The 57,615-nt window shown below is 46.6% G+C and overlaps 4 protein-coding genes across 8 annotated transcripts; 2 read left to right on the top strand and 2 right to left on the bottom strand.

The window, feature by feature from the left end:
- Positions 1-462: 462 nt before the first annotated feature.
- Positions 463-13,740, top strand: GCDH (glutaryl-CoA dehydrogenase). Its single transcript, XM_069946966.1, has 12 exons — positions 463-568; positions 1,657-1,766; positions 6,786-6,821; positions 7,155-7,295; positions 7,373-7,435; positions 7,513-7,683; positions 8,625-8,754; positions 8,934-9,150; positions 9,249-9,352; positions 9,691-9,816; positions 11,066-11,226; positions 13,267-13,740. The coding sequence occupies exons 2-12, from the start codon at positions 1,667-1,669 to the stop codon at positions 13,338-13,340; spliced, it is 1,323 nt and encodes a 440-aa protein (XP_069803067.1). The 5' UTR covers positions 463-568; positions 1,657-1,666; the 3' UTR covers positions 13,341-13,740.
- A 1,856-nt stretch (positions 13,741-15,596) lies between these two features.
- SYCE2 (synaptonemal complex central element protein 2) lies at positions 15,597-24,773 on the bottom strand. Of its 3 annotated transcripts, none has more exons than XM_069947027.1 (4): positions 24,631-24,773; positions 21,362-21,479; positions 18,689-18,899; positions 15,597-15,993 (listed from the first exon to the last, which is right to left on the bottom strand). In XM_069947027.1, the coding sequence occupies exons 2-4, from the start codon at positions 21,466-21,468 to the stop codon at positions 15,799-15,801; spliced, it is 513 nt and encodes a 170-aa protein (XP_069803128.1). In that variant the 5' UTR covers positions 21,469-21,479; positions 24,631-24,773; the 3' UTR covers positions 15,597-15,798. The 3 variants fall into 3 exon arrangements, with proteins under 3 accessions (XP_069803128.1, XP_069803119.1, XP_069803111.1); XM_069947018.1 differs by having other exon boundaries at positions 24,613-24,772; XM_069947010.1 differs by having other exon boundaries at positions 24,573-24,772.
- Positions 23,851-41,646, top strand: SMIM44 (small integral membrane protein 44). Of its 3 annotated transcripts, none has more exons than XM_069946998.1 (3): positions 23,851-23,973; positions 32,409-32,652; positions 41,197-41,646. In XM_069946998.1, the coding sequence occupies exons 2-3, from the start codon at positions 32,412-32,414 to the stop codon at positions 41,436-41,438; spliced, it is 483 nt and encodes a 160-aa protein (XP_069803099.1). In that variant the 5' UTR covers positions 23,851-23,973; positions 32,409-32,411; the 3' UTR covers positions 41,439-41,646. The 3 variants fall into 3 exon arrangements, with proteins under 3 accessions (XP_069803099.1, XP_069803078.1, XP_069803089.1); XM_069946977.1 differs by lacking the exon at positions 23,851-23,973 and adding an exon at positions 24,625-24,827; XM_069946988.1 differs by lacking the exon at positions 23,851-23,973 and adding an exon at positions 26,161-27,205.
- Positions 41,647-43,567: 1,921 nt separating this feature from the next.
- Positions 43,568-56,943, bottom strand: FARSA (phenylalanyl-tRNA synthetase subunit alpha). The gene is made up of 13 exons (XM_069976017.1): positions 56,761-56,943; positions 55,438-55,575; positions 53,705-53,803; positions 52,917-53,035; positions 51,581-51,673; positions 51,369-51,497; positions 51,164-51,279; positions 50,983-51,067; positions 50,557-50,656; positions 49,035-49,203; positions 48,085-48,162; positions 45,023-45,137; positions 43,568-43,918 (listed from the first exon to the last, which is right to left on the bottom strand). The coding sequence occupies exons 1-13, from the start codon at positions 56,932-56,934 to the stop codon at positions 43,813-43,815; spliced, it is 1,521 nt and encodes a 506-aa protein (XP_069832118.1). The 5' UTR covers positions 56,935-56,943; the 3' UTR covers positions 43,568-43,812.
- Positions 56,944-57,615: the final 672 nt, after the last annotated feature.

Here is a 57,615-nt window from a genome sequence, read left to right on the forward strand (position 1 = left end):
TATGCAGACAACACCGAAGCAGGGCCCTATCCATTTACTGACATGCCAGGCAGCCATATTATGATTCTGCTTGTGAATAAGTAGGGGGTCACCTCAAATATGGAGCCTATCAATGGCCATTACCACGTGTCACCCACAACAGCCAATCAGATAACAGCTTTTGTGTTTCTAAGCCAATGTTAACAGAATTTTGATTGGTCCTTGCTGGAACCTCCTAAATATTCTCCTCGTATGCTGATTGGTTGTTAGGGACAAAGCTCCTTCAGGGATTGGTCGTTACAGAGAATACGCCTTCACTGATTGGTCTTTACAGACAACTCCCTTTGTATAGCTTTCTAGTCTATCAGACATATTAGTTACATACACGTCTCATTATGGAAGGCTACGCAACCGTATTCTTGTTACGTCGCTCACAATCCCGGCAGGAGGTTTGTACTTGCCACACTCAATATGGCGCCTGGTGTTTGTCAGTGACGTCACTAAAGCGCGACGAGGAGGCTCGGCCGCCAGGTGGCGCTGGCGCGCTGTCAGTTTCATAATCAGCGAGGAACCCCAGAAGCTCAGTAAGGTGAGGGGGGTCTGTGTGTTATCTGTAATATACTGGATCGCCGTGTATGTGTGTGAGGCTGACAGCTCTGCGTATGGAAGCGGACAATACCTGTATACTGCTGCTGTGGAACAACAAGTCCCAGCAAGTCTAACCACACCACTATATGGGCACCTTTTTCTTGCTACAGGCAATAATCCCTAGCTGTTGAAAAACTACAACTCCCAGCATTCCCTGACAGCATGTGCCTGTTGTGGCATGCTGGGAGTTGTAGTTCTGCAACAGCTGACAAGCCAATTGAAGACCCCAGCTGTAGATGGTGGTGTATAACTACTACTCCCAGCATGCACTCCCATTGGGTGTAACTGCAGGATGACTGTAAAGCCTCAGGTTATAACTTATACACTTCCCCTTTAAGGACAAGATACAGCCCCCCATATACTCATTAATTCTTCTCTGTATCCGATCCAACTCCTGCTGCAGGGACCAAAGGTCAGGAGAAGGTTCTGTAATGATTACGTAGGTCAGGTGATGGGACTCTGTGTGCCTGCTGGGAATTGTAGTCCCCCACCTGACATATTGTGTTACTAGGACTCATTATCTCTATAGGTTATAACACTACAACTCCCAGCATGCCCTGATGTATATGATTCAATGTGTCCTGGATGCAGAACATTCCAGCTGTCACCAGTCTGTATAAATACTCCTCTAAGCTGATTGGCCGAGCAGGGGGTGAGGCCCGAGAGGATGCATCCGATTGGTCGAGGCTCCTGTCACTTTTTTTTTCATTTAAAGGGACAGGATATATTATTGAGAACATAACGTGCTAAATCTCACAGTAACACGAGTGGATGATCGGATAATCATCTGCTGTAAAACTACAACTCCCATCATGTCCCTCCGATGGATAGAGCAAAGACTAGAGCATTGTCCCCCAACTGTTACATAACTACAACTCCCATCATGTCCTGACAGGCACAGCCAAAGGGCTTGTCCAGGATGACACTAGATGTGTGTGTTATTGCAGCCTGGTCCCATCACCTTCCATGGTGCTGAGCCGCAATGTCACATGATCTCATTGGCCGATGAATTCTGTGCATTATTTGCAGGGTCACCATAATGTCGCTGAGCGGTCGCCCCCTGTGTCTCCTCCGAGCTGTGACCCGAGGCTTCAGCATCACCGCAGCCCGGACCCAGGGCACCGCAGCCACACACCTAGGTAAGAACCTCTAATCCAGCATCATCTGGACTATCAGACATCAGGATACTGTCAGTGTATCAGGATTGCAGGTCTTCTCGTATCCCATCTACACTGCATCACACCCTGTCACCCGGCAGTGATTTGGCCTCCAGCCTTATAGCAGGGTTATACCTGGATTTGGGGCTGTTCGGCCATTCTTCTCTGCAGATCATCTCAGTTCTGTCAGGATGGAGTGGAGGGGGGGGGGGCTGTGTCCCTAAGCCGCTCCTGTGCTCTCCTGGCTGTGTGCTTAGGGTCATTGTCTTGTTGGGAGATGAACCTTCATCAAGTCTGAGGTCCAGAGCGCTCGGGATCAAGTGATCAGTAAGAATATATGTACTTTGCTCTATTCAGTTTACCCTACACCCTGAAAAGTATCTCTGTTCCCCCACATGATGCTGCCCCCATCAGGCCTCACTGTAGGGGTGGTATGGGGCAGGTGATGGGCAGTGCCCGGTCTTCTCCTCACTGTAGGGATGGTATGGGGCAGGTGATGGGCAGTGGTCTCCTCCTCACTGTAGGCATGGTATGGGGGCAGGTGATGGGCAGTGGTCTCCTCCTCACTGTAGGGATGGTATGGGGGCAGGTGATGGGCAGTGGTCTCCTCCTCACTGTAGGGATGGTATGGGGCAGGTGATGGGCAGTGGTCTCCTCCTCACTGTAGGGATGGTATGGGGCAGGTGATGGGCAGTGGTCTCCTCCTCACTGTAGGGATGGTATGGGGCAGGTGATGGGCCCGGTCTCCTCACTGTAGGGATGGTATGGGGCAGGTGATGGGCAGTGGTCTCCTCCTCACTGTAGGGATGGTATGGGGTAGGTGATGGGCCCGGTCTCCTCCTCACTGTAGGAATGATATGGGGGCAGGTGATGGGCAGTGGTCTCCTCCTCACTGTAGGGATGGTATGGGGCAGGTGATGGGCAGTGGTCTCCTCCTCACTGTAGGGATGGTATGGGGCAGGTGATGGGCAGTGGTCTCCTCCTCACTGTAGGGATGGTACGGGGGCAGGTGATGGGCCGGTCTCCTCCTCACTGTAGGGATGGTATGGGGAAGGTGATGGGCAGTGGTCTCCTCCTCACTGTAGGAATGGTATGGGGCAGGTGATGGGCCCGGTCTCCTCCTCACTGTAGGGATGGTATGGGGAAGGTGATGGGCAGTGGTCTCCTCCTCACTGTAGAGATGGTATGGGCAGTGGTCTCCTCCTCACTGTAGGGATGGTATGGGGGCAGGTGATGGGCCGGTCTCCTTCTCACTGTAGGGATGGTATGGGGCAGGTGATGGGCAGTGGTCTCCTCCTCACTGTAGGGATGGTATGGGGCAGGTGATGGCAGTGCCCGGTCTCCTCCTCACTGTAGGGATGGTATGGGGCAGGTGATGGGCAGTGCCCGGTCTCCTCCTCACTGTAGGGATGGTATGGGGCAGGTGATGGGCAGTGCCCGGTCTCCTCCTCACTGTAGGGATGCTATGGGGCAGGTGATGGGCAGTGGTCTCCTCCTCACTGTAGGGATGGTATGGGGCAGGTGATGGGCAGTGGTCTCCTCCTCACTGTAGGGATGGTATGGGGGCAGGTGATGGGCAGTGGTCTCCTCCTCACTGTAGGGATGGTATGGGGGAAGGTGATGGGCAGTGCCCGGTCTCCTCCTCACTGTAGGGATAATATGGGGCAGGTGATGGGCAGTGGTCTCCTCCTCACTGTAGGGATGGTATGGGGCAGGTGATGGGCAGTGGTCTCCTCCTCACTGTAGGGATGGTATGGGGGCAGGTGATGGGCCCAGTCTCCTCCTCACTGTAGGGATGGTATGGGGCAGGTGATGGGCCCGGTCTCCTCCTCACTGTAGGGATGGTATGGGGCAGGTGATGGGCAGTTCCGGGTCTCCTCCTCACTGTAGGGATGGTATGGGGCAGGTGATGGGCAGTGGTCTCCTCCTCACTGTAGGGATGGTATGGGGCAGGTGATGGGCCAGTCTCCTCCTCACTGTAGGGATGGTATGGGGAAGGTGATGGGCAGTGGTCTCCTCCTCACTGTAGGGATGGTATGGGCAGTGGTCTCCTCCTCACTGTAGGGATGGTATGGGGCAGGTGATGGCAGTGCCCGGTCTCCTCCTCACTGTAGGGATGGTATGGGGAAGGTGATGGGCAGTGGTCTCCTCCTCACTGTAGGGATGGTATGGGGCAGGTGATGGGCAGTGGTCTCCTCCTCACTGTAGGGATGGTATGGGGCAGGTGATGGCAGTGCCCGGTCTCCTCCTCACTGTAGGGATGGTATGGGGCAGGTGATGGGCCCGGTCTCCTCCTCACTGTAGGGATGCTATGGGGCAGGTGATGGGCAGTGGTCTCCTCCTCACTGTAGGGATGGTATGGGGCAGGTGATGGGCAGTGGTCTCCTCCTCACTGTAGGGATGGTATGGGGCAGGTGATGGGCAGTGGTCTCCTCCTCACTGTAGGGATGGTATGGGGCAGGTGATGGGCCCGGTCTCCTCCTCACTGTAGGGATGGTATGAGGCAGGTGATGGGCATGGTCTCCTCCTCACTGTAGGGATGGTATGGGGGCAGGTGATGGGCAGTGCCCGGTCTCTTCCTCACTGTAGGGATGGTATGGGGCAGGTGATGGGCAGTGGTCTCCTCCTCACTGTAGGGATGGTATGGGGGAAGGTGATGGGCAGTGCCCGGTCTCCTCCTCACTGTAGGGATAATATGGGGCAGGTGATGGGCAGTGGTCTCCTCCTCACTGTAGGGATGGTATGGGGCAGGTGATGGGCAGTGGTCTCCTCCTCACTGTAGGGATGGTATGGGGGCAGGTGATGGGCCCAGTCTCCTCCTCACTGTAGGGATGGTATGGGGCAGGTGATGGGCAGTGGTCTCCTCCTCACTGTAGGGATGGTATGGGGCAGGTGATGGGCAGTGGTCTCCTCCTCACTGTAGGGATGGTATGGGGCAGGTGATGGGCAGTGGTCTCCTCCTCACTGTAGGGATGGTATGGGGCAGGTGATGGGCAGCGGTCTCCTCCTCACTGTAGGGATGGTATGGGGGCAGGTGATGGGCAGTGGTCTCCTCATCACTGTAGGGATGGTATGGGGCAGCTGATGGCAGTGGTCTCCTCATCACTGTAGGGATGGTATGGGGCAGGTGATGGGCAGTGGTCTCCTTCTCACTGTAGGGATGGTATAGGGGCAGGTGATGGCAGTGCCCGGTCTCCTCCTCACTGTAGGGGTGGTATAGGGCAGGTGATGGCAGTGCCCAGTCTCCTCCTCACTGTAGGGATGTATGGGGCAGGTGATGGGCAGTGGTCTCCTCCTCACTGTAGGGATGGTATGGGGCAGGTGATGGGCAGTGGTCTCCTCCTCACTGTAGGGATTGTATGGGGCAGGTGATGGGCCCGGTCTCCTCCTCACTGTAGGGATGGTATGGGGCAGGTGATGGGCAGTGGTCTCCTCCTCACTGTAGGGATGGTATGGGGCAGGTGATGGGCCCAGTCTCCTCCTCACTGTAGGGATGGTATGGGGCAGGTGATGGGCAGTGGTCTCCTCCTCACTGTAGGGATGGTATAGGGGCAGGTGATGGGCAGTGGTCTCCTCACTGTAGGGATGGTATGGGGAAGGTGATGGGCAGTGGTCTCCTCCTCACTGTAGGGATGGTATGGGGGCAGGTGATGGGCCCAGTCTCCTCCTCACTGTAGGGATGGTATGGGGCAGGTGATGGGCAGTGGTCTCCTCCTCACTGTAGGGATGGTATGGGGCAGGTGATGGGCAGTGGTCTCCTCCTCACTGTAGGGATGGTATGGGGCAGGTGATGGGCAGTGGTCTCCTCCTCACTGTAGGGATGGTATGGGGCAGGTGATGGGCAGCTGTCTCCTCCTCACTGTAGGGATAGTATGGGGCAGGTGATGGGCCCGGTCTCCTCCTCACTGTAGGGATGGTATGGGGCAGGTGATGGTAGGCCCCGGTCTCCTCCTCACTGTAGGGATGGTATGGGGCAGGTGATGGGCTCGGTCTCCACCTCACTGTAGGGATGGTATGGGGCAGGTGATGGGCCAGTGTCCTCCTCACTGTAGGGATGGTATGGGGCAGGTGATGGGCAGTGGTCTCCTCCTCACTGTAGGGATGGTATGGGGGCAGGTAATGGGCAGTGGTCTCCTCCTCACTGTAGGGATGGTATGGGGGCAGGTGATAGGCAGTGGTCTCCTCCTCACTGTAGGGATGGTATGGGGGCAGGTGATAGGCAGTGGTCTCCTCCTCACTGTAGGGATGGTATGGGGGCAGGTGATGATCCTGGTCTCCTCCTCACTGTAGGGATGGTATGGGGCAGGTGATGGGCCCGGTCTCCTCCTCACTGTAGGGATGGTATGGGGGTAGGTGATGGGCTCGGTCTCCTCCTCACTGTAGGGATGGTATTGGGCAGGTGATGGGCAGTGGTCTCCTCCTCACTGTAGGGATGGTATGGGGCAGGTGATGGGCAGTGGTCTCCTCCTCACTGTAGGAATGGTATGGGGCAGGTGATGGGCAGTGGTCTCCTCCTCACTGTAGGGATGGTATGGGGGCAGGTGATGGGCAGTGGTCTCCTCCTCACTGTAGGGATGGTATGGGGCAGGTGATGGGTAGTGGTCTCCTTCTCACTGTAGGGATGGTATGGGGCAGGTGATGGGCAGTGGTCTCCTCCTCACTGTAGGGATGGTATGGGGCAGGTGATGGGCAGTGGTCTCCTCCTCACTGTAGGGATGGTATGGGGCAGGTGATGGGCAGTGGTCTCCTCCTCACTGTAGGGATGGTATGGGGGCAGGTGATGGGCCCGGTCTCCTTCTCACTGTAGGAATGGTATGGGGCAGGTGATGGGCAGTGGTCTCCTTCTCACTGTAGGAATGGTATGGGGCAGGTGATGGGCAGTGGTCTCCTTCTCACTGTAGGGATGGTATAGGGCAGGTGATGTCATGTCATGTCATTAACCCCTCATGTTACTGATGCTGAGACCTTTACTTCACCTGAGACATATGTTCCTTATTACAGACATCAAGACAAAGAAGGAACAGAGACCTGCAAAATGTAAGTCTTTTGTTTGTTTGTTTTTTGCATTTTGAGCATACACCATCTACTTATGCTACGTCACAGGCAGATACATGGCAGGCCTGGGGGCATTCAGAGGAGCCTGGCTGCCATGGAAGCACCTGGTGATGGTGTATCTGGGCTACCCCCAGGTCTGCATATTCTATGATCATCATCTGACCGTGACATGTAACTAGCTCCATGTCTTAAACATGTCTGCTTGCTGTCAGTGACTGGAAACCCTCTCATCCTGCTCACACAGGTGAGGGTTTGATATAGTATATCACTGTAAACAATCCATGTGTTCCATGTGTCTGTGTGTTTGTACCACAGCCCGGGTGCAGTTTGACTGGCGCGATGCCCTCTGCCTGGACTCACAGCTGACTGAGGATGAGCTGATGATACGGGACAGTTTCCGATCCTACTGCCAGGAGAGACTGATGCCGCGCATCCTCATGGCGAACCGGCAAGAAGGTAGAAGTTATAATCACTGATCCACTTACAGTGACGTCTTCCCCTTCATATAACTTCACCTTGTTTGTTGTTTCTAGTATTTGATCGGGAGATTTTATCGGAGATGGGAGAGCTGGGTGTTTTGGGATCCACCATTAAAGGTAATAGGTGACATTTATCTATGTAAGTAGAATATCCGTCACTCTCCGTGTACTGACTGACTTGTTGCCTTCTCTAGGTTATGGCTGTGCCGGGACGTCGTATGTGGCGTATGGGCTGCTGGCCAGAGAAGTGGAGAGGGTGGATAGTAGTTATCGCTCTGTGATGAGCGTTCAGTCCTCCCTGGTCATGCATCCCATCTACGCGTATGGGTCAGAGGAGCAGAAGCAAAAATACCTTCCTAGACTGGGTAATGGTGTACTGGGCATTCATGTAGGTGTAGAACCGTGTATTGGCTTCCTGGTGTAGTGGTAGAGTCTGTGCTAGGAGTGGCTGTCCTGGTGTAGTGGTAGTGTCTGTGTTAGGAGTGACTGTCCTAGTGTAGTGGTAGTGTCTGCGCTAGGAGTGGCTGTCCTGGTGTAGTGGTAAAGTCTGCTACGAATGGCTGTCATGGTGTAGTTGTAGTGTCTGTGCTAGGAGTGGTTGTCATGGTGTAGTGGTAGTGTCTGCGTTAGGAGTGACTGTCCTAGTGTAGTGGTAGTGTCTGTGCTAGGAGTGGTTGTCATGGTGTAGTGGTAGTGTCTGTGCTAGGAATGGCTGTCATGGTGTAGTGGTAGAGTCTGTGCTGGGAGTGGCTGTCATGGTGTAGTGTTAGTGTCTGTGTTAGGAGTGACTGTCCTAGTGTAGTGGTAGTGTCTGCGTTAGGAGTGACTGTCCTAGTGTAGTGGTAGTGTCTGTGCTAGGAATGGCTGTCATGGTGTAGTGGTAGTGTCTGCGTTAGGAGTGACTGTCCTAGTGTAGTTGTAGTGTCTGTGCTAGGAATGGCTGTCATGGTGTAGTGTTAGTGTCTGTGTTAGGAGTGACTGTCCTAGTGTAGTGGTAGTTTTTGTGCTAGGAGTGGTTGTCATGGTGTAGTGGTAGTGTCTGCGTTAGGAGTGACTGTCCTAGTGTAGTGGTAGTTTCTGTGCTAGGAGTGGCTGTCATGGTGTAGTGGTAGAGTCTGTGCTGGGAGTGGCTGTCCTGGTGTAGTGGAAGTGTCTGTGTTAGGAGCGACTGTCCTAGTGTAGTGGTAGTGTCTGTGCTAGGAGTGTCTGTCATGGTGTAGTGGTAGAATCTGTGCCGGGAGTGGCTGTCCTGGTGTAATGATAGCAGCTTTCCCTTTAAGTTAAATCCATATCTTTCTCATTGCAGCCAGTGGAGAGTTGCTGGGATGTTTCGGTCTCACAGAACCAAACCACGGCAGTGACCCTGCTGGAATGGAGACCAGAGCTCGATACAACCCAACCAGCAAAACCTACACACTTAACGGATCCAAGACCTGGTATGATCCTTCCCATCACTGTTCTCTGTCTGCTACTGGAGATATTATATAGAACACTATATACACTGCCTAACTTATCGGTATATGTCACCTAATACAAGTAAACCAATAGTGATCACTGGATTAGTAGAGTACTGTGTAACATCCAGAGATGACCACATATAATATTATATCCATAGGATCACCAACTCTCCCATGGCTGACCTGTGTGTGGTTTGGGCTGTGTGCGAAGATGGAAGAGTCCGAGGTTTCCTGATAGAGAGGGGAACCAAAGGGCTGTCTACCCCGAAAATAGAGGGAAAGTTCTCCCTGCGGGCATCCGCCACTGGAATGATCTTAATGGAAGATGTGGAAATCCCAGAGGAAAACCTGCTGCCCAATGTGTCAGGCATGGGGGTATATATATATCCTATATCTCCTCCTATTCCCTATATACCTGCTCCTATATCACATCCTATCAGTACATACAGGGTAATAATCTTCTATGTTTTCAGGGACCCTTTGGTTGTCTCAACAATGCCCGCTATGGGATCTCTTGGGGTGCACTGGGGGCGGCGGAGTTCTGCTTACATACAGCACGGCAGTATACATTGGACAGGTATGTCATTTACTCGTAAAGTATACGGTGTGATCCTGTGGAGAGAAAGTGAAAAAAGTTGGAGGACAGTCAAGTAAACTGCAAGCGAATACAGCGCCAGTGTCCATCTAATGTGTCCGAAACCTCCGCAGGTTTGATACCTGTGTGCTGTCCTGTCCATCTATCGCACCTAATGGAATCTATACCACAATGAATTGCCATGGGGGTCTGACGCCATGGGGGGTCTGTCATATAGAGGCCATCCCATGCATCAGTGTAGAGAGTTGTGACTGTAATACAGTAAATGGTCTGTATGGCACATAGGTTTCTGGTTTCCATCACTGCTGCCTCTCTTACAGGATACAGTTTGGTGTGCCACTGGCCAGGAACCAGCTCATACAGAAGAAGATGGCGGATATGCTGACGGAAATCACCATTGGCCTGCAGGCATGTCTGCAACTTGGGCGCCTAAAGGATGAAGACAAGTACGTTCCCGATTCCTATTGTTGTGTTCCTTCTATTCTACATTGTAGACATTTGTGTGGTGTATTTTTTTTTAAACTAAGCCATGAGATGTCCCTTTAAGTTGGGGCAATTCATCCCCTAAATGTCCCTTGGCCCCAATCTGAATAAATAAGGAGTTAGATAATAACATTTTTGCAATTCGGCACTTTCAGTTTCTTAAAGGGGTTGTTCACCCAAAAATTCTTTCAAATTAACTGGTGCCTGAAAGTTCCAGAGATTTGCTATTTATATCCTGCAGGAAGTGGTGTATTTTTTTCCAGTCTGGAGGGCAGGAGATGTTTTCTATGGGGATTTGCTACTGCTCTGGACAGTTCCTGACATGGACAGAGGTGGCAGCAGAGAGCAATGTGTCAGACTGGAAAAAATACACCACTTCCCGCAGGACATACAGCAACTGATAAGTGCTGGAACGATTGAGATTTTATTTATAGAAGTCAATTACAAATCTGTGGCACTTTCTGGCACCAGTAGATTTGAAAGATTTTTGTTTTTTTTAACTACCCCTTTAAGTCTCATAACGTTGGCAACCCCACACATAGTCTGAAAATCCGAACTACTGTAGTTCAACTCAGTGACCATTAAAGGAGTTATCCAGTGCTATAAAACATGGCCACTTTCTTCCAGAAACAGCACCACTCTTGTCCACAGTTTGGGTGCAGGTTTTCTAAGGATCCATTTACACAGAAAGATTATCTGACAGTTTATCTGCCAAAGATTTGAAGCCAAAGCCAGAAACAGACTATAAACAGAGATCAGGTCATAAAGGAAAGCCTGAGATTTCTCTTCTTTTCCAATCCATTCCTGGCTTTGGCTTTAAATCTTTGGCTGATAATCTTTCTGTGTAAATGGACCCTAACAAACCACACCTGACCTGGAGACAAGAGTCGTGTTCTCTCTGGAAGAAAGTGGCCATGTTTTTGTAGTGCTGGATAACCCCTTTAAAGGGGGTTATCCAGGCTTAGGAAAACATGGCTGCTTTCTTCCAAAAACAGCACCACTCTTGTCCCCAGTTTGGGTGTAGATTTTTCACCTCAGTTCCATTGAAGTAAATGGAGCTTAATTGCAAATCATACCTGGCCTGGAGACAAGAGTTGTGATTTTTCTGGAAGAAAGCAGCCATTTTTCTCTAATCCTGGATAACCCCTTTAACTCCTATGTATAACCTTACTATGTGTACTGAATATTCTTCTCCTTGTAACATACTTGTAGAGCTACTCCAGAAATGATCTCTCTGCTGAAGAGGAATTCATGCGGGAAAGCTCTGGACATTGCTCGCCAGGCCCGGGATATGCTGGGAGGAAACGGGATTTCTGATGAATACCATATCATCAGGCACGTCATGAACCTGGAGGCTGTGAACACCTATGAAGGTCTGTATGTAGTGGGATGGCTGCAGATGCTGGCAGCCTCTATAACCACAGGAGAGGGGAGTCCAGAATTATCAAAGTGTAACAAAAAAACATTTAAAGGGATGGCTTGGGATTCTGTGTAGTTTTTTTTTCTTAAAAAAAATAGTAAATAAATATATATATATATATATATATATATATATATATATATATATATATAGATATTAGAGAAGAGCGAACCTGGAGCATGCTCGAGTCGATCCGAACCCGAACGTTTGGCATTTCATTAGCGGTGGCTGCTGAAGTTGGATAAAGCCCTAAGGCTATGTGGAAAACATGGATATAGTCATTGGCTGTATCTATGTTTTCCAGACAACCTTAGGGCTTTATCCAAGTTCAGCAGCCACCGCTAATCAAATACCGAACGTTCGGGTTCAGATGGACTCGAACCCGAACCCGGTTCGCTCATCTCTAATAGATATTAATCATATATATATATATATATATATATATATATATATATATATATATATATATATATATATATATGATTTTGCAAGTTTTGCCACCTACATAGAATGGAAAGATGTGTAATATTTCTGGTCGGTAACGTCACCTGTGACAGACAGAATCTATAGAATATTCCAGATAATCACATTGTAGGATTTATATAAAATTATTACATGAAATAAGGATTTAATCACCGACCAGCAGGAATTCTGCCTCTCACAGACCTGTCAGTGTCTCTATAAGAAGCTCCTCCTTTTCCCTCATTACCTTGATTACCTGCACCTTTTTCACCTCATTTTCTGTATAATAAACACCTGTCCACACAATCAGTCATCACACTCCAACCTCTCCACCACGACCAAGACCAAAGAGCTGTCCAAGGATACCAGGGACAAAATTGTAGACCTGCTCAAGGCTGGGATGGGCTACAGGGCAATAGGCAAGCTGCTTGGTGAGAAGGCAACAATTGTTGGTGCAATTATTATAAACAAAAGATGACTGTCAATCTTCCTCAGTCTGGGGCTCCATCTAAGATCTCACCTTGTGGGGTAAGGATGAATCTGAAAAAGGTCAGAAATCAGCCCAGAACTACACAGGAGGACCTGGTTAATGACCTGAAGAGAGCTGCGACCATTGTGTCAAAGATTACTGTTAGTAACACACTATGCTGTCATAGAATACAATTCTGCAGGGCATGCAAGGTCCCTTAGTAAGAGACTTTAAAGATGGGTGGTGACTGGGTCTTCCAGCAGGACAAGGACCTGAAACACAAATCCAGGTCAACTAAGGAGCAGCTCTATAAGAAGCATTTCGAGGTCCTAGAGCGGCTGCCAGTCTCTACACCTGAACCCAATAGTCCCAATGTTTGGAGGAGCTGAAACTCAGTGTTACCCAGTGACAGCCCGAAATCTGAAAGATCTGCAGAAGATCAGTATGGAGGAAGGGGACACAATCCCTGCTGCAGTGTCTGCAAACCTGGTCAAGACCCCCAGGAAACGTCCGACCTCTGTAACTGCAAACAAAGGTTTCTGCCGCAAATAAGAACTTCTGTTTCTCTATTGCACAAATCCTTATTTCATGTAATAAAATGCAGAATAATTATATATAAATCCTACAATGTGATTATCTGGAATATTCTATAGATTCTGTCTCTCACAGGTGATGTTACCGACCAGAAATATGACACATCTCTCCATTCTATGTGGGTGAGAACCTGCAAAATGGGCAGCGTATCATACACTTATCCTTCCCATTGTATATATGTGCATATGTGTAACTGGCTGTGCTGTAAAAAAGTAATACTTACCTACCTTGGTCCCCTACAGCTCCTTCCAGTACCTCACAGCTAGTCTCTTCCACATGCATCCAAGACACACTAGAGCAGGAGCTGCCCGCTAAGCCAGTCACTGGCCAAGGCTGTCCTTAGTAAATGTAAAATGTGCCTGGCCTAGAAGAGGTTAAAAGGGACCAGTCATTGAGCTGATATTGGTCATGACTTTGTGTAGGAGATTTTGAATCTTTTTTTGTGATATCACTTTGTACTCTGTGCAGGTACTCATGATGTTCACGCCTTAATCCTGGGCCGAGCTATAACGGGGCTGCAAGCCTTTACAGTTAACAAGTAATGCGACTTCTGGCACACTACAGAATCAATGTCACTGCGGTTCCTGAATGTGCCCCGGACTTCCTGATATCAGATTGTATGCTTCAGTGCTGATGTATAATAGAGTATTTCTGGAGGACTAGAACGCTGCTCACTGCTCCATACAGGACACCTTCTATATCACAGCTACGTGAGACGATGCATCCCCGGCTGTCCTGTACATTCATCTATGTCATGCTGACGGCTTTGTTGTTTTATGACACAATCCTTCATCTATCAATCGCCCTGATTTACCAGGTTTATTATAAAATCCAACATGTCAGCTTTCTGTTTAAGTCTGAAGATATGAGAAATGACAGATCTGTATAGATCTGCCGAGATCTCCACTGCGTTAATTAAAAATCTCTAGTTTTGAAAAAAAATCTGCATTTTGTTTGGTTCTTTTTACAGCTCGTTCCCAAAGATGTTCATGATTTGGGAGATTTCAGAGGGCTGAGAATTTGTGGCATTGACTTCACTTTAAAAGGGTAGCTTCACACGTACCGCGTTGAAGCGGATTCTCTTTCAGACTTTTTTTTTTTGTTGTATTTTATTTTATTTTATTATTTAGGTTTTGTTTGCGCTTGTCAAGTGTGACTATTGTCCTGGCAGTGAAAGAGTTAATGGGTTTATCATACGATAGACAGTGGTGACATAGCTCGAGGATATGCCATCAATATCTGACAGGCAGGGATCCAACCACTGTAAACCCTGCCAATTGTCAGAATGAAGTGGCAGCGGTGCTAGGAGAGTGCAGAACCCCTTTCCCCAGACGCCACGCTGCTGTCCAAGAAAAAGAAGTCATCTGGAGCAGACAGGGAAGTGGCAGCAGCATGTCTTTTTTTTTTTTGCTGTTTCATTCTAGTATTGTATGTTAGTGGGATATCCTAATGCTATGTCACCAACACAACTAAAGGCGGCCATACAGCTCAACGTCTGTCCAGCCATCAGCTACTCATCCCCATTATCGCCATACACATGCACCAAGTGTTTATGTATTTTTAATGGGGAGAGAAGAAAAAGACGCTACTAGACTCCTCTGGATTTTTAAGAAAGACAAAGGGCTTGGGTGCAGAGAATCTATAGACCTGATCCTTTTCTTCCTTGCCATCTTCTGTTGGGATAGAAAACCCCATAGACATTAGGTCAGGGATGGGGAACCTAAGCTTTGGATGTCCAGGCATGATGGGGATTGTAGTTTTGCAACAGCTGGAGGGCCGAAGGTTCCCCATCTACGCATTAGACAGTCAGCTGGTCCCCCTGGACAGCAATGAATCTTTGACGTTTAGGGTGTCTTCACACCTACAAAATCCGCTGCGGATCCAATGCCATTCATCCCTATGAGAGCACATACTCGCAGAGGGATTGACATCCCGCTGTGAGTATGTGCGTTAACCCCCCACAGACCGGCGCCAAGAGCATACCTTACCTGCTCGACGACGCGGCTGCATGTGAGGCTCCTGCTCAGCCAATCAGTGCTCAGCCAATCAGCGGAGTCAGCAGCCTCACATGCACCCGCGTCGCCGAGCAGGTAATGTATGCTCTCGTCGGCGGGCTGCGAGCGGCACCCTCAGGCTGGACAGTCAGGAACTGTCCATAGCAGTAACAAATCCCCATAGAAAACCTCTCCTGCTCTGGACAGTTCCTGACACGGACAGAGGTGGCATCAGAGAGCACTGTGTCAGCCTGGAGAGTGCATCAGCGGCTTCTTAAAATCCAATAACTTTTATTTAAACGTCACAAAAATAAAATAACAAAACTGATTAAAAAACACGCCGACGCATTGCAGGGTGAGAACCCCTTAATCCATGATTAAGGGGTTCTCACCCTGCAACGCGTTGGCGTGTTGTTTAATCAGTGGATGCACAATCTTTTTTCAGTGGATGGATCGGGGTGCAGCCCGCAATACTTATTCCACGAGCTCTGGAGTTACGGAGGTCCATGTCAATGGTGAAGCAAGGCTGAGTGGGTGAGCTGACTAGAAGACTTTTTTCTGTTTATGCCTCAAACTGGAGAGATTACACCACTTCCTGCAGGACATACAGCTGCTGATAAGTACTGTAAGACTTGAACTTTTTAAATAGAATTAAATTACAAATCTGTATAACTTTCTGACACCAGCTGATTTAAAATATATATATATTTTTTATATTGCCGGAGTACCCCTTTAACACTGTGTAAGCCCATGACACAATCAGATACTGTAATAATTTTTTTTCCCCAAATTAGCCAGAAAATGTGTCCCTGAAATCCTTTATTTAAAGATTTTGCACGTGAACACAGCATGGTATTTCTAAAACATCTGAAACAAGAAATTAGTACATTAGTACTGAGAAGAAAACACGCATTTTTGGGTATGTAAAGGCCCAAAACCTGATGCTAGATATTCAAGGCAGGGATAATGTCACCTGCAGATAGCGGGGTCCCTGCTGTTTGTGCGTTCAGCTGTCGTGTTGTAAGCCCAGGTCTTTGTAGACGGTAACCACGGTCTGGCACACTTGTTTGAGCTCAGCCTGCAGCTGCCCGATCCGTTCTATGGTGTCGGTGAGCTCTTGCAGCCTGACCTGTAGTTGAGTGTTGTTCTGTTCGTACATCTGGAACATTCTGTCTTCAAGACGCTTAAAAATTTCCGCCACCTGCCACACAATACATAGTAACAGAGATGACAGACACTCAGGACCTCACATGTCTTATACTACTATTCCATTCAGGGTTTAGCTTTTGCCAGTGACATGCGGTGGCTTTGTTTTTCCAGTTTTGCCAAATTAGAAAATTATCATGCAGCCGTTCTGCACCGATAAATGCCAGGAAATATAATATTGAGATGCAAATCGGTTTTTGGACTATACGGCTTTTTTCGTCTTTCTTTTTTTTTTCCCAGCTGTATCAGCTGGTGGTAAAATCTCTTTGCGGTGCTGTAGGTGGAGGCAGAGGACGTTCTGTACGGCTTTGTAACTAATTGCTCCGGCTACCTGCGTCCTCCGGGGATTTAATGCAGTTACAATAATGGGCTCCAAGCTGATTACAGAAATATATGGGGAGACTGGAAAGAAAAAGCTAAGCTCTACAAAATCATTCAAGTGGCCAAAAGCTACTACACCCATGAGTGGGCAGTGTAACGCTGCTCTATTATCACAGGACGCAGGGAGGATTCTTCTGCTTTATTTCTACCTTCCATTCCAAAAGAACACTTATGTCTAGGCTGGGATTGTAGAATTATGTGCGGGAGAAGTGAAGAATGTACAGGGACAGGGGGAACCGAAGGTAAATCACCAACAACATTTTTCGCAGGGGTTGCAGCTGCAACTGGTCCATATATCAGGGGGGCCCAGAGACGACCCCCCAACACTGATCTCTTTTAAGGAAAACTCGCGCAAAAATCCATTTTTTTAATATGTTATTAGATAAGCAAAGTTAGACAAATTCCTAATTTACACCAATTATGGGAAATTTCCCTCAATTTAATAGAACAGGTAGGCTTCAATTTCTCTAAAAAAAATGTGACATCACGACCCGGTCGATATAACTGAAGGGTCCAGCAGGGGGAGCAGTATATGTAAAAGTAGAAGTCTATGTAGAAAGTATATTTAGTGAAATCACCCCCATCCCCTCTTTCCGTGCTGCCCTTTGCCTGAGCATCTCCCCACTCATGCTGCCCGATGCCCGTGCATCTTTCTCCCGCCCATATTGCTTGGTGCCCATGCAGCTGGGTGAGCGGCAGATAAGGAACGCTCATGGGAGATGCTCGGGCATCGGGCAGCACGAGGAGGGCGGGTGGGGATGATTCCACTACATATGCTTTCTACATAGACTTCTACATATTCTGCACCCTTCAGGTATAGACCAGTCCGTGACATAACATTTTTTTTGAGAAATTGAAGCCTATCTGATCTTCTAAATTGAGGGAAATAACACTATGGGGGAGATTTATCAAACATGGTGTAAAGTGAGACTGACTCAGTTGCCCCTAGCAACCAATCAGATTCCACCTTTCATTTTCCAAAGAGTCTGTGAGGAATAAAAGGTGGAATCACTTTACACCAGTTTCATAAATCTTCCCCTATATGTGCATTTCCCATAATTAGTGTACATTAGGAATTTGTCTAACTTTGCTCATCTAATAACATATAAAAATATATTTCCACCTGAGTTCTCTTTTAAGGTTGACTGCTTATGCCTGACCTGCTAAAATTCATCTCCAATGCTTAGCAGTATATGGAGGTCTGTGCAGCAGCACTGACAGGGGTAGAGGTGTCACACAGGTTAGAGGTCAGAGAAGTAAAGTCATGTAATATGTATATGTCTGTTTTCTGCCAAATTACTGGGGCGTTTGCCCTTCAGGTCATGAATATGGTCTTTTTCTGCCTGTAACTTTACCTGAATATGAGTATCCGGAGATTGGTACTGTTTCTTCTAGATTTTCTAAGAATACATTAGTCGTAATGGATACTTTTATGTGAATTGGAAATGGAACATATTAATGTTTTGTATTTGAAGCATTTTTGTAAATGCATGTTGTTTTTCTTTTTTATAAAATTGTATAAATAAAAATGTGAATTATAAAAAAAAAAAAAGAGAGAGAGAAGTAAAGTCATAAAAGAAAAGGCTGCACTGACAGGAGCAAACTAGATTAGAACTATATGTTAACCCCCGGCATGAGCCACTGGGATAAATTTGTTTGGCTGGGTTTATATAATATTTTGGTTAGTGTTTTATTTTCAGCCAAAACCAGGAGTGAAAGTGACACAGTTAAAACATAATGATGAGCATGCTCGGGCCCATCCGAACGGGAAGCAGTATTTGATTAGAGGTGGCTGAAGAAGTTGGATGCAGCCCTAGAGAGTCCTGGAAAACATGGATAAAATCCATGGCCTATGACTGTATCCATATTTTTCAGCAGCCTTAGGGCGGCATCCAACTTCTTCAACCAACGGTAATCAAATGCTACACGATCGGGTTTGGATGGACCCAAGCATTCTCAAGTTGCTTTCTCTTGCTTTTTCACATGGCAAAACTAAAACCTGACCATCCCGCCACACTAGGGGGTGGCTGGCTTTTAGAATGCAAAACCTGTCAAAAAAATGACGGCTTGTTTAATAAATATGTCAATTTTAAAGCTCAAAATGACGAGTTTGTAGTTTTTTTTATTTTTCTGTCACGCAATGTTAGTAAATATGGTGAGACAAGAAACTGATAAAGAAAAACTAGTTAAAAAAACCCATCAATTTGATTACAGAAACATATTAGTAAATCAGGGTCTGTCCCATGACATTGTTGTTCCCCCATTAGGCTTAGAACTATCTTGATTACACACTGAAAACAGACGATTACCTTTATGTTGAGGTTTGTGTTAAAGTTTTTCATCAGTGTTTGGTTCTTGGCCCGTCCTTCATTAATCTGATCGATCAGGCAGTGAGCGCGGCTCTGCAGGGCCTCCACGTTGGCATCCATGGCAGCAAAGTAGTTAGAGGTCTTCCCTTCATGGCTGCTGCTTGTAGTTGCTGCATCAGGCCCAGGACTGGATAAAGAAGAGCCTGACATGCTGCAAGAATAATGGAAAAAGCTTCAGAGACTTGTCCAAATAGTCTTATAACCCAAACTACGCTCCTACATAGGACAGCACAGATGCATCGAAAAATATAGTCTTCCAGTTTTACAAGCTGATATCATAATATACAATAAGATCTAAATATATAAAATAAGTAACATAAAGCAATATATAGAGGTACGTTACAATCTGGGCACATTGGCCCCCATCAATGTCTGAAACAAAAAAGTTGTGATGTTCAAGTAAACTGTGTGCCTCCTCGGCTCACAGATTTCCATTTTCTCCTTGCTGTTAGCTTCTATTTTAGTGCTGAGCAAAATAGAAAGGGTAGGACACACACCACAGTATACAGCTGTAATTTGGCCACAAGGTGGTGCTCTTGTATCACAGCTGTATTTTGCTCAGTATTTACATGGGTATTTGTAAGCCAATACCAGGTGTTGGACGAAAACACAGAAGAGGTTCAAATCTTTCCATATGTAGGTTCCACTTCTAAATATTGCCAGGTGAAAGTAACCTAAGGCTACAATTACATGTTCAGTAGTTTTTCAGGACCGTATATGATGTCTTCAATCATCCGAAATCCACGAAAATAATGGTTTAAAAAGATGACTCATCTGTATTATATACGGATTTGCGGACGTTACAGCTGTTTCATTTCTAAAAATTACAAATGCTCCAATAGATTTCGATCGGATTTTGCGGATGCAATTTTTGCAGATTGCAGGTCCGTAAATATACGAACAGTGTGAACAGCCCAACTGAAATCAATGGGTCCGCAATTACAGTAAAAACTACGGATTATGTGAAAGTAGCCTAAATAAATTTTCCAAGAATCCCGTGTATAGGTGACAAGTGTCTGACAGCTGGGAGTCTAAGAGAATGATCCTAGTCCCCGCTTTTAGCATAGTGGTGGACAGCCACGCATGCCACTTCTCCGTTTAAAGGCGACAGCCCTGACAGCCAAGAGCCAAGTACAACAGTGGGATTATAGGAAAAGCCCTATAATTTTCTGTAGGCAGCAGAAAAATGTCCCAGACTGAGGCCACAATTGCAGGCAGCACTACGGACCCATTCATTTAAATGTCCTTGTTCACATGTTACGTTGCAATTTGTGATATGTGAAAAAAAAATGGGCAGGTGCTCGTGCAGACCCGCAATTGATGTGCGGATCACTGTACTTACTCATTGTGAATGCAGCCTATGGATGGCTGTCAGTAGCTACGGGTCTGCAGCTATGGACAGCCTACAGATTGTGGTTAAGGCTATCAGTCTCTCTGTCTGCTGCTAAACTTAACATCTCTAACAGAATTAACCAGGGCTCAGGTCATTACTTATAAAAGTCTGGTCCAATTAATAGAATCCTGATTAACCCGGCCTGAAATCAGCGCTAAATACTGTAATGTTCTACAAAATAGGTCAGGGTGGCATGCCATTAGAAGAAGGCTATTCTGACACTTCGGTCTATGTTGGAGGTATACATCTGGAGGTTTTCCCACCATATACCTGTAACGGGGGTCACTGTGTACCTATACTTGGCATTTGTTGCCTGTAAATAAAAAAAAATTACTAAAATTTTAAATAATTCCTCCCTTCATTCAAGATACTCTATTTTATCGTAAAAATAGATTGAAATGAGGCCTCACAGAAAATTGCACCCTGTGAAAACTATACCCATTATACGCTAACTTCACCGTTCTTTATACCGTCAGTTATGGTTTGTCTGATTGTCCTATGGCCCTGAACCCCAAAACACATGAGGGCCTCTTATTTGTCACAGACCATGTAGCGGACAGATGAGCTGTTGCTTCTCAATAGTTTTCACTTTGAACCAACTTAGCGCCATGTGATGATTTACTTACTGTATGTTTTATTGGAAAAATCATAAAAAAAAGACTACACAATGTCTCTGCTTTCAGACACTTGGCATATGCAGCAAGTTATTCTATTCTAGATAAAAAATAAAAGTATTGCTGTATAACACAGAGGACAGTCTTTAGGCCTTCAACAAGTAACTGGAACCTATGGAATATAGGTACAACAAGCATGGACTGCATGTTTGCTATGCTACAGTCAAATGTTTGTTATTCTGTAGAAACAGCTAGTGTTTTTCAGGTTAGTGGTATTTCAAAAGGAGGTATGGGATTTTAAAGGGGACATGGAGTCCAATCTGTAGATGTAATGTGATGGAAGAGGAGGAGCTCAGCAGACTGATATGTAGTTTTGCTGGAAACGTTCCAGAATAACTTGTCATTTATTTATGTAAACCTCTACTAATTCTGGGCTAAATAGTCAAGTGGGCGGTCCTACTCAGTGACTGAGAGCTTTGTCTATATCCACACTAATAACTGTCAATCACGCCCACTGTGTATCCCACAATGGATAGGGGATAACTACTAATGGTGGGACAAGCCATTAAGTATATGTAATTGTGTTCTGAAATGATCAGGTCTCACCTAGAGGAAGCCTGGCTCATAGACGGATCTGCCCGATCAGCTTTACTAGTACTTGGAGTTCCAGATTCATCCATTGTGTCTCTGCGATCCAGCTCTGCGTCGGCCATTTAAAATGTTACTGAAAAGAAGAGGAAATTCCAGATTATTAAAACTGGAAAGAAAGAGTCTGGATCTAATGGGGGTCATGTGCATAATGGCATCATTGCATGTCCGTGGAAACTTACACTCACATATTAACACTAAGGGCCCTATTCCACGGGACAATTATCGTTTGGATAATCGTTAACAATAAACGATCCCAAACAACCGCTATTGCGAACGACCTGAAATCGTTCACCCATTTACACGGAACGATGATTGTTACTTATGATCGTTCTTGCGGTCGGCGTCGGCGCTACTGCAAATGACCAAACAACGTCTTATTCCATGTGAAGTGAACAATTTGCGAACGAGCAATGATAAAAATAGGTCCAGGTCCTGTTAAGCGATCAATGATTTCTCGTTCGTCATTTAATCGTTAACTGCTTTTCAACCGAACGATTATCGCCAATAATCCGATAATCGTCCCATAAAATAGGGCCCTAAGACTATGCAATGTCATTTTGCAGCACTGAGAAAAAAATCAGGAGCTGTAATACCTGCATACAACCTAGGTGGCAGTACAGAAAAAAAAAATCAGGAGCTGCAGTACCTGCATACAACCTAGGTGGCAGTACAGAGAAAAAAAATCAGGAGCTGCAGTACCTGCATACAACCTAGGTGGCAGTACAGAGGAAAATTCAGGAGCTGCAGTACCTGCATAGAACCTAGATGGCAGTACAGAGAAAAAAATCAGGAGCTGCAGTACCTGCATACAACCTAGGTGGCAGTACAGAGAAAAAAAATCAGGAGCTGCAGTACCTGCATACAACCTAGGTGGCAGTACAGAGGAAAATTCAGGAGCTGCAGTACCTGCATACAACCTAGATGGCAGTACAGAGAAAAAATCAAGAGCTGCAGTACCTGCATACAACCTAGGTGGCAGTACAGAGAAAAAATCAGGAGCTGCAGTACCTGCATACAACCTAGGTGGCAGTACAGAGGAAAAATCAGGAGCTGCAGTACCTGCATACAACCTAGGTGGCAGTACAGAGAAAAAATCAGGAGCTGCAGTACCTGCATACAACCTAGATGGCAGTACAGAAAAAAAATCAGGAGCTGCAGTACCTGCATAGAACCTAGATGGCAGTACAGAGGAAAAAATCAGGAGCTGCAGTACCTGCATACAACCTAGGTGGCAGTACAGAGGAAAATTCAGGAGCTGCAGTACCTGCATAGAACCTAGATGGCAGTACAGAGGAAAAAATCAGGAGCTGCAGTACCTGCATACAACCTAGGTGGCAGTACAGAGAAAAAAAAAAAATCAGGAGCTGCAGTACCTGCATACAACCTAGATGGCAGTACAGAGAAAAAAAAATCAGGAGCTGCAGTACCTGCATACAACCTAGATGGCAGTACAGAAAAAAAAACAGGAGCTGCAGTACCTGCATACAACCTAGGTGGCAGTACAGAGGAAGAATTCAGGAGCTGCAGTACCTGCATACAACCTAGGTGGCAGTACAGAGGAAGAATTCAGGAGCTGCAGTACCTGCATACAACCTAGATGGCAGTACAGAGGAAAAATTCAGGAGCTGCAGTGCTATCTTCTCTGCTATGTACCCCCTATAATCAACAAGTGAGGACAAATCCTACAGCTATGTTGTGATACTATGACTGGGATAAGCAACCTATGACTTCTGTTGCTCTTTATGGGATCCATAAGAAATTATAGGATAAAGTGGTTGTCTCATTGAAAAAGTAAAAATGCACAAATCATTGCAAATGTTGTGAACAAAACTATGGCCTGAGCTATATTGTGATCTAACCACAGATGAACCCTGTAAAGGGTTAAAGAGGAACTCTAGTGGGTTTTTTTTTGCCTTTTCTAATCAACTGGTGACAGAAAGTTGTACAGATTTGCAATTTACTTCTTTTAAAAATTCTCCAGTCTTCTAGTACTTATCAGCTGCTGTATGTCCTGCAGGAAATGGTGTATTCTTTCCAGCCTGACACAGTGCTCTCTGCTGCCACCTCTGCCAGAAAAAGTTTTTTTTTTTTTTTTAACAAGGATTTGCCTGCTTTTTTGGACAGTTCCTGACATGGACAGAGGTGGCAGCAGAGAGCACTGTGTCAGGCTGGAAAGAATACACCACTTCCTGCAGGACATACAGCAGCTGATAAACACTGGAAGACTTGCGCTTTTTAAATAAGAAGATAAGAAGTCCGGCCATTTGTAAAATTCGGCAGCTGGCGGGGGGGGGGATTGATTACATGTACTAACTTAGCTCACCCTGTGCCTGCGGTGAGTAGCGGGACCGGCCTCGGGACCCCTGTCGGAAGTCATTTTCCGAGTTTTGATGACGTCATGACCTGTCCTGGCTGATCAACCAATCAGTGACTGGGGCGATGTCCTGCCCCAGTCACTGACTGGCTGAGAGGCCAGTCCATCAGCCGGGTAGTAACGTGTCAGTGCCGGAGATCCCGGCGGGGGTCCCTAGGCCGGTCCCACTGCTCAGCTCACCACAGGGTAAGAGGTAAGTTTGTACTTGTAATCAAATTCCCCCCTGCCCCTGCCGGCAGCCAAATTTAACAAATGGACGGACTTCTCCTTTAAATGAAAGTAAATTACAAATCCATATAACTTTCTGACACAAGTTGATTTGAAAAAAAAAAAAAAAAACAACTTTTTGCCGGAGTTCCCCTTTAAGCGAAATTACTTATCCACAGAGGAGGGGGTGAACTTGCCCTTAGTACACAGTAATAATAATGTATTGCAGTGTACCCTCATCTTAGTGCCTCTGATAGGGTGTTATAGTACAATTTCCATCCGCAGCCATGACAACCCATCGGCACCCCACAATGGCGCTGGGATTTGGTGGGTAGAGTGGGCTGATAACCATTGACCACAGTATCCGAGTGGTTGGTGGCGGTCAGTGGATCTGCCATGTATACTGCGGCACAACGCATCATCATAGGCTGTTAAGGGGTTAAAATTATTTTATAATACATTTTCCTATAAAAATTATATGGGACAACTCCTGTAGTGATTGTGCATGAGAAGACATGAGATTTGACCATAATATTCAATGTGCTGCGATAAACCAGCTCTATGAGGTGAGCTCTAATAATTTACTTCATGAACTATCAAATATGGCGGCCACTGCGTCATATACCCGGTCGAGTTCCCTCACAGCAGCAGGAGGCGGGAAATCACGAGGGGCGGAGCTTCTGCGATCTTCAAAACGGCCTGACGAGTTTTCGGGGGGCGTGGTCTACACAGCGTCAGGTTCTCCGCGGGCGGGTGTTCTAAAGGGGCGTGAATTCGATGACGTCACGGCCCGTCTGCAGGGGGCGGTTTCCTCGTTGTAGTTTTGGGCGGGAAATTAATGTGAGCAGTGTCTACTTAGAGGGAGAGTCTTCTTTGAGGCAAACATTTCTCAAAACTGTAGCTGAATGTTAGATATGATGTAAGATGTGACAGGAGGGTGTGAGGCTATAAAATGATATACAAAAAATATAAAAAAAATTTGAATGATGATGTCATAATAGTGACTCTCTAGTTTGCCATCTTATAAAACTTACAGGGGTTCCAGCCTTACTTGGCATCAGGTCACATTATGTTTCCCAGTATTAGGTCACAGTGAATTTATTTCTGTAGAAGTTTCCCTCAAAGGAATTCCCACTTTAAATAAATTTTAGACAACCCTCTAAAAATAATCTCCATGGGGGCTAACTAATCATTAGTTATTGTTACTTATAACCAGGTAAGGTGTTTGGCAAAGTCCTTCACTCCCTGACTGGTTTCAAGCCTCCCAGTACTTATCAGCTACTGTATGTCCTGCAAGAAGTAGTGTATTGTTTCCAGTCTTAAGGTCCTATTCCACCAACAGATTATCTGCCGAAGATTTGAAGCCAAACCCAGGAGTGGATTTGAAAAGAGGAGAAATCTCAGTCTTTCCTTTATGACCTGTTCTCTGATTATAGTCCGTTCCTGGGTTTGGCTTCAAATCTTTGGCAGATAATCTGTGGTCCGATCTGTTGGTGGAATAGGGCCTTTACACAGTGCTCTCTGCTGCCCCCTCTGTCCATGAACATTAAAGTACTTATCAGCTGCTGTATGTCCTGCACAAAGTGGTGTATTCTTTCTAGTTTTAGACAGTGCTCTCTGCTGCCACCTCTGTCCATGTCAGGAACTGTCCAGAGCAGTAGCAAATCCCCATAGCAAACCTCTCCTGCTCTGGACAGTTCCTGACATGGACAGAGGTGGCAGCAGAGAGCACTGTGTCAGACTGGAGAGAATACAACACTTCCTGCAGGACATACAGCAGCTGATAAGTACTGGAATACTTATTTTTTTAATAGAAATAAATTACAAATCCTTATAAAATTCTCACACCGGTTGATTTGGATTTTTTTTTTACCACTTTAAGTCTAATGTGAAGTCTGAATTTTTGGACATGGTGTCTCAATGTGAAGTCTGGTCTGGGGTCTGGCATAATGTTGGTCTCTGGTATGGTCAGTGTTGTGGGCAATGGCCTCCAGGGATGGGTAACCTTCGGCCCTCCAGCTGTTGGAAAACTACAACTCCCATCATGCCTGGACAGCGAAGCATAATGGAAATTGTAGTTTAGCAACAGTCGGAAGGCTGAAGGTTCCCCCTCCCCGCTCTATACCATACTCTATAATGTCACCTGTAAAAAAAAAACGGTGTCCCGAGAAAAACCTTCCTGCAGGGTTGTATGGGTCTGTCCGGCTATATAGCCACAGTGTATATACAAGCCAGGACACAACAACTCAGCGTATCAGTGAGGTCAGGACTTACATCGCAGCATATGGCCGCCTGATAACCAGCAATAACAACCAAATGAGGGAAAGATGGAGATATTATACCACCAATACATTATAGGGAGAATAATGAGAACATATTGCGCTGTGATGTAGGGATTAGGCTGTGGGAACAGTTGGCACCATCTCTCCGGGAGGGTCTCCCAGTAATCCTGAGTTATGTCACAAGCCGAGCTGTGCCAGCTGTATAGAGTCCTGAGGAAGCGGGCATAAGAGGACCAGAGGAGACACTGCTGTATACCCAGAGACTGCTGTAACTGAGGAGGCTATATACCGAGAGACTGCTGTAACTGAGGAGGCTATATACCGAGAGACTGCTGTAACTGAGGAGGCTATATACCCAGAGACTGCTGTAACTGAGGAGGCTATATACCCAGAGACTGCTGTAACTGAGGAGGCTATATACCCAGAGACTGCTGTAACTGAGGAGGCTATATACCCAGAGACTGCTGTAACTGAGGAGGCTATATACCGAGAGACTGCTGTAACTGAGGAGGCTATATACTCAGAGACTGCTGTAACTGAGGAGGCTATATAACCCAGGACTGCAATAACTGAGGAGACTATATACCCCTGGACTGCCATAACTGAAGAGGCTGTATACCTTGGGACTGCTGTAACTAAGAAGGCTATATAACCCAGGACTGCTGTAACTGTGGAGGCTATATACCCCGGGACTGTCGTAACTAAGGAGGTTATATACCCCTGAACTGCCATAACTGAGGAGGCTATATACCCGCAAACTGTCATAAGCGAGGAGGCTGTATTCCCCAGCACCGCTGTAACTGAGGACGCTATATACCCCAGGACTGCTGTAACTGAGGATTCTATATACCCCAGGACTGCTGTAACTTAGGAGCCTATATACCCTGGGACTGCTGTAACTGAGAAGGCTGTATACGCCGGGACTTCTGCTGTATAGTGAGTATTACCCTGCTTCATACTAGTTGCACATCTGATGGGAGGTAGATTTGTCTGAAGAGCTTACAATCTGGTGCACATGTCTGTTTGAGATCATGTCTATACGACAAGCTTATAGACTGTATTATCTACCACTATACAAGGCAGTCACTGCCATCGTCAGGTGTCCTGCTCCAGGAGATTGCTGGATGGACGGATGAATGAATAGAATAAGTATATGAAACCTTTTCCCACCTACATAAAATGGAGAGACGTGTAATATTTCTGGTCGGTACCGTCACCTGTGACAAACAGAATCTATAGAACATTCCAGATAATCACATTGTAGGATTTATAAATAATTATTCTGTATTTTATTATGTGAAATAAGGATCTGATCACCGTCCGACCAGCAGGAATTCTGTTTCTCACAGACCTGTTAGTTTCTCTATGAGAAGCTCCTCCTACTCTGCCCTCATTACCTGGATTACCTGCATCTGTTTCATCTCATTACCTGTATAATAATCACCTGTCCACACACTTAATCGCACTCCAACCTCTCCATCATGGCCAATACCAAAGAGCTAAGGACACCAGGGACAAAATTGTAGACCTGCACAAGGCTGGGATGGGCTACAGGATAATAAGCAAGCAGCTGGGTGAGAAGGCAACAACTGTTGGTACAATTATTAGAAAATGAAAGAAACAAAAGATGACTGTCAATCTTTCTCAGTCTGAGAAAGATCTCAAGATCAAAGATCTCAGATCTCACCTCGGAAAAAGGTCAGGAATCAGCCCAAAACTTCACGGGAGGACCTGGTCAGTAACCTGAAGAGAACTGGGACCACAGTCTCATAGATTTCCATTAGTAACACACCATGACATCATAGATTAAAATCATGGGTACGCAAGGTCCCCCTGCTCACACCAGCACAGGTACAGGCCCTTCTGAAATTCACCAGTGACCATCTGGATGATCCAGAGGACGCATGGGAGAAGGTCATGTGGTCAGATGAGACCAAAATTGAACTTTTTGGTATCAACTCCACTCCCTGTGTTTGGAGGAGCAAGAAGGATGAGTTCAACCCCAAGAACACAGACCCAACTGTGAAGCATGGGGAGGAAAACATCATACTTTGGGGGGCTTTCTGTAATGGGAACAGGAGGACTGCAAAGTATTGAAGGGAGGATGGATGGTTGCATGAATCACAAGATTTTGGCCAACAATCTCCTTCCCTCAGTGAGAGCAGTAAAGATGGGTCATGGTCAGGTCTTTCAGCAGGACAATGACCTAAAAACACACAGCCGGGACAACTAAGGAGGAGACAGACAGCCGGGACAACTAAGGAGGAGACACCCAGCCGGGACAACTAAGGAGGAAACACACAGCCGGGACAACTAAGGAGGAAACACACAGCCGGGACAACTAAGGAGGAAACACACAGCCGGGACAACTAAGGAGGAAACACACAGCCGGGACAACTAAGGAGGAGACACACAGCCGGGACAACTAAGGAGGAAACACACAGCCGGGACAACTAAGGAGGAGACAGAAAGACGGGACAACTAAGGAGGAGACACCCAGCCGGGACAACTAAGGAAGAAACACACAGCCGGGACAACTAAGGAGGAAACCCACAGCCGGGACAACTAAGGAAGAAACACACAGCCGGGACAACTAAGGAGGAAACAAACAGGACAACTAAGGAGGAAACACACAGCCGGGACAACTAAGGAAAAAACACACAGGACAACTAAGGAGGAAACAGCCGGGACAACTAAGGAGGAGACACACAGCCGGGACAACTAAGGAGGAGACACACAGCCGGGACAACTAAGGAGGAAACACAGGACAACTAAGGAGGAGACACACAGCCGGGACAACTAAGGAGGAAACACACAGATGAGACAACTATGGAGGAAACACACAGCCGGGACAACTAAGGAGGAAACACACAGCCGGGACAACTAAGGACGAAACACACAGCGGGGACAACTAAGGAGGAAACACACAGCCGGGACAAATATGGAGGAAACACACAGATGGGACAACTATGGAGGAAACCCACAGCCGGGACAACTAAGGAGGAAACACACAGCCGGGACAACTAAGGAAGAAACACACAGCCGGGACAACTAAGGAGGAAACACACAGATGGGACAACTATGGAGGAAAGCCACAGCCGGGACAAATAAGGAGGAAACACACAGATGGGACAACTATGGAGGAAAGCCACAGCCGGGACAAATAAGGAGGAAACACACAGCCGGGACAACTAAGGAGGAGACACACAGCCTGGACAACTAAGGGGGAAACACACAGCCGGGACAACTAAGGAGGAAACCCATAGCCGGGACAACTAAGGAGGAAACCCATAGCCGGGACAACTAAGGGGGAAACCCACAGCCGATTCAACTAAGGAGGAAACCCACAGCCGGGACAACTAAGGAGGAAACACACAGCCGAGACAACTAAGGAGGAAACACACAGCCGGGACAACTAAGGGGGAAACACACAGCCGGGACAACTAAGGAGGAAACACACAGCCGGGACAACTAAGCAGGAAACACACAGCCGGGACAACTAAGGAGGAGACAGAAAGCCGGGACAACTAAGGAGGAAACACACAGCCGGGACAACTAAGGAGGAAACACACAGCCGGGACAACTAAGGAGGAAACACACAGCCGGGACAACTAAGGAGGAAACACACAGCCGGGACAACTAAGGAGGAAACACACAGCCGGGACAACTAAGGAGGAAACACACAGCCGGGACAACTAAGGAGGAAACACACAGCCGGGACAACTAAGGAGGAAACACAGCCGGGACAACTAAGGAGGAAACACACAGCCGGGACAACTAAGGAGGAAACACACAGCCGGGACAACTAAGGAGGAAACACACAGCCGGGACAACTAAGGAGGAAACACACAGCCGGGACAACTAAGGAGGAAACACACAGCCGGGACAACTAAGGAGGAAACACACAGCCGGGACAACTAAGGAGGAAACACACAGCCGGGACAACTAAGGAGGAAACACACAGCCGGGACAACTAAGGAGGAGACACACAGCCAGGACAACAAAGGAGGAAACACACAGCCGGGACAACTAAGGAGGAGACAGAAAGCCGGGACAACTAAGGAGGAGACACCCAGCCGGGACAACTAAGGAAGAAACACACAGCCGGGACAACTAAGGAGGAAACCCACAGCCGGGACAACTAAGGAGGAAACCCACAGCCGGGACAACTAAGGAGGAAACCCACAGCCGGGACAACTAAGGAGGAAACACACAGCCGGGACAACTAAGGAGGAAACACACAGCCGGGACAACTAAGGAGGAAACACACAGCCGGGACAACTAAGGAGGAAACACACAGCCGGGACAACTAAGGAGGAAACACACAGCCGGGACAACTAAGGAGGAAACACACAGCCGGGACAACTAAGGAGGAGACACACAGCCAGGACAACAAAGGAGGAAACACACAGCCGGGACAACTAAGGAGGAGACAGAAAGCCGGGACAACTAAGGAGGAGACACCCAGCCGGGACAACTAAGGAAGAAACACACAGCCGGGACAACTAAGGAGGAAACCCACAGCCGGGACAACTAAGGAGGAAACCCACAGCCGGGACAACTAAGGAGGAAACCCACAGCCGGGACAACTAAGGAGGAAACCCACAGCCGGGACAACTAAGGAAGAAACACACAGCCGGGACAACTAAGGAGGAAACAAACAGGACAACTAAGGAGGAAACACACAGCCGGGACAACTAAGGAAAAAACACACAGGACAACTAAGGAGGAAACAGCCGGGACAACTAAGGAGGAGACACACAGCCGGGACAACTAAGGAGGAGACACACAGCCGGGACAACTAAGGAGGAAACACAGGACAACTAAGGAGGAGACACACAGCCGGGAAAACTAAGGAGGAAACACACAGATGAGACAACTATGGAGGAAACGCACAGCCGGGACAACTGAGGAGGTAACACACAGCCGGGACAACTAAGGAGGAAACACACAGCCGGGACAACTAAGGAGGAAACACACAGCCGGGACAAATATGGAGGAAACACACAGATGGGACAACTATGGAGGAAACCCACAGCCGGGACAACTAAGGAGGAAACACACAGCCGGGACAACTAAGGAAGAAACACACAGCCGGGACAACTAAGGAGGAAACACACAGATGGGACAACTATGGAGAAAAGCCACAGCCGGGACAAATAAGGAGGAAACACACAGCCGGGACAACTAAGGAGGAGACACACAGCCTGGACAACTAAGGGGGAAACACACAGCCGGGACAACTAAGGAGGAAACCCATAGCCGGGACAACTAAGGAGGAAACCCATAGCCGGGACAACTAAGGGGGAAACACACAGCCGGGACAACTAAGGAGGAAACACACAGCCGGGACAACTAAGGAGGAAACACACAGCCGGGACAACTAAGGAGGAAACACACAGCCGGGAAAACTAAGGAGGAAACACACAGCCGGGACAACTAAGGAGGAAACACACAGCCGGGACAACTAAGGAGGAAACACACAGCCGGGACAACTAAGGAGGAAACACACAGCCGGGACAACTAAGGAGCGGCTCCATAAGAAGCATTACAAGGTCCTGGAGCGGCTGCCAGTCTCCACACCTGAACCCAATAGAAAATCTTTGGTGGAAGTTGAAACCCAATGTTGCCCAGTGACAGCCGAAACCTGAAAGATCTGGAATAGATCAGTATGGAGGAGGGGGACACAATCCCTGCTGCTGCAGTGTCTGCAAACCTGGTCAAGACCCCCAGGAAACGTCCGACCTCTGTAACTGCAAACAAAGGTTTCTGCACCTAATAGGAACTTCTGTTTCTCTAATGTAGCAATCCTTATTTCATGTAATAAAATGCAGAATAATTATATATAAATCCTACAATTTGATTATCTGGAAGGTTCTATAGATTCTGTCTGTCACAGGTGATGTTACCGACCAGAAATATTACACATCTCTCCATTCTATGTAGGTGGGAAAACGTGCAAAATCAGCAACGTATCATATACTTATAGATATAGATGTATATAGATAGACGAGATGATGATGATGAGTCAGGACTGGATACTGTATTCTTATATCCAGGATGGGTATAGCTGTAATCTGCACTCATTGTGTTATCCCACTATCAGTTTCATAGGAATAACATTACGCTTTATCCTCAGGAAATGGAGATTGTCCCAGACTCCACCCTGAACCTCACGGCCATTGGCAGTCAGCTGCAGCCCTCGTACCAATACTCCGTCTCCAATGAGAACCCCTCGTACACCGATTATAAGCCTATGGAGATGGAGCTCATCCCTCTTCCCAGAGCCGTCATCTATCTTCTGATGGCAGGTGTGGTCGTGGTCGCTGCTGCGTACGCCATAGTCGGACATCTCATCAAAGACCTGGCACATGACATTGCAGGTAAGGGAGAATGTGAACACACGTTGCTTCTGTAATATATAAGCGTATATGTTAGTAACAAAAATAATATTCTAAACAATCCCCCTTACCAATACCTCCCTATGTACAGGGGCGTAGCTAATGTCTCCTGGGCCCTGGTGCAAGAGGTCAACTGGCCCCCCCCCCCCCCCTTTCACGACCAAGTGATGCTACTGGTAGGTGTATGTGTGTGTATGTATATATATATATATATATATATATATATATATATATATATATATACACACACACTCCAAGACAGATATTACCAATAACACCAGCATATAGGAAGTGAAAATATTATCACCATATATATTACCGCCATACTGTTACTGTATACTGAGACCAATATTGCCAATAATACAAGTATACAAGGGGCAAATATTAACGCCACACCACAACCACTACCATCACCACCACATTGTTACTGACCAAAACCAGTATACGGAGACCAATAAAACACAGTACCGGATAACAAGTAACAAATATTACCACCACATACCGACTAACACCGCCACATACCGACTAACACCGCCACATACTGACTAACACCACCTCTGCTACTGAATAAGATCCACTGTACACAGATCACTATCACCTCATACAGTCATATAGAGGTGGAAGCAGCTCCACACAGGTTGTATACACCATATAAATTACAGCGCAGATATATCAGGTGACAGGAGACGTCTTCTCTGATCGGAGTTCTTTCCTTTTCATCTTCTTCTCCATCTGTCCTGGGCCGTTATGAGAACTTCTCCGAGCCACGAATCCACAGAATCTGCCAGACAGACATATTAGTTTCCTCACACTGACACCATCCTCATCTCTATACACACTGCACATCTGTACTGTCCCCTTTACACCCTCATTTGGTGGGTAGCCCTGACTCTATGTGACCCCCTTATAGTATATATAGATGGCCCCCACTGCATGTTGCACCCCCCTTCCCCTTATAGATGACCCCCTCTACCCCCATTATAGATGCCCCCTCTCCCCCCCATTATAGATACCCCCCCCCCTTGAAGATGGCCCCCTCTTCTCCCCCCCTTATAGATGCCCCCCTCTCCCCTCCTTGAAGATGGCCCCCTCTTCTCCCCCCCTTATAGATACCTCCTCCCCTTATAGATGGCCCCCTCTTCTCCCCCCCTTATAGATACCTCCTCCCCTTATAGATGGCCCCCTCTCCCCCCCCCCTTGAAGATGGCCCCTCTTCTCCCCCCATTATAGATGCCCCCCCTTCTCTTCCCTCATTATAGATGCCCCCCCTTTTCTTCCCCCCATTATAGATGCCCCCCCCCCCCTTCTCTTCCCCCCATTTCCTCTATGCTAAGCAGTATTTAAAAAAACAAAAACACACAAACTCACCTGAAAACCCGCTCCTCCGGCGATCCTCTTCTTCTTCAGGTGCTGTCCCCGGCTGATGCGCGGCTGCCGGGGGTGTCCCGTCCTATCCCCGGCAGCGCGCGCATCAGTGAGCTCTTTGTACGCCGGGGCTGTGACTTCTGACACAGGAAGCGTCTCTGACGTGCACTTCCTGTGCCGGAAGTCAGGGCCCCAGGCAGCTCACTGATGCGCCGCGCTGCCGGGGATAGGACGGGACACCCCCGGCAGCCGCGCATCAGCCGGGGGCTCGGACGAGCCCGCTCTTGTGACCGCAAGCAAATCAATGCTTGTGGTCACAAGAGTAATTTAAGGGGGGAGCAGTGCAGTGGCAAGGGGGGGCCCTCGCGGGCCCCCCCTCGTAGCGGGCCGGGTCGCAGCGGCGACCGCTGCGACCCTGGTAGCTACGCCACTGCCTATGTATAATATACAGTGGTGCCTTGGATTACGAGCATAATTCGTTCCGGGGCCGTGCTTGTAATCCAAATCCATTTTTAAACCAAAGCAAATTTTCCCATAAGAAATCACTAATATGCAGACAATTGGTTCCACACCCCAAAAATAATGATTTATTATTCTGAATAAGATGTAAAACAGATGAAACAAACATTCAGAAACAGCAGAATCTGTGATATTATAAGTTACTGTACAGTAATGGAGAGGATGGGAAACACAAGGACTGACAGAGACTGCAGGGAGCATGAAGGAATGAGCAGGACAGATGTGGGCACATACATGCAGCGCTCTCTGTCCGGGGAGAGAGGGGTTACAGCTATGGAGAGATTACCTCCACAGTCCTGTCCTCTGATGTAGGCCCCAGCCTGAAGTGGATCTGCTATGATTTGGAAGGTAAGGGAGACTTCCTGGGTCAGAGTACAGTGCTGTAGACCCCGCTATGCAGACCATGCCCCTCCCCCACTCGCGCTCCCAACCAGTACAGGGAGCTCTTACACCAAAGCAATGCTCTTAAACCAAGTCACAATTTTGAAAAACTGTGAGCTCTTAAACCAAAACGCTCTTAAACCAAGGTACCACTGTACATGGATAACCTACCTTGCACCCTTTCCCTGTTTTTTTTTTTCTTTTTCATTCTTACACACTCTGGACATCTAAATTTACCTTCCCTTACGTCCCATTGGCATCACAACATATGGGGGTAAATTCGCCCCTGCGAGCCCCTGGGACGAAGGAATATTTAATGAAAAAATAACAATTAAATTTTAATCCCCTCCTCCATGAGGTATAAATAGGCTCCACCTCCCCCTAGACCTCAGTCTTTTTTTACTTCGTTGCTGTTAGCCCTAGGGGACTTTGTCCCTCCTCCGTTTTTATGCTTTGTTAACCTGTTGCATTCAGGTTTTCTCTCCAGGTAATGATTGCTGGGATGCCGCTGGAGCCGGTGTCCAGGTAGTATCCTGATATTTGCTTCTGCAGGTCTTAGCTTTTAAGTTTTTCTTACCTAGTGCTTCTTGGAACGCACTCTGCGTGTCACCCGAGCCGCTGGCTTTTCTTCCAGTCGCGTTCGACTGTGGAACGCATCGGCGCTGCGTGCGTCTCAGCACTGCGGCGTCGGCGTCATGTCACTTCCGGGGGCCGGCAGCGGCGCACTCTCTGCATGCCGGATTAGCTGTGTGTCCAAGGCAGAGGGTAAGCTGTTGCTACCTCTAGGTCTGGCTGTCTTCCTCTGGAAGGATTTTCTGTGGCTCATTTGGATCTAATAGAAAACATCTGAGTGCAAAGTGCTGTGATCTCTCTTCTATATACTTAAAAATGTCTGAAATGGAGACCAGTCCTGCTGCTGGCAAAAGACCTTCTAAGGAAGCACTTCATGTACCGAGTGTGAGACTCCACTACCTGACGGCTATGGATACCGTAGGAGGATCATTTTTTCCAGATAAGATTCATCCTTTCTTTCATAAAAATATTTATGAATGCCTAAAAATATTTATAATGCCTAAGTACGCTGTCCTTCATGCAGACCTAAACCTATGAGGAGCCTGATGTTCAGGATGTAGTTGTATGGGTCAAGGACTATGTGCAAAAGACTTTAGCGGCTAATGAGAATCGCCGCCCGTGTCCTAAGTTAAAGACCAAATGGAGTATTTCTCTCTCTACTCCCAGCCTTTGAGTATATTACTTTATGGCTGTAGGATTATGGTCATTTTCAGTTTACTGTGATTGATGAAGTTAAGTCATCATCTTCTTCTGAAACCTCTTCTACTTCTGAAGATGAGAAAGAATTATTCAGGGGGTATTTCACAGCTGATAGAATTCACAAGCTCTGCTAAGCTGTGCAAGCTGAAATACACCCTGAGGAAATAGAAGAGGATAGGATTGGTCCTCCTCAAAAAAGCCTAGGGCTTTTTCTGTAGGGTAAGACTTCATTGTCTATGTTACAGGCGGAATGGAAGGAACCGGAAAAGGCTCCTGGTTTGAGCAAGAGGTTTAAGACCTTATATGTTCTCAAGGAAGAACAATGTAAGGACTTGATTGAGCCTCCAAAGGTGGACCCGGCCATAGCCAAACTGTCAAAATGTACTGTGCTGCCTGCGGAGGACGGATCCAATCTTAAGGATCCGATGGATAGAAGGGTGGAGGTAGCCCTCAAGAGATCATATACGGCAGCGGCAGCCCAAGGGGCAGTCTCCATTTCTTCTTTTGAGGTTTCTAGAAGCCTAAGAATATGGCTGACCAAGGTCCAGGAAAATTTGGAAGGTAGAGCTAGAAGGGACAAGGTCCTTCGCTCCTTAAAAAAGGTCATTATGGCCATTGACTTCCTCTGCGATGATGCATCTCAGGGAACCAGGTTAGCGTAAAAAAACTAGTACGCTCTCAACCGCTGCCGAAGGGCGCTATGGTTAAAACCCTGGGTTGGAGATGCTAACTCCAAAATTCAGCTCTGTAATATGGAGTTCCAGCCAGGTAGGCTGTTTGGCTCTGAGCTGGATAAATTAATGGAGGAATTGTCTGACAAGGAGGGGAAGTCCCTACCATTGTCCTATAAGAGCGGTGATTCCTTTCGCAGAGCAAAATCTCCTCAGCAAGGCAAAGGGAGATACCAGTACAGAGGTCGAGGAAGAAACTATTCCAGAAGAGGTTCCGGGAAGCAGCAGAATAAGGACACCAACAAGAAACCAGACTTCTGACGCAGAAGCTGTCCAGTGGGAACACGTCTGAGTTTGTTTCTCCCTGCCTGGGAAGAATTAAGAAAAGATCACTGGGTGTTAAATATTATTCAAAATGGTTATGTCCTTCATTTATCATCTCTTCCTCCTCCAAGATTTCTTCTGTCAAGAAATCTTAAGCCAGAAAGACACTTAGTCCTAGAGACAGAAATTCTTCGCCTCCTTTCCATTGAGGCTCTAGAGGATGTTCCTCTATCAGAGATCGGTCAGGGAGTTTACTCCCCAGTGTTACTAGTGCTGAAGCCATCCGGAAATTGGAGGCTTATTATAGATTTGCGATATCTCAACAGATGCATCGTAAAGAAGACTTTCCACATGGAGAACATAAGATCGGTAAAATCTATCCTCCAGAAGGGAGATTTTATGGTCACCATAGATCTACCGGATGCATATCTTCATGTACCGATTCTGAAGGCTCACAGGAGAGCCTTCACCATCCAAATCCAGGGGAAGGTAAGACACTTACAATTCAAAGTCCTTCCACCCGGAATACCTCCGCACCCTTTGTTTTCACAAAGGTAGTGTCACCATGATGGTTCGCTTCCATTTACAGGGGATAAAGTTATCCCTTACCTGGATGATTGGTTGATTATGACTCAGACTCAGGATCTTCTGAGAGTTCAGTTGAACTATGTCCAGGACATACTTCAACAATTAGGTTGGCTTATCAACATAGAGAAATCAGACTTAATTCCTAATTCCTCCTCGTCAGGTATCCATAAGAACATAAATGCGCTTTTTAGGGCTCCTTGCCTCAGCTGCGGACGCGGTGCCATGGGCGTTATGGCACATGAGATTTCTTCAGAGAGAAGCACTAACAGTATGGAACCGAGGACTGAAGGACTTGGATGCGATGCATGTTCTATCGACTCAAACAAGACATTCTCTAATGTGGTGGAGACAAGTCAAACATGGAGTTTATTTTCAGAACCACACTGGATAACCATCACGACGGATGCTTCAGGAACAGGTTGGGGAGCTCATCTGACAGTCATCACGACTGCAGGATCTTGGAGTCAACAGGAATCCGCTCTGCCCTCCAACGTGAGGGAGCTTAGAGCGATTTACCTAGCTCTTCTTCATTTTTTTCCTCCTATTTTACAGAGAGCAGTCAGAATCCGGATGAACGACATGACCTGTGTGGCGTACCTAAACAGGGAGGTACCAGATCCCCTTCTCTCCTCAGGGAAGTAGAGAAGATTTTTCTGTTGGGCAGAAACCAGAATAACCAGACTCTCTGCGATTCATATCAGGGGTGTCGACAATATATTGGCGGATTGACTAAGTCGAGGCCTGACATTACCGGGGGAATGGTCTCTCTCAAGGAGAGTGTTCATTCAGTTAACCCAGAGGTGGGGGCTTCCTCAGAGAGACCTCATGGCATCAGCAAGCAATGCCAAACTGAGGAATTTCTGTTCCCTTTACAGGGCAGACAATCCCACGGTAGTGGACTCAATGACAATACCATGGACATACCAGCTGGCGTATATCTTTCCTCCCATAGCCATGATTCCCAGAGTTTGATGAAGATCAGTTGTCAGTGATAATAATAACTTCCTTCTGGCCGAAGAGGGCATGGTTCACCCTGCCCATGAATATGAGCAGAGGGGAATTTTGGAGATTACCTCTGCATCCGGATCTAATATTCCAGGGTCAACATCTGTGCAGGAATCTTTCCAGCCTCAGCTTGACAGCTCGGAGACTGAGAGGACTGTATTGGACTCTAGTTTTTCTGAGAAGGTATAGTATACCCTTTCTCACGCTCGTAGTTGCACTACAAATAAATCTTATGCACGGATTTGGAAGATTTTCAAGATTGGTGTGTAAGCAGGAGTATTGATGGACTTAAACCTTCTACTCCACAGTCATTGGAGTTTTTACAGGAAGGCTTCTATAAAGGATTAAAACCTAGTTCCATCAAGGTGCAGATAGCAGCCCTCTCTGCACACCTAAACTCACGTTTCTTTCAGATCTTGGAGGTAAAGAATTTTGTTAAGGCTAGACTAGGCCTAACCTGGTAAAGCAGGTAGACCCATGGGACTTATCCTTTGTGTTGAGACGCCTGTGTCTTCCTCCCTTTAAGCCTTGGGAGGAAGTAGACTTCAAGTTAACATTGAAAGTTTCTCTTTTACTAGCCATTACCTCTGCTAAGAGAGTTGGAGAACTTCAAGCCCTTGGCTCCGCACCTCCATACGTGACTTTTTCCCAAGACAAAGTTATCCTTAGGTTCCTTCCAGGATTCCTGCCTATGGTGGCTTCATTTGCCAACATCAACCAGCCAATAGTATTGCCTGTATTTTCTCCTACTGGATCATCTAAAGAAGACTTGGATCTTTCTTTATTGGACGTATCCAGAGCTATCAAGATCTATCTACATAGAGTAGGTGATTTTCGTAAAGACGAGAATTTCTTTATCCCTTTCGCAGGAAAGAACAAGGGGAGAAAGGCTTCAAAACCTTCAATATCCAGATGGATCTGTGACTCCATTGCCTTATGTTACTCTTCTGCTGATCTGGATCCACCAGAATTTACCAGGGCTCACTCTACTAGAGCTGTGGCCTCCACTTGGGCAGAGCGTGCCGCTGTGCCACTTGAGGACATATGCCAGGCAGCTACCTGGTCGTCTTTGACAACCTTTGTGAGATATTTCAGGCTGGATACTTCTTTCTTGTCAAGAACAACCTTTGCAAGATCTGTTCTTAATGCGGACGTAATAAATAACCCGCCCATTGGGGATAATGCTTGCTAATTCCCCATATGTTGTGATGCCAATGGGACGTAAGGGAAGCTAAAATTATTATGTTAATTTGTTTTCCCTAAGACCCATTGGCATCACAAGACTCCCTCCCTGTGTTTTATGTTTCTTTATAATTAGACTGAGGTCTAGGGGGAGGTGGAGCCTATTTATACCTCATGGAGGAGGGGATTAAAATTTAATTGTTATTTTTTCATTAAATATTCCTTCGTCCCAGGGGCTCGCAGGGGCGAATTTACCCCCATATGTTGTGATGCCAATGGGTCTTAGGGAAAACAAATTAACATAATAATTTTAGCTTCTTTATGTCCACTCTGACAACACATTGCTCCCTCTTCCCCCTCCCTTTGTAGACACAGGACATGTGATCTCCTCTCTGGAGGAGACATTATCTGCATCATCTCCATGCACCTGTGCTGCTTCCATAGACTTACATGTGTCCCTGAGCCTAGGTTTCTGTAATATGAAAAGTTATAGTTCTATCTCTGCTTGCTGTCAGTGAATGTAGGCATATGTACCTGTCTTTGTGTCTCAGCTCTGTATATTGTAAGCGTTATATATGTTCTTAGAGTCTGTATGGAGCTAGAATGTTTTCATTCACAGTCAGCAAGCAGAGATCTAAACCTATACTACACCCCGCACCCCCGGTAAACACAGATGCCTCTTATGCAGCACATAGCTACACCATGCGCGCGTCAGCTCTGCTACATCATCAGCTAGTATGGAATACATATTGGGGTGATGTTTTGCAAAATCAGTGAAAAAAAAAAAGTCTTGTGTTTACTGTCCAATAGGAACGATAGCAGTGGGCAGGAAAGAAAACTAAGGGAGCGAGTATGCAAACAAACCAATCAGGGAGATGCATGATGGGAAATGTAGTCTCCTGGCCGGCGCCATCTTGGATATAGATTGACTTTAAGAAAAAACTTGTAACTCAGGAATGGCTTTAGCTAGAAAGACAGGAGACAGCTCAAAATAATCAGGGGGACTCGGAGAGTAAGACCAGCTAGCATTTCATTTTGTATCTCTTAGGTGGATAACCCCTTTAACCTGTGACATTCCAGCTGTTGCAAAACTACAGCTGCCAAGGTGCACCAGCTGGAGAGTCTCAGTTTGTATAACACTGGTGTAATACATGAAGTCTCATGTCTTGGACTTCCATCCAAGAGATGTATTTTCATCTTTCCATTGTCTCTTCTACAGACTGTATCCTGGGCCCCCAGTCAGAAAGCAAACTCTTCCCAGCACACGACCTGCCGCCCATGAGGAAGTGTCTACTGCCCCTCTCTACAGACAAGATGAATATCTACTGCTTGCCGGATCAGCCCACCGAGGTGTGTGTGCCTATAAGTACAAGCCAAGAGATCCCTACCAACCTCACACACTTACCATCGTCATACGGCAGGGAATGTGGCCAGAGGAAATCATCCCTGTTAAATGTCTGACGGCAGGCTAGAGATGGTCAGATGTCTGCGTGTTACCCAGCCGTCTTTGAGCCCTACAGATGAGTGATGGCCGCCGGTGAGAGCACCAGGACTTATGTCCCACTCCACACCACGATAGTGGCCGGGACGTTCTGAAGCGTTATGAGTGAATGAGGCCTTATCCGTAACCCTTGATATTATAGCACAGGGGTACGGAACCTTGGCTGTCCAGCTGTTGCAAAACTACAACTCCCATCATGCCTGGACAGCCAGAGCTTTAGCTGTCCAGGCATGATGGGAGTTGTAGTTTTGCAACAGCTGGACAGCCAAAGTTCCCTACCCCTGCTATAGCAGCAACCACTTATTGTTTTCCCTAAGGTCCTCCAGCTCCTTGTAGTGGAAGAAGCATCAGTCACCGATCCTTCAGCCTCTCAGATTTCATATTGACATCTGTTATTTCTTGTAATACACAATGTGGTTGACCATAAACTTCTTCTCAGTCTAGCTCAGTGATCTGGTACCTGTTGCAAAACTACAACTCCCAGCATGCCAGGAGATTATATTTCGCAATAGCTGGGGAGCGGCAGGTCGAGCTTTCTCCAAGTTTGTCAGCCAATGTAAAAGCAATATACATAATGGAGATCATCTCTCAGAGGCCTGTCCCTCTGTTATGTACTGTTACGGACTATAGTTTATGAACCTACAGCACAGGTGTCAATCCCATGGTCCTCCAGCTTTTACAAAGCCAAAGCGTTGGCTGTCCAGGCATGATTGGAATTGTAGTTTTGCACAGGTTTGATACTATTGACCTAAAGGACCCCAGTAACCAATTTAAAAGGGTTATCCAGGACTAGCAAAACAGCAATTTTCTTCTAAGAACAGCGCTACATCTGTGTCCATGTTGTTTGTGTTATTACAAATCAGCAATATTCACTTTAATGGTACTGCAATACCACACACAAACCGAGTACAGGAGTGGCACTCTTTCTGGAAGAAAGCAGCTATGTTTTTTTTCAACCCTGGACAATCCCTTTAAATGGCCACCATCAAAAAAATTTTTTTTTTAATATATATTATATTACAGACCCAGGTGTGAATGCATTTTTGGGTGGATTTCTCCCGACTCATTCTCCTGATTGGTCGGAACACTCAGGCCCCAACCGATTAGCAGTGCATTCACTCCTGGCTCTGTGTCACATGACCTAGACGGACTTTCAATGCAAGTCTATGGGGTCTGGGGAGAGGAGTGTGAACACTCAGGCCCTGACCAATAAATATCTATGAAATGTCTCTGACAAAAGTGTTTTTCCTTTTTTACAACCGGTACATATTAGGTATAGCCCATTTGCAGTCTGTGTCAATATATATATATATATATATATATATATATATATATATATATATATATATATACACACACACACACACACATATATATATATATATATATATATATATTATACACACACACACACATAGTGTATAATTTATATATATATATATATATATATATATATATATATATATATATATAATGTTAATGCTCTATTTCTGTTACTCCATATGACATAGCTCCCCCTTGTTAGTTAGTAGAGGAGCATCCTCCATTGCACAGTCAGTTTCTGTACTAGACCTATGTAGAGGAGCCTTTATAACCTGGACGCACAATAATTTTTATGCAAAAATAAATAAAATTAAGTCAATGAATACCGGCAAAATGTTTTTATTTCATGACAACTCGCATAGTGACAAAGCAGCTTCAGTATATAGTCATCTCTGCAATATTCCCTTGTACTAAACCCAGAACCAGCGGTCAGAGTGATAAAGGATGAGGTCCTAATAATGTATATAAATAAATATATCCTGCACCCTCCACGCTGATATAACCAGCTGTACTTAAAGGAACACTCCTGCAAAAACTTATACACTGATGGTGAACACTACACTCCTCCAGCTGTTACAAAACTACAACTCCCATCATTCCTGGACAGCCGAAGGCTGAATATATATCAGGCACTGCCCCCCTGGATATAACACAGTGCAGCCGCTTTTTCAGAAGTGTTCCTTGAAAATGGTAGATTATTTATATATATATATATATATATATATATATATATATATATATATATATATATATATATATATATATATATATATATATATATATATATATATATATAAAGGTTGGAATCTTTTATAAAAAAATCTACGACTACAAACAGTGTAAAACCATACATTCTGGACAACTGTACAAGTCTCAAGAAAGATTTCCTAGAAGCCCCATTGACAGGAGGTTGTAATAAATCTGCGGCATGGAGTCGTCATCGTGGAGCGGTCCACACGGCAGGTACAGAGCCAGAGGATATAGAAATACAAAATACTCGGGATCCTCCCACTACGAGTCCAGTCGGCATATAGGGCTGTCATATACCATCTGCAGGTTAACCTTATGTCCTACCAGCTCCCTGATGTTATTGATGCCGTACTTTATCATTGTTGGCCTGAAAGAGTATAAAAAAAAATATATATATATATAAAAATAATAAAATGACGTAACAGTACGATACATTTTGCACAATGAAAACTGGAATGAAAAAAAAAAAACTGCACAGCATGAGAAGTGAAGTTAAAAAGTTGCAAATAAAACGCTCTATTGTTTTACACAGGGCAGGAGCAAGGATTCATGGGGGCTGATAGCAAAAAAAAAAAAAAAAAAGGCGGGGTGGGGGGTGGGGGTGGGGGTAGACTGTAAATTTTGTGGCACCATAGAGGCAGACCCCACGTTGCCAGTAGGGGCACGGGTCCCTCTGCCGCACAGGCTCCGTACCAGCTGCCACCATGGTAGGTATGCCACTGGTCATATCTACAGCTCCTTTGTTGACCAATGCACTTCATAGTTACCGACTGCCCACTACGTAGTCTGAATCCTGCACTCATGTGCCACTCCCCTTATGGGTTAGGAGCAGAGAATATAAACATGACTGCACGATCTGACTACAGTCAAGGTTAATTTGTAGTCTGTAACCATGGAAACAGTTCTGCCTAGAACTCTAAATACTGATTTAAAAAAAGTTGCTTAAAGGGCTTATCCATGATTGGTAAGTCATGGCTGCTTTCTTAAAAGAAAAAAACAGGTCCTCAGGCTGTGTGTGGTATACTCAGCTCACTTCAACGGTGCTCAGCAGCAATACCACACCCAAACTGAGGACAAGAGTAATGCTGTTTCTGGAAGAAAGCGGACATGTTTTTGTCATCCTGGATACTTTACTTTTTGGATTCCCTAGATTCAAAATAAAAAGGTGGCCATACATAGTATGGACTAATGGAGACACATTGTCAGCACGTCAAATCTAGAAATGCTGTCGCCCCCATGGGGTCACATGATGACAGTCACTTATGTGTCTGCACTTGATAACATGTTTACACGACAGGAGGCATATGGCCGCAGACAGGACACATTTACACTAAACGGATCAGATTAACGTGGGAACAGCTAATGACTGGGGAGGTCAGCAGTCAGATAGCAGGTAATCCACCCAGCCGTCTGCGGTACCTAAATGAATTATCCATTACCTTCACCATCATCATTATTAACCCCCACTTACCTCTCCAGGGACAGACCCCACGCGATGACCGACACTCCCTCAGGAAGACCCATGGGGAGCAGCATTTCTGGCCGGAAGACTCCGGAGTTACCGACCTCCACCCATTTCTTTAAGCCTATAAGGGAAGAGTTCACACACATATGATGTCTGCAAATTAAGGGCCAGACACAATTACCCATAATCCCTTCATAATCCGTTCTGTGAGATATCCCGTGTGCTGATTATCTGAACCACCACCATTCAGGCCACAACCAGCGGTCCTGAAAAACTGCCTGATTTGGTGCTGTCAACCTGCAGGTTTTCCACAGTGGAAAACATCATTCACCTTAAGGGTGTGTTCACACGTAGAGGATCTGCAGTAGCTTTGATGGCGCAGATTTGCTTTGAATATGCAACTTAAAATCTGTGCCATCAAATCTGCTGCAGATCTTCGTGTGAAGGGCTATTCCACTCATACATAACTTTTGATATGTTGCTGCACATGGTAAGACTGACAATTCCTTCCATACTTATTATCTATTCAGTCTCCATCCCTCAGTTTTAAGCTGCTGCTTTCTGATGAAAACACAAAAATCTGTGTGTGAGCTTTTCTCTGTCTCCTCCCCCCTCCCTTCTGAGATGGCTGATGTAAACAAGTCCCTGGCAGGCTTTATCTGCAACATTGTAGCTTCTTTGTAATAGTGGGAGGGTTAATCACAGTGAGTTTATTAGCAACTTGACCTCAGAATAACCCTCACAGCATTACAAAGAAGCTACAATGTTGCAGATAAAGCCAGTCAGGGACTTGTTTACATCAGCTGTTTCAGAAGGGAGAGGGGAGGAGACAGAGAAAGGCTCACACAGATTTTTATGTTTTTAGCAGAAAGCAGCAGCTGAGAACTGGGGGAAGGAGACTGAATAGATAATAACAAGTATGGTAGGAATTGTTAATCCTGTATTTCACGGGCCGATGGGGCCCGATAAAGGAGCGCCGATCTGCTAGATTGGCGCTCGTTTACTGGGCCCATTCCACGGCCCGATTATCGTTAAACAAGGGTGCAGGGACATAGTTACCGATGTCCTTGCAGCCCTAGCTCAACTTGTATACATTACCTATGCAGGGTGCAGGGCTCCTCTTCTCCTGGGTTCTGCGCGCTCCTCCAGCGTCAGGGCGGCCTGTCTCAGCTGACAGGCCACTCAGCCAATCACTGGCCGGGACCTCCGCGGCCAGCGATTAGCTGAGCGGCCTGAGTGATTGTTTGAGGAACCTGAGCTGAGACAGGCCGCCCTGACGCTGGAGGAGCGTGCGGAACCCGGGAGAAACAGGAGAAGAGGAGCCCTGCACCCTGCATAGGTAATGTATATTGTCAGTCACCGGCCGCGCACCGCTATTCCACGTAGCGGTGCGCGGTCGGTGCCCGGCAAATTTAGGTCCTAACCTATATTAACGATCAGCCGATGACAGCGATCATCGGCTGATCGTTGTCTCTATTTCACGGAGCGATAATCGGCCGAATCACCATGGGCGGTAGCAACATATGTAAAGTTATGTTTGCGTGGAATACCCCTTTAAAAGGAGGTTATCCAGAGTTAGAAAGAAAACACAGCTACTTCCAAAAACAGCACCACCCCATGTCCTCAGGTTGTGTGCGGTATTACAATTCAGTTTCATTCACTACAATAAAACTGAGCAGCAAAATAAACACTTAAACTGAGAGCAAAAGTGGTGCTCATCCTGGAAGAAAGCGGACATGTTTTTCTCAACCCGGATAACGCATGAGAACTGGGGGAAGGAGACTGAATAGATAACAAGTATGGAAGGAATTGTAAGTCTAAATGTCAGCAGATTGAGTGTTGTATATTTTTTTTAATTTCTGCAGCATCCGGTGTCGTAACAATTCCCAGAAACCCCTTTGATGACAGGGTCCTGTGTAGGATGTAGATGAGGTGATGACCCCGGGCCGCTGCGGTTGTTGTTGATGATGCAGGACGGATAACGGGGTCTGCACTGTAAGCAGCTTTGTATTATGTAACTGGATTTAATCCCCAAATTACAGATGGGGGGGGAGCAAGGAGCATATTGCCTGGAGAGGATACAGCGGGTAGGGAGGATTAGATACAGATGTTGTTTACATAATGTGCATCCAGGGGCGGTAGTGACACCAGGGAGGCCCGGCTGATGAGGGAAACAGAAGTGCTGCTGCTGCAGAAAGAAGAGCTTTACAAAGAATGAATAGGAGACTGCATTCAACTGTGAGGCCATGGAGCAGCGGCAGTAGAGGTGAGCACTGTGGAGGCGGGGCGGCAGCAGTAGTGGTGTGCACTGTGGAGGCGGGGCAGCGGCAGTAGTGGTGTGCACTGTGGAGGCGGGGCAGCGGCAGTAGTGGTGTGCACTGTGGAGGAGGGGCAGCGGCAGTAGTGGTGTGCACTGTGGAGGAGGGGCAGCGGCAGTAGAGGTGTGCACTGTGGAGGAGGGGCAGCGGCAGTAGAGGTGTGCACTGTGGAGGCGGGGCAGCGGCAGTAGAGGTGTGCACTGTGGAGGCGGGGCAGCGGCAGTAGAAGTGTGCACTGTGGAGGCGGGGCAGCGGCAGTAGAAGTGTGCACTGTGGAGGCGGGGCAGCGGCAGTAGAAGTGTGCACTGTGAGGCGGAGCAGCGGCAGTAGAAGTGTGCACTGTGGAGGCGGGGCAGCGGCAGTAGAAGTGTGCACTGTGGAGGCGGGGCAGCGGCAGTAGAGGTGTGCACTGTGGAGGCGGGGCAGCGGCAGTAGAGGTGTGCACTGTGGAGGAGGGGCAGCGGCAGTAGAGGTGTGCACTGTGGAGGAGGGGCAGCGGCAGTAGAGGTGTGCACTGTGGAGGCGGGGCAGCGGCAGTAGAGGTGTGCACTGTGGAGGAGGGGCAGCGGCAGTAGAGGTGTGCACTGTGGAGGCGGGGCAGCGGCAGTAGAGGTGTGCACTGTGGAGGCGGGGAAGCGGCAGTAGAGGTGTGCACTGTATCCTAATGTGAAGTATATCAAAGTATTCTTTACACACCGGCAGATCAGCACTGCTGTGATTATATACATATAGCAGGCAATAGATGCTGACCTTCATGGTAGCTGAAGACCTCCATGCTCGGCTCGGTGTAAGGATTATACGCAGGCTTGAAACGCAGTTTAGTGATTCCTGGAAGGAACTATAATTAATATATGGCAGATGCAGAAAGAAGAAAAATAATCCTGCCCCAGGTTTCCCTGACAGCTGCAAAAACTGAACCAGGAGGAAAGTTTTCAGATTATATCATGCAGTATTATAATATTATATTCTTGTATATAGGAGCAGTATTATAGTAGTTATATCCCTGTATATAGGAGCAGTATTATAGTAGTTATATTCTTGTATATGGGGCAGTATTATAGTAGTTATAGTCTTGTATATAGGAGCAGTATTATAGTAGTTATATTCTTGTATATAGGAGCAGTATTATAGTAGTTATATTACTGTATATAGGGAGCAGTATTATAGTAGTTATATTCTTGTATATAGGAGCAGTATTATAGTAGTTATATCCCTGTATATAGGGAGCAGTATTATAGTAGTTATATTACTGTATATAGGGAGCAGTATTATAGTAGTTATATTCTTGTATATAGGAGCAGTATTATAGTAATTATATTCTTGTATATAGGAGGCAGTATTATAGTAGTTATATTCTTGTATATAGGAGCAGTATTATAGTAGTTATATTCCTGTATATAGGAGGCAGTATTATAGTAGTTATATTCTTGTACATAGGAGCAGTATTATAGTAGTTATATTCTTGTATATAGGAGCAGTATTATAGTAATTATATTCTTGTACATAGGAGGCAGTAATTTAGTAGTTATATTGTTGTACATAAAGCTACACTTTATATGACTACTTGGCGGCATGTGTTAAAGTGATAACCACCTATCAAAACCATTTAGGCCCTTTTCATTACAGTGCTACACTGTCATTTTCCTGTCCTTAGTATTATAAGTAACATGCACAGCGGATATAGTTAGTCTCCTACATACCAAGTTTAGTGAAGAATTCCTTGAGGACTCCCATGAGGTCTCCTAGGGTGAGTCCATAGTCGGCCACGACACCTTCTATCTGGTGAAATTCAGCTAGATGGGTGGCATCCAGAGTCTCATTCCTGAACACTCTGTCAATGGAGAAATATTTCACAGCAGTGAACTCCTTCTACAAGACAGGGAAAGAAAGAGAAACATTAGCAACAGGATACAAATAAATATATATATATATACATATACACTCACCGGCCACTTTATTAGGTACACCATGCTAGTAACCGGTTGGACCCCCTTTTGCCTTCAGAACTGCCTCAATTCTTCGTGGCATAGATACAACAAGGTGCTGGAAGCTTCCTCAGAGATTTTGGTCCATATTGACATGATAGCATCACACAGTTGCCGCAGATTTGTCGGCTGCACATCCATGATGCGAATCTCCCGTTCCACCACATCCCAAAGATGCTCTATTGGATTGAGATCTGGTGACTGTGGAGGCCATTGGAGTACAGTGAACTCATTGTCATGTTCAAGAAACCAGTCTGAGATGATTCTAGCTTTATGACATGGCGCATTATCCTGCTGAAAGTAGCCATCAGATGTTGGGTACATTGTGGTCATAAAGGGATGGACATGGTCAGCAACAATACTCAGATAGGCTGTGGCGTTGCAACGATGCTCAATTGGTACCAAGGGGCCCAAAGAGTGCCAAGAAAATATTCCCCACACCATGACACCACCACCACCAGCCTGAACCGTTGATACAAGGCAGGATGGATCCATGCTTTCATGTTGTTGACGCCAAATTCTGACCCTACCATCCAAATGTCGCAGCAGAAATCGAGACTCATCAGACCAGGCAACGTTTTTCCAATCTTCTACTTTCCAATTTCGATGAGCTTGTGCAAATTGTAGCCTCAGTTTCCTGTTCTTAGCTGAAAGGAGTGGCACCCGGTGTGGTCTTCTGCTGCTGTAGCCCATCTGCCTCAAAGTTGGAGGTACTGTGCGTTCAGAGATGCTCTTCTGCCTACCTTGGTTGTAACGGTTGGCTATTTGAGTCACTGTTGCCTTTCTATCAGCTGGAACCAGTCTGCCCATTCTCCTCTGACCTCTGGCATCAACAAGGCATTTCCGCCCATTGCCGCTCACTGGATGTTTTTTCTTTTTCGGACCATTCTCTGTAAACCCTAGAGATGGTTGTGCGTGAAAATCCCAGTAGATCAGCAGTTTCTGAAATACTCAGACCAGCCCTTCTGGCACCAACAACCATGCCACGTTCAAAGGCACTCAAATCACCTTTCTTCCCCATACTGATGCTCGGTTTGAACTGCAGGAGATTGTCTTGACCATGTCTATATGCCTAAATGCACTGAGTTGCCGCCATGTGATTGGCTGATTAGAAATTAAGTGGTAACGTGCAGTTGGACAGGTGTACCTAATAAAGTGGCCGGTGAGTGTATATATATATCTGCAATGGGAGAAAAAGCCGCTTTACTGCAGACAACACTAAAGCTGCTAAAATTACCTGCTGAGCGAGTTTGTAGAGCATCCGAGCACTGACCGCTGTGGTGTGAGTCCTCAGGATATTCTTCTTGGCCTCATTTATACTCCAGTCATATTTATACCTGCAATGGGTTAATTATATAGGTTTGGTTAAGTTACATTATCTAAAGTTTGCTATGTGACCTGGTGTCTGCTCTTCCCAGCACATTGTGACACAGACAGGTGGGAGGAGCTATGTGACATGGAGTATGCCCCTCTCACCACAGGGTGACAGACAGGTGGGAGAGGCTATGTGACATGGTCTGCTCCTCCCACCACAGGGTGACACAGGCTATGTGACATGGTCTGCTCCTCCCACCACAGGGTGACACAGACAAGAAGGAGGAGCCATGTGACATTGAGTCTGTCCCTCCCATAACAAGTACATAAAATAACCTCATTCTCTCACCCTTGTGACCCATATCCACCCTCAGAATGAACTTTCTTCACTCTCTCTAGATAATCCATAGGGAATTCTGAGGCCATCGCTGGATCTGAAATAAATAGAACAATAACTTTTAGTTTCACAGAAACTAAGTCCCCACTGTGGTGGTGTTGGCTGTGCCCCCCCTCTGCCCCCCGATACTGACCCTGCAGGAAGAAGGTGTCGTGCTGGTCCCTGGCCGGATGCTGCTGAGGTTGGAACAAAGCGTCAAAGTTCCAGAAGGAGCTCTCTATGAAGTTATTGGTCGGCATCTCTGTAAATCTGGAGAAGAGACGTATAATGGAGCCTCGTATACACAGGACAGCCATAACGGGTGACATATGGGACATGGAGGACAAGGCGTCACTCACCCCATCTCCAAGAAGATCTGTCTGAACTGTGTGCGCACCTTCAGCAGGGGGTGCAGGTGCCCGCACTCCGGCATCACTCCCAACGCATTGAAATTATACGCCTTGAACTTCTTGTCCCTCCAAGAACCACTGGAAATGGTAAAATCGGGTATGTGAGCGAGAAAGACCTGAGGGAGCGGACGTTACTTGTGCGTAAGACGTGAGGGGATTACCTGGCGATCATCTCTGGGGTCAGGTCCGTCTCCTGCTTGGTAATACTTGTGCTAAAGCCTTTACCCTTCGTCACCCAGTAGGTTTTAATGGTCCTGAATACAGATAATATATCATTATTCCACCAATACTACAGGCCAGGGCGGACCTTCCCTGCCCCATGCTATATACTGCAGCACTGACTGTACTGACCGCGATTGGACTTACAGGGGGAGATTTATCAAACTGGTGTAAAGTAGAACTGGCTCAGTTGCCCCTAGCAACCAATCAGATTCCACCTTTCATTCCTCACAGATTCTTTGGGAAGTGAAAGGTGGAATCTGATTGGTTGCTAGGGGCAACTGAGCCAGTTCTACTTTACACCAGTTTGATAAATCTCCCCTATAGTCTCATAGGTTTAACCCTTTTCATACTGTGGCATCTAAGGCACAAGTAACAAACTTGCCTTTAGCTGTTGCAAAACTACAATTCCCATCATGCCTGTAAAGCCAAAGCTGTAGCGTGTCAATGATGGGGATTGTTGGTTTGCAACAGCTGGAGGGCCGGAGGTTCACCATCCCTGTCTTAAAGGGTTAAAGTGATTCTCCAGGACTCTCTTCAGATTGGTGGGGGCTGAGCACCATATCCTCTCCATTATTTACCAGGCATAGCTCTACAGCTTTGGTAAAGTCTATTATACAATAACTAAAAAAAATAATCCAAGATTAGGTAACAAGGGATGAAATGTATGCGGCAGTGCGGATAATCAGCATATCTATATATTATAGAGACATTACATAAGGAGATTTCTTCTGTGTATGTGAAGGGTAACACAGGGACACTGCTGAAGTATGCCTGTATAATGGAAGGTACTGCACTGCCCCCTGGTGGAGGAAGTAGAGAATGCAGACATAGACCACCAGATAAAACTAAACTCTATGTGAAAAGGGTATGGGGTCCAGCAATTCCTTGCCAACCAGTAGTCCCTCTATTCATATAATCTGGACTTTTACAGTATCCCTATCAGTGTAGCTGTATAAGAATTTGTTTCATTGCAGTAAAGGTTGCCATACGCTTTATACTTTTGTGAGCTGTACCCGCCGCTCGCTCTCCCAACTGACGATGTCAGTGGAGAGGGGGTCAGGAGGTGATGGTAAATCACTGGTGACTCCTTGGATCTAGGAGAGATAAGCCACAGCCTGGGCGTAATGTTACTGTGGGTGGGGATGATGGGGGCCGTACGGGAGAAATAAACCGTTGGGGAGTTCTTGTGTGTCCCTGTCACTTTGCCATGTCAAAGGTTTTGCTCAGTTGAGGTCCCCATGGATGGCGCTCTTCTGGCAGACAGATGACACTTACACTTCATTGAGCAGCTTCCTCTTCTTCAGCTCACTCTTGTCCTTCTCATTCACACTGTCTGACTTTCCTTGCAGGATGAGCTGCAGCTTTTCCTTAACTGTGTCCTCCACTGTATCCACCTGAGTAACGAGGAGACACACTGGTTGGTCAGTAATGTCGCCATCCTGGATTAAAGGGGTATTCCACTCATATATAACTTTTGATATGTTGCTACCCTTGGCGAGAGTAACAATTCCTTCCATACTTGTTATTATCTATTCAGTCTCCTTCCCCCAGTTCTCAGCTGCTGCTTGCTGCTGAAGACACAAAAATCTGTGTGTGAGCCTTTGTCTCTTTCTCCCCCTCCCTTCTGAGACGGCTGATGTAAACAAGTCCCTTATTTGCCTTTATCTGTGACATGGGAGCTTCTTTGTAATACATCCTGCCAGGGACTTGTTTATATTAGACGTCTCAGAAGATAGGGGCAGACAAGACAAGACAAGAGAAAAGCTCACACACAGATTTTTGTGTTTTCAGCAGAAAGCAGCAGCTGAGAATTGGGGGAAGCAGACTGAATAGATAATAAGTATGGAAAGAAATGTTAATCTCACCATGGGCAGCAACATATCAAAAAGTTATGTTTAAGTGGAATAGCCCTTTAAGCTCTCACCAGGGTCTGGTCTCCTCCAATACTCCAGCACAGACCCTATATCCAATAGTTTCACAGGGGGAGATAAATAAACAGGGCAGACGTCCATCACATGGGTAACATCCACAGATAACTAGCGATCTAGTACAGACAGTCTCACCGTCCTGAACACACGGGCTCCTCCCTCCGCTGCTTTATCCAGCTTGATCCAGCGATTGGACATGGCTTTGCTGAAGCCCACCTTGGCTATGGGGAGTTTCTGTAGGGAAAACAAATAAGAGGGGCTCATGTCATAACCTGCACACATCCCTCTATATACAGTGACCTCATGGCTTATACAACTCCATTACAGATTTATGAATGTGTCTACCTACCATAAGGTTATAGTCACACGTACTGTATACAGGGCAGATGTTATGTTTCTACTAAGAACACACAATACTGTATGTATACAGTGCGGTCACCTTTAGGTGTCATCTGACATTGGTGTGTTGATGAATGAGCAAGAACAATCGCTCATTGGCCACTATTAGTAATCAGTGATTTCTATTTCCATACAGGCAGCGCCACACATCCCCATAGGTTGCTGCTGGTACTACACCCCAATCTTAGGGTCCTATTACATGTGCCGACTACGGCCCAATCATTTTACTAAACGAGCGCCGATCTGCTAGATTGGTGCTCGTTTACTGGACCTATTAGGGTCCGTTTACACAGAAAGATTATCTGACAGATCTGCCAAAGATTTAAAGCCAAAGCCAGAAACAGACTATAAACAGAGATCAGGTCATGAAAAGAGGAAAAATTTCAGTCTTTCCTTTATGACCTGATCTCTGTTTATAGTCTGTTTCTGGCTTTGGCTTTAAATCTTTGGCAGATAATCTTTCTGTGTAAACGGACCCTTAGACGATCTGATAATCAGGCAGTAAGGGCTGCATGGACATCTTTAGTGATGTCCATACAGCCCTTGCCCAAACACCTGACACCTTACCGGTCTTCTCTCCTGTGCTCCGCAGCTTCCCGATCCTGGCCGCAGCAGCATCTGAGCGGTGTGTCAGCTGACCTGTGATTGGCTAAGAGCCCTATTCCACCGGACGATTATTGTTCAGATTATCGTTAAATCGTTCGAATCTAAACGATAATCGTTCGGTTGAAATGCAGTTAACGATTAACGACCGAATGAGAAATCGTTGATCGCTTTATAAGACCTGGACCTATTTTTATCGTTGCTCGTTCGCAAAACGTTCGCAACTCGTTCACATTGAATAAGACATCGTTCGATCGTTCACAGTAGATATGAACGCAATAGCGAATAAATAACGAAGAGAAGCGAACGCAATTACGATCATAAGTAACGATTATCGTTCCATGGAAATGACTGAATGTTTTCAGGTCTTTCGCAATAGCGGTCGTTTGAGATCGTTAATGATTATGCAAACGATAATCGTCCGATGGAATAGGGCCCTAAGTGGTCTGTCAGCTGACAGACCGCTCAGAAGCTGCGGAGCACAGGAGAGAAGACCGGCAGCGGTAAGGTATCAGGTGTCCGAGCAATCGTCAGCCATGCGTCGCTATTGCACATAGCAATGCGTGGTCAGCGCCCGACGATTATAGGTCTAATCGGTTGATCTCTGTCTCTATTACACAAAACAATAATCGTCCCGATTCAGCCAATTATCGCTCCGTGTAATAGGGCCCTTACTGTTTGGTCCTATTCTAGAAGTTTCCAGTGACCAAGCTTACAACATGTGACTCCCCAATGGTCGCAATAACTGTAGTAGCAGAGATTGGGGACCATTGCTTTAGAGGATGTATACACACACTTCCTCTATGATCACCCTGCCCAGAGTAGTTGTCATTTTCCCCTGTCAGGGATCGGCAGACCACACTCACCATCAGCTCGCTCTGCAGCAGCCCCTCCTTGGGTAAGCTCTGGAACACCCGCACCTCCTGACTGCCGCTCTCTGCGATCTCCTCACCCTCCGAGCTCAGCTCCCATTTCTTGCTGGACCTCTGCTCCGCCTCGATTATCTGTGGGAAAGACGACAAAGATGGCGGCATGAGACGGCATACACCCTCATCCCCACACCCCTGCCTCCAGTCATGTGGTTTGTCCGATCCTGGAAAAGCTGGGTGACAACCTGCACGGCTGCTGTGATCATCGCTGTTACATCCCGGCCTTCCTAGACCCCAGAACAGGTCGTCTCCTACATACATGAATGCTGAGCTATGTAACAGACATATATGTGCACACTGTAGAGCAGGGGTAGGGAACCTTGGCTCTTTAATTGTTGCAAAACTACAACTCCCATCATGCCTGGACAGCCGAAGGCTGTCCAGGCATGATGGGAGTTGTAGTTCTGCAACAGCTGGAGAGCCACGGTTCCCTACCCCTGCTTTAGAGGAATGAACACATGTAAACTGTCCGTCTATCCTCCTACCTCCAGGTCTGTCACACACAGGAAAGATCTGATCAATCGGTTTCTATTGAATAGGCGTCCATTCCCCTATATACACATATATCCAGTTACCTACCAAATACAAAACCTTTTAGAGACCGTCTCTTTAAAGGGGAACTCCAGCAAAAGTCTGTTTCTTTCAAATCAATTGGTATCAGAAAGTTATATAGATTTGTAATTTACTTCTATTTTAAAATCTTTAGTCTTCCAGTACTTATCAGCTGCTGTATGCCCTGCAGGAAGTGGCATATTCTCTCCAGTCTGACACAGTGCTCTCTGCTGCCACCTCTGTCCATAGCAGGAGAGGTTTTCTATGTGAATTTGCTTCTACTCTGCTACTGTGTCAGACTGGAATGAATACACCACTTCCTGTAGGACATACAGCAGCTGATAAGTACTGGAAGACTGAAGATTTTTAAACTACAAATCTATATAATTTTTTTAAACCAGTTTAATTGAACGACAGAGATTTTCGCTGGATTACCCCTTTAATTCACCCATTCCTTATACTGTTCCCCTCCTGTGTGTAGGATCTCTGCTTGCTGTCAGTGAATAGTGAGGAGGACATGGGAGACTTCCTCTCTATAAGCCTGACTAATATTGCCTACTATGCACATCTATACAACTTAGCACGTCACTCCCAGAACTACAAGTCCCAGCAGGCGCGGCCCTGTAACGCATTGCCAGGCATGCCGGGAGTTGTAGTCCCATAGCAGCCATCTGTTTCCCCGTGATTGCATCATGCAGACCGTCTCACCTCTCCCAGGGACTGCAGACTCTTGACTGCCCCGACCACCTGCTGGTGATCCACCCCCAGAGCCCCCGCCAGCTCCAGGCTGTCCAGTCCCCCGCACTCTCCATCTTGCAGTTTCTGGAGCAGCGCCTCCGCTACTGTGTTATCAGCCATGCTGCCGGCTTCCCTGCTGCGCATGCGCCGGAAGCGGCCGTCAACGCGTCCACAATGCTTTGCGAGTGCGCGCCATCTTGGTACTCTTCATTACTATCACGTGATTCCTATCGTCCGCCATCTTGCTCCTCTTATCAGCTGTCTTCCAATGCGCTGTGTTGTGAGCACACAGCTCCCTCTGGCGGCGCCTCTCTGTATATTCACTCTCAGAATGATATATAGAAGCTCGGCAGGGGTGTGCTGTGGGGTAAGTACCTGTGTTTACTGTCAATGAATAAAACTAGTATTGCTTCCTATCTCTGGGTGTCAGTACTGGGCGATTTAAGCTTCTAGAGCAACCTGTGACTGTTGGAAAACTACAATTCCCATAATGCACTGAAAGCCAAACCTTAAAGGGTTTCCTAGGATTAATAAAACATGGCTGCATTCTTCCAGAAACAGTGCCACACTTGTCTGGGAGGCTGTGTCTGGTAATGCAGCTAAGGCTGCGTTTACACAGACAGATTTATCGGACAGATCTTTGAAGCCAAAGCCAGGAACAGACTATAAACAGGGAACAGGTCATAAAGGAAAGACTGAGATTTCTCCTCTTTTCAAATCCATTCCTGGCTTTGGCTTCAAAAATCTGTCAGATAAATGTATCTGTGTAAAGGCACCATTAGTCTCTTTAAAGAGGACCTGTAAAGAGCGCCCGAAGCCCGGCGT

Source organism: Dendropsophus ebraccatus, chromosome 1, assembly GCF_027789765.1.
Source record: "Dendropsophus ebraccatus isolate aDenEbr1 chromosome 1, aDenEbr1.pat, whole genome shotgun sequence".
Classification (NCBI taxonomy): domain Eukaryota; kingdom Metazoa; phylum Chordata; class Amphibia; order Anura; family Hylidae; genus Dendropsophus; species Dendropsophus ebraccatus.

Bases quoted from the DNA above. Each gene is read 5' to 3' on its own strand.
- GCDH (XM_069946966.1), top strand. From the start codon at position 1,667: ATGTCGCTGAGCGGTCGCCCCCTGTGTCTCCTCCGAGCTGTGACCCGA. The intron at 7,684-8,624 runs GTAATGGTGTAC...TTCTCATTGCAG, and splicing joins AAAATACCTTCCTAGACTGG to CCAGTGGAGAGTTGCTGGGA. The intron at 11,227-13,266 runs GTCTGTATGTAG...TACTCTGTGCAG, and splicing joins GGCTGTGAACACCTATGAAG to GTACTCATGATGTTCACGCC.
- SYCE2 (XM_069947027.1), bottom strand. From the start codon at position 21,468: ATGGCCGACGCAGAGCTGGATCGCAGAGACACAATGGATGAATCTGGA. The intron at 18,900-21,361 runs GTGAGACCTGAT...TTATTCTTGCAG, and splicing joins ATGAGCCAGGCTTCCTCTAG to CATGTCAGGCTCTTCTTTAT. The intron at 15,994-18,688 runs GTAATCGTCTGT...ATTGTGTGGCAG, and splicing joins ACACAAACCTCAACATAAAG to GTGGCGGAAATTTTTAAGCG.
- SMIM44 (XM_069946977.1), top strand. From the start codon at position 24,765: ATGACGTCACGGCCCGTCTGCAGGGGGCGGTTTCCTCGTTGTAGTTTT. The intron at 24,828-32,408 runs GTGAGCAGTGTC...CTTTATCCTCAG, and splicing joins GTTTTGGGCGGGAAATTAAT to GAAATGGAGATTGTCCCAGA. The intron at 32,653-41,196 runs GTAAGGGAGAAT...TCTCTTCTACAG, and splicing joins CCTGGCACATGACATTGCAG to ACTGTATCCTGGGCCCCCAG.
- FARSA (XM_069976017.1), bottom strand. From the start codon at position 56,934: ATGCGCAGCAGGGAAGCCGGCAGCATGGCTGATAACACAGTAGCGGAG. The intron at 53,804-55,437 runs GTGAGTGTGGTC...TTTTCCCTACAG, and splicing joins TGCTGCAGAGCGAGCTGATG to AAACTCCCCATAGCCAAGGT. The intron at 51,068-51,163 runs GTCAGTATCGGG...TATTTATTTCAG, and splicing joins CGACACCTTCTTCCTGCAGG to ATCCAGCGATGGCCTCAGAA.